The sequence below is a fragment of the Elgaria multicarinata genome, chromosome 3 (assembly GCF_023053635.1).
Source record: "Elgaria multicarinata webbii isolate HBS135686 ecotype San Diego chromosome 3, rElgMul1.1.pri, whole genome shotgun sequence".
Classification (NCBI taxonomy): domain Eukaryota; kingdom Metazoa; phylum Chordata; class Lepidosauria; order Squamata; family Anguidae; genus Elgaria; species Elgaria multicarinata.
The window spans coordinates 158458946-158519893 of NC_086173.1; the positions used below are offsets into that span (position 1 = coordinate 158458946).

Sequence of the window (60948 nt, forward strand, 5' to 3'; positions counted from 1 at the left end):
CAGCTCCAGGATCTGCTCCTTGCTGTGTCTCTCCGGCTTCAGCCACTGGTGGCAAAGCTCCTGGACTTGGCTGTGAATCCTTCGGGGGTCTCTGACCTCCTGGCAGCAGAATTGCCTGAACTTCTGGCGCTGCGCCTCCATCCTCAGGGCTTCCCCTCGCAAGATGGCCGCCTTCACTTTCCCATAGTCCTCCTGATCTCTGGCTTCCAGGCTCTGAAAGGCCTCTTCTGCTTCCCCACTCAGGCCTGGCAGGAGCCGGGCCGCCCACTGTCCTCTAGGCCACCGGTATGCCTTGGCCACTTGCTCAAAGGAGGCCAGGAAGGCCTTGGTATCATCCCAAGGGGCAGCCTCTGACGTCATTGGTTTTCCCCCTTCTGTGTGACTGGGCTGCAGTGTCTTCAGGAAGTCCTGCCATTGGATTTCCCAGCACTCTTGCATTCCCCTGGATGGTTCCCCTTTGCCCTCATGTGACGCTCCCCGTGCTGTATATTCTGACTGAATAGTCCTGCTGGCTTCTCCTGCTCTGCCTGGTCCTTCTTCTAGTTCTGGGATTGCAGGTTTTCTCCCCTTCATCACCTTCTCTCCCAGCTCTGCCCTCTCAAATCTAGAGTAATTCCAAATTAAGACATTTTTAGTGGAATATCTTAGACATACCCAACTAAAAAAATACAGGGAAAATTACTATCCATTTTTTATAAAGTACTTAAAATAGAATAATGCATGACACAGAGCCAGAACAAATGAAATAGGTCATAATAAAATGAATATTTGGGAAAGCTTTGGAACTGAAGTCACACATTCGGTCCAATCAAGATGCTGCTTTAAGATCATAACATGATGGTAGTTATACAAGTAATAGTTTCCCATCTTCATGTCAGAATTTACTGATAGAGATATAAAATTACTATATGGTGGGAATGCCTTGTGGGGAAAGGTACTGGACAAAAGTCAAAATTGTAATGGCAAGATATGAGACTCCACTGGACCCAGTTCAAAGCGTTTCAAATATTTCATAATCTTTCAAGAATTCTGCCAGATAGGACGGTATTTTATACACCCAGTTTGCAGATGAAGGACTGCAGGACAGGGAGAGCTAGATGGGCCAGCGTTTGCAATTGATGTGAGGCAGCTTCCGCTTTGTCTGTTAGAGGTGTCCCGTCCCCCCCATTTCCACCCTGCATGGTAGTACAGGCTGCAGGACACATTTTGTCTCTGTTCCCCAAAAGCACTGCCACAACAAAACACCTGTGACTGTTAACCTTCATATACCCACACTAGGTCAAGCTCGTGGTTCTTATAGGGGCAGGATGGGTCTCTTTCCAGAGCTTCAACAACCTAGTAAACACGTTTGCCAAGCAGCCCAGCGCACAGAGAAGCCGTAATCCAGGCAAAGCCAAAGAACCAAATCAACCCCAACCTATTTCTTAAACAACCAAGCAGAGAGAAGTTGCTAAAAATATACAAATGAAACATCAAACTAACTAACTGAAGAGTTACTCACCAGCACGGCCCACACTGGGGTGTCCCCTTGGGCTTCCAGGGCTTGGCAGAGTTCGGGCCTGGGCTCTTTGCCCACCAGCAGAAACACAAAAGTCCTTCCAGGGTTCCCAGGGAGGGCAATTCAAACTGACCAATCCATGTCCTTGGAGCACGTGATCCTCCAGGTCAACTCCACTTCACTTCTTTCGCATAATCCGATTTATGGGGGAGGGAAAGCGAAACTGGTGAGTCAGCCTGGAAGGCATAGAGATGTAAATTTGGGCGCTTAGGCTGACCCTGTTCTTTGTTCAAACGTATTTCTAGAAAGATGGGGAAGGACTGAAGTTTGCTTGGTCAGAGTAAGCCGTCTTGAGTTGGTTTGATCAAAAGAGGCTGAATATAAATGTCAAAATGAGTATCATCTTCTAATTAAAGATCAAACTTCTTGCGTCTGGTGAGAGGCAGGCTGTGATCCACAGAGGCTTCTGCCACGGTATTTCTCCCGTTGAGATCCTTTCTGCACTTCCTTGGAGTAAGTCCCATGGAACTGAATGCAGAGGACTGAACTGTTAGGCTGCGACCCCAGGCACTACAGCCTTTTCTCTCTCTTTTTTAAGTGAGAAAAGATGTATTTACTGCGGCTACAGATTTGAACTGTGTTGTATATTATTATATTGTATTTCAACTGGCTTATTTTGACAAGGCGCAACTCAAGACGGCGTACTCGGATCAACCAAACTTCACTCCTTCCCCATCCAGCTTCAAAAAGCAGCTTTAGTTCCTTGTACTAATACAGTAAATTCCTATATTTGTAGAAGGAACTAAAGCTGCTTTTTGAAACTGCCCTGAGGAAGGATCCAGTTTCTTGGAGTCCGAAACGCGTTGGCTTGTCTGAATAAACATTATTTCAAGAACTAGCTTTTGCTTAGTACTGGAAGATTCCGCTCCAACCCCCAACGTTTTGGTGCCTGAACCTCTTCCTTCCTACACACTACGTATTTCTTGTTTTGTTGTTTATTCGTTCAGTCGTTTCCGACTCCTCCTGACTTCATGGACCAGTCCACGCCAGAGCTTTCTGTCGGCTGTCGCCACCCCTAGCTCCCCCAAGGTCAAGTCTGTCACCTCCAGAATATCATCCATCCATCTTGCCCTTGGTCGGCCCCTCTTCCTTTTGCCTTCCACTTTCCCTAGCATCAGCCTCTTCTCCATGGTGTCCTGTCTTCTCATTACGTGGCCAAAGTACTTCAGTTTTGCCTTTGATACCATTCCCTCAAGTGAGCAGTCTGGCTTTATTTCCTGGAGTACGGACTGGTTTGATCTTCTTGCAGTCCAAGGCACTCTCAGAATTTTCCTCCAACACCACAGTTCAAAAGCATCTATCTTCCTTCGCTCAGCTTTCCTTATGGTCCAGCTCTCGCAGCCATAGGTTACTACAGGGAATACCATTGCTTTAACTATGCGGACCTTTGTTGTCAGTGTGGTGTCTCTGCTCTTAACTATTTTATCAAGATTTGTCATTGCTCTCCTCCCAAGAAGTAAACGTCTTCTGATTTCCTGGCTGTAGTCAGTGTCTGCAGTAATCTTTGCGCCCAGAAATACAAAGTCTATCACTGCCTCCACATTTTCTCCCTCAATTTGCCAGTTATCAATCAAGCTGGTTGCCATAATCTTGGTTTTTTTGAGGTTTAACTTCAACGAGCTTTTGCACTTTCTTCTTTCACCTTTGTCATAAGGCTCCTCAGCTCCTCCTCGCTTTCAGCCATCAAAGTGGTGTCATCTGCATATCTGAGATTGTTAATGTTTCTTCCTCTGATTTTAACTCCAGCCTTGGATTCGTCAAGCCCAGCACGTCGCATGATGTGTTCTGCATACAAGTTGAATAGGTAAGGTGAGAGTATACAGCCCTGCCGTACTCCTTTCCCAACCTTAAACCAGTCCGTTGTTCCGTGGTCTGTTCTTACTGTTGCTACTTGTTCGTTATACAGATTCCTCAGGAGGCAGACAGATTCCTCAGGAGGCAGACACTACGTACTTCTTGTATCTAAAGTTAAAGAGTTAGCTCAAGGACTTAGTACATTTCCCCCACGCCTCTGTTCTTTTTTATTTTTTATTTTTTGCAATCTATACTTTTATTTATTTGCCACAAAACAACCAAAACACGGACAAAAACAGATATATAAGGAAAAGGAAAAAAGAAACAATATACAATTTACAACACAACATAGACAACTACTAAAATAAACACAGTTACATGAGGCTATAAATCATTTGAAGCGATCATCAAGCTGGACGGCAAACATCAATTATCTCCAGTTTACCAGAAACAAATTTCATCACAGCAAGCTAGTGTATATATCATAGGCAAAATTACAAATTATATATAAAACCCACAAACAAATAAGTCATCCTTTTGCAGCTCTTGTATATAGTCAATAAAAGGTTTCCAGTCCATTACATATGAATCTATTTTTGTTCATTTACTAATGCTGTTAATTTCACCATCTCTGCCAATCCCAACATCTTAAGTAGCCATTCTTCCCTAGTTGGTACTTGCATTTTCTTCCAATATTGGGCATATAGTAGTCTTGCCGCTGTCACCATATGTGGAACTAACAGGGTTATAGCTGACTGACTTCTACGTAGCTCAAGGACTTAGTACATTTTCCCCACGCCTCTGTTCTGAGTAGAATCACCTTGCCTGTTTCAGGAGCCGCTGAAGGAGGAGTTTGAGCCCTTGGATCCTGTGAGGGGACAGATCTACAAAGAACCCGATGCAAAGGAAGGAGCTGTAAAGCAGGCTGAGCAAGGAGCACCGAGAGAGATTTCCTCCTGTATGATGAGGAGGCGAAAAGGGAGGCAGGACTCCTGAGCGTTCAACAGTTGCAAGGAAAACGAAGTTTCAGCAGAAGCATCTTTTTCCTACTGCTGAATTACAGGCTGTCTGTGCCAAAATTCTCTCACATCTGCAATGCTGAAAGGAACATCCGCCTTATGGAGATTAGATTGGCTCTTTCAATGTTTGATTTTAGGTTGTCATTTGAATTTTTTCAAACATAATTCTTCTCTCTATTATAATAATAAACCTGTCCATCCAAAGCATGAAGGAAAGGGCTGCTTCCCTTAGAGAGACACCATATTAATGTTCTGTGTGGGGAATCCTTGAGTTGACGAATTGACTGGTTATTAGTGTAACCGAAGAAGAGGGAATACTTACAAATGAATTAACTATGTGAATGTTAATAAGCAACCTCAGCTTTAAAAAAATAACCATATGAATGTATTTGGGTAAAATAAGCTTCTAACGGGTGGATGAATTTATTGAATACTGAATTTTGGGTTTTTGTAAGAGAATAATTACAAATGAATCGTTTATGTGTTCCATCCTAATGCAGGAAGAATTTACAAATCCAAATAATTTTTTTGAATGAAATCTGTATCATTAAAAGAGTGTGGAAAGGCGTGAATGTATCCCTGTGATTCCAGCTGGAGGGAACTTGAGGGGGTTAAAATGCTGGCAGAGGTCTTCAGCCATGAAATTTCTGGTCTCAACGCTGCCTTCTATGAGTAATGTTGTCATTATCACCATGTGGTTGATTGGAGGATATGTTCAGCATCATGATGACTGTGATGTTTCTCAGAAAGCTCCTGCTTTCGATGGGAGACAAATGACTAGGTCCGCTAGATAATCCACAAAGCTTTTATTAAGCAGCAAACATCTCTTCTGCCAGAAGAGAGTCTAATCTCCTGGAAACGTCCCCCTAGGCAAAACTATGCAAACTAAGCAAGACAATTGTCCGACCAAGGAGAACAGGAAGCCCCTTCCCAAACTCCTGTAACTTCAGAGAGCCTGGTACAGACGCAGGTTCTGGGGCAATCCTAGCCTGACTGACTTTCTCACACCTTCCTTCCGCTCTGCATTTTAGCTTCCAGCGGACTTTAGCATCAGTTAGCTTGTCGGGGCGCTCTCCTCCAGAAGAAAGCTCACTTCCCACTGAGTGTGTAGGATTTGGCCTTGAGGAGATAAGCTCTGGAGAGGGCTGACTCCCAGCTAATGAATCACCCGTAAGAGCTTCCTCCTCCACTGGTACAGGCTGGCTGGTGTCTGGCGCCGCCTCCTCTAGGTCCAAATCTGATTCTGATTGATTACCTGAAACACCTCCCAAAACAGCGGCAGTAGGGTTAGACATGACAATGATGCCGTTTTTTCCGCCTATGGCGACCCCTTGGTTCCATCCCACCAGCTGCCATTGTCCAACATAATGTAAACAAACCAATTCACAACTTCTAGATAACGATACACAAGGATGTCTCCAGTGCATGAGGGATTTTGGTTTTGTGATAGAACACTTTGAACCAAGAGTATTGATCCCCCTGCTAGCTCTTTTAGAGTAGAGCATCTGAAAGAATAGAAGAAAATATCCCATAGTGGATCAGTAACAATTTTCTGATTTTCTGCAAGAGTTCAAATGGGAAACTTCCACTGTAAATGGATCTACAGTAGAGGACTCTCTTGGAAATTGTCCACAGTGGAATGGAATGGCAGTTGGCACCCACTGAGGCTGATGGGCGGAGGGCATCGTGCAGTGCCAACGCCATCTACTTTGCTCTCCATCCTCCTCTCTTGCAAAGACTTTAAGGATGCTAGGGGACCAGTGCTATGCCCCTCCTCAGACAACATCAGGGTGGGGGCATAGGATAGTCTAATTTCAGGCTCTGAGGTCTCATAAATCTGCCTCATAAAAAGAGTGTGAAAGGACATGAATGTGTCCATGTCATTCCAGCTGGAGGGAACTTGAGGGGGTTAAAATGCTAATTAGCAGTTAGCAAAGTTCTAAAGCAAAACAAAGACAGATGAAAGAAAACTTCTTCATTATACCTTAACAACAGATGGTCCATGACTTTACCAGCAATGTCAGACTGGACTGCATGGTCAGTCCTCCTTATATATCAAGAAGTCTTGACAGTCAGAAATTCTAGTCAAGCATTTCCTGGTTGATATCAAAGCAGTAAAGCACATTCAGGCAAATACATTATTCCAATCCCATCATGCAGTTCACATTCAAGAACCAAACTCCATACAGAGGCCTACATACAGAGCAGGAATATCAAGGCTTCTGGCCTTGTTTTCTTAGCTCCCCTTCGGGCCTTCTAGGCCCACCAACCACATTGAACTTGTATTGCCTTCAATAGTTCAATCCCTCTTCCTCTTCCTCAGGCTTCTCTCTCTGCATAACACTGACCATTTGCTTCAACTCTGTCTTTGTGAAAGCATTAGAAGTGGATTTAATACACCATTTACATCATACATAGGAAATAATATGCCACCAAGCACTTGACCGTAAGTCAGTGAGCAGACTTGGTGATTTTATTTCTTCTCTGGCATTCTAGCATTCCTGATTTTACCTTCAGGAAGATGGTCAAGCACACACCGTATATTTATGTATACATGGTAGCATCTGAACTAATTTGCAGTTGAATGTAAATACAACTCCAATGTAAATACAACTCTGTGTGATGGCAGCCCCAGCCTTTTTAGGGTTCCTGGGCGCACAGAGAGTACATGGCCCCATTCCAAGACACATTTTAAACCATCAAACATTCTCTTGGATGAGTGGACAGGGCTTTACTCCATTTACTGGTGGCTGTGATGTCAGTGGGGTGTGTGGATCCGCTCCAGGTTTCCGTCAGAACTCTAAAGGAGCTATCCAAAGTGCTCTTGGACAGCTTCTTTCGAGCTCTGGTTGGTTCTGAGTGAAACCCAGAGTGGATGCACCGCCCCACTGGCATTGGAATCACCAGCATCCACTGACTTCCTTAGGACTTTGGCCTGAGTGAGGCTGTTGATTCTAGAGGCCTACTGGTACCTTAAAGACCAAACGTACTTATTTTTATAATACTATGTTTATATTATCTTTATAATACTGGAACCCAGGGCCAGGGCCATCCCCAAAAGCTGATCAATGAGGAATTCAGGACAAATAAAAGGAAGGCCTTCTTCTCGCAGCGCAGAGTTAAACTCTGGAATTCACTTCCACAAGATGGCCACCATTTTGGATGGCTTTAAAACGGGCTTAAACAAATTCATGGAGCAGTTGGCTCTCAATGGCTACTAGTCCTGATGGCTATCTGCTTCCTCCGGTATCAAAGGCAGTTTGCCTATGTTCAGACAAAACACTAAGCCATGGCTAAGCCGCTAACCCTTTTGCAGTGAATGGTTAATGAGCGTGTTTCAACCGTGGTGGCCACCATGGTTAGGAACAGTTCACGACACACTAAGCGATGCTTAGCTCAAAATGCATAACAACTGTGGCTTAAGGTGTCGTTTATGTATACCGGTTGCTGTGGAACATGGGTGGGAGGGTGCTGTTGCACTCATGTCCTGCTTGTGGGTTTCCCATGGGCAGTTCGTTGGCCACTGTGTGAACAGAGCGCTGGGCTAGATGAAGGTCTGATCCAGCAGGCATCTCATTTATTAGTTCCAGACCCTCCATCCTCCCCATCTAGAGTCAGGCCTGAAAGACCAAGGAGACTTGTAAGTTGTAAGCATATTTGTGATTTTGCACAACATTTCTGATCATGTTAAACCTTAGCTTCCCATTTCCTGGCTTTGTGCAGCTTGAGCCAAAAAGGAGACTTTCAGTGGGACTTACTCCAAGGATCTCAACAGGAGATATACCGTGGCAGAAGCTTCTTTGGATTACAGCCTGCCTCAACAGATGCAAGAAGTTTGATCTTCAATTAGATGATACTTATATTGGGACATTTATATTCAGCCTCTTTTGATCAAACCAACTCAAGATGGCTTACTCTGACCAACCAAACTCAGATCTTTCCCAGTCTTTCTAGAACTATGGACAAACAACAAGGTCGGCCAAAGTGCCCAAATTTACATCTCTCTGCCTTCTAGGCTGATTCACTAGTTTTGCTTTCCATCCCCCATAAATCAGATTATGCGAAAGAAGTGAAGTAGAGTTGACCTGGAGGATCAAGTTCCCCCATGGATCTTGATTGTTCAGTTTGAACTGCCCTCCCTGGGAAACCTGGAAATGTTTCTGCTGGTGGGCAAAGAGTCCAGGCCCAAGCTTTGGAGGGTGCGCAGGTGAGTAACTCTTCAGGCTCTAGTCAGCAAGTTATCGCCAGCTAGTTTGATGTTTCGTTTTTATATTTTAGAGGAACTTCTTCCCAGAGAGCTTTGTCTATTGGGCGGTATAGAAATGTAATAAATAAATAAATAAATCTTGGAAATTGTCCACAGCGGAATGGATACTAAGAAAGTGGGTTTGGGGACCACAGTGTTGCTTTTCCCGTTGCACCCAACGGGAAAACAGCCATACTGGATTAGTCGAAGGTCCATCTAGTCCAGCATTCTGTTTGCCCAGGGGCCACGTGGTGGAAGGAAAGGGAGGAAAGCACATCCACAGCCTCTCCTGCTGAAGATGAAAAGGAGAAATAGAGCTGTGTGTCATCAGCATACTGATGACAGCACACTCCAAAGCTCCGGATGACCGCCCCCAGCGGCTTCATGTAAATGTTAAACAACATGGGGGACAAGACCGACCCCTGCGGGACCCCATACTTGAGAGTCCACGGGACCGAGTAATGTTCCCCAAGCACTTCTGTATCCGACCCGCCAAATAAGAGCAGAACCACTGCAGAGCAGTACCTCCCACTCCCAGCTCAGCGAGTCGTCCCAGAAGGATACCATGGTCAATGGTATCGAAAGTACAACACAATGTACTCCCGTGAGCCCACATTTCTCTGCTTGGCACCAGAAATCCATTTCATGGATTGGAGAAACTGAGGCACATGAAATAGTAAGTTCATGCCCGCAAAGCAGATTGGGGGCAAGTATTTGGGACATCCTTAGAATAACTACATAGAATCATAGAATAGCAGAGTTGGAAGGGGCCTACAAGGCCATCGAGCCCAACCCCCTGCTTAATGCAGGAATCCACCCTAAAGCATCCCTGACAGATGGTTGTCCAGCTGCCTCTTGAAGGCCTCTAGTGTGGGAGAGCCCACAACCTCCCTAGGTAACTGGTTCCACTGTCGTACTGCTCTAACAGTCAGGAAGTTTTTCCTGATGTCCAGCTGGAATCTGGCTTCCTGTAACTTGAGCCCATTGTTCCATGTCCTGCACTCTGGGAGGACCGAGAAGAGATCCTGGCCCTCCTCTGTGTGACAACCTTTTAAGTATTTGAAGAGTGCTATCATGTCTCCCCTCAAAGACTTGACATCGAAGACTTGAATCCACGGTAGCACTGCATGGAAAACGCATATTCCGGCAGCAATCCCCATTGCTAAGCCACGATGACCCTGTTCAGACGACACACTAAGCCACAGTGCTTAAGCATTTTGAGCTAAACATTATGGCTTAACCTGTCATGTGAACCATGACTTACTGTGTTGTCTGAACCATTCCTAACTATGGTGGCCACATAGCCACAGTTTAAACACATTCACTAACCATTGGCTGCAAAAGGGTTAACGGCCTGGCTGTAGCTTAGCGTGTTGTCAAAACAGACCCAATGTTTAGCTCAAAATGATTAATATGGAAAAAAAATTCTGTACATTCATTCCAATAATAATTAGAGTGAAAACACATCTTTGGCATTGTAGATGAGGGGAACTGAAGCTGAAAGAGTTGCTTATGAGGACACTCTCACACAAACAATGCGTTTATAATTATTCTCTCTTTAGAAAACCCAATATTTAATCAATTCATCCCCTTGTTGGAAGCTTCTTTTACCCAATTTCATTCCTACATGCGTTTTGTTGAAACTGCTTATGAAGATGCTTTCACATAGTCAATTCATTTTCCCCTCTTTTCCCACACTCAAGGCATACGATCTATCTCCAGATGGGTCGTGGGGGGGGGGGGCAGGGATGTGTGTGTGTCCCTGGGAATACTTTGGGTGCCCCAGGAATGGCATGTGCCTGTACCAGGAAGCGCGTGGGGAACCAAGGATCACGCTGCCCGACAATGACACCTCCCCACAGGATTATTTCCCTGCGGATGGAGCCCCACTGGACTAGAGCAGGTGGGGTTTCTGCCGCTCTTGCCTTGTGACTGTCGGCAGGGGAAATAATCAACGGAGCACCCCCTTCCCACAATACGATAACCAACGGTTGCACAAATAGTCAACTCTGCAAACCACTGCTTCTTTCATGGAAATAACAAACCGTGGCATTGTTTTTGCCCGACAGATGACACGTTAGTCAACTGGGGGTTAATTTAATCAATTGATTTGTAAGTATTCCCTCATCTTCAGTTACTCTAGTATCCAGTCAATTCCTCAACTCAAGCATTTCCCACAGTGAATTCTCTGATGTGCTTTCAAATTTTTAATCCACCTGAAGCTTTTCCCACAGTCAAGGCATTTGTATGGTTTCTCTCCAGAATGAACTCTCTGATGTCTCTGCAACTTGGCTCTCTCAATGAAGCACTTCCCACACTGAGAACATTTGTATGGTTTCTCTCCAGAATGAATTCTCTGATGTCTCTGCAGGTTGGCTCTGTCCCTGAAGCACCTCCCACACTGAGAACATTTGTATGGTTTCTCTCCAGAATGAACTCTCTGATGTGCTTTCAAACTTCTAATACACCTAAAGCTTTTCCCACAGTCAAGGCATTTGTATGGTTTCTCTCCAGAATGAATTCTGTGATGTTCAATCAACATGTCTCTCTTCCTGAAGCACCTCCCACACTGAGAACATTTGTATGGTTTCTCTCCAGAATGAATTCTCTGATGTAGTTTCAAACTTGTAATCCACCTAAAGCTTTTCCCACAGTCAAGGCATTTGTATGGTTTCTCTCCAGAATGAATTCTCTGATGTTCAATCAACTTGGCTTTCTCCCTGAAGCACCTCCCACACGGGGAACATTTGTATGGTTTCTCTCCAGAATGAATTCCGTGGTGTCTCCTCAAATTGCTTCTACAACTGAAGCACCTCCCACACTGAGAACATTTGTATGGTTTCTCTCCAGAATGAATTCTCTGATGTTCAATCAACTTGGCTCTCTCCCTGAAGCACCTCCCACACTGAGAACATTTGTATGGTTGCAAGCTAGTATAAATTTCCTGGTGTCCAGTGAAGATTTCCTCAGACTCAGGACCTTCATGTCTCTTCTCTCCAGTATGAAGTTGCTCATGATGTCTATTCAAATTACGCTTTTTGCCATCCTCAGGAAATTCCGATTTACCCCCTCCTTTTATTGTTGGTTGAAATTGATTAAAGCTTGGATTTCGCTGGAGATTTTCATCTGTCATGGGGCATTCATCCTGATCCTCCCTGGCATCTATCATATCAGGTTGTAACTTGTAGCGGTATCTTCTACCGTACTTGGAGAACATGGGCCTGTTGTCCCTTGTGCATCCTTTGGAAGGGGGGCTAATCACAGCTGTAACATCTTTCGTGACTTTATGACATTCATTCTCTCTTCCCTCTGGCTCCGTCTCCTGACCCTTTTGGGACTTGCATCCTTCTTCATGCATCTCAGCTGTCTCCATCACATTCGCTTGGCCCATCTGTGATGCTTTCTCAGACATATCCTGTGGTTCATTTCCTCCATACTGACAATTCTCCACCTCGACCTTACTTCCCTTCCTATCGCCTGTGGAAAAAGAAAAAGAAATTGTGCTCATTCTCTGCCGAACTCTTTTCAACACAACTACAGCCTCCATTTGTTATTAGCTTCTGGAATTTGACATAATCTTGTTCGATTCAAAAATGGCAGAATAAAAGCCATTTAAAAATGGAAACGATAAATGCAATTTTCAAACTCTGCAGTCAAGAATGAAGTCATATTAAACATAGATGGACTGAAAGGATGCTATTTTGAACATGGAATTATTATGATTTCAATTCCTGAATTCCTGAAATGTTTTATTTCCTCTGCTTTTGTAAAGGTATCCTCTTATAACATCGTAATATCATATAAACAGAGATGGCATTTGATATGGCAGTTACTAATCAGGAAAGAATTTCGGAGGATAGGTACCAGAGGCAAATCATACAAGAATACCTCATTAAGAGTAGGACTGAAAACATACCTCCCTTACATGGGGGGCCGTTCCCACGACACAGACTCTGAACACCAGGCCTGGCCGCGGCTGCTCCCTGCTCAAGCCAAGCACCACCGCTTGATACGCCTGAGGCAAGGGACAAACACTGCCTTCCTCCAAACTATGTGGAGAAAGGGGTTAAATGGAGAAGGATTTCAATAATAAAATAATACACTGTGAGTTATCTGTGCTGAGGTGAATTATTGTCAGAGTGGGTGCTAAATGTATAATCTTCAGATAATATATGCCAAACAGACACGTGAGATTTTTGTGGTAGTTAAAAACAAAATGATTAAAATTTATTTTAAAAGTTCACAAGCTTTGTTTCAAAATAAAACATTTAAAAACCTTTTTGAAACCTTTCATCCAATCCTTTCACCCATTCACATAGGCGCTTTCATTTCTCTCTCACAATCATTCTTGAGCTTTCTTTATTATCAGTATTGTTTAATATACATCAACTATTGCACACCACACTCCAAAGACACCACTCTCTACCCTGAACCTCAAATTCTCCAGGACTTAAGTACTCTAAACACCAAGAGCTTACACACAGAGAGCCCTAAAGACTCTAAGAGTACCTACAAAGTCTCCCTCGATCCCCTCAGTCCTTCCCTTATATATGACTCCTCCCCCTCCTCAGACATTCTAACTCCGCCCACTCAGGCCAACATTCTAAAAACCACAGACTTACAAACTCAAGGCATACATTTGGGAACTGACTTGTGGGGTGTAACGCCACAGCCATATCTTTGCCCTTATGTGGGGGCCTGTACCTTTAGATACTCACGTGTAACAACGTCTGCAGACATTACGTACAAGAGATTGTCTTGCCTTTATACACGGACAACTAGGTGAGATGTGCTGAAGGCTACGCTTTGTATACGGTTGGACAAGTTTGTTCTTTGAGTTTCTCACAGTTGTTAACACAACAGAGCAATTCACTCCAGGCCTTCTCATCTCTGGCCTGAGCTACAAACATCAGGGAAGGCCTCAAAACGCCACAACAGTTACAGGAGTGGTAAAAATCCCAAGGGAAAGAACCACGAGGCAAAGCTGCCTTGGAAAGGAGATCAGGGCTGCTGTTCATGGCCCCACTATGCTACAGCCCAGATTGCCTCCTTTCCATCCGTTTTCCTAGCAATTGGTCTATATTTCCCTTGGCGTAATTGGGATGGAATAAAACCCAGGGGCGGATCTAACCATGGGGCTAGTTGTCTGCCACACTGCTCCCGCACCTGGCTGTACTAATCCCTTTTTAAAAATTGCTGCACTGCTCCACTGCAATGTGTCCTGTTAGCCCAGCTTTCAGTTCACACGGTGGCCAACCAGCCGTCAACCAGGAAGAAAACAAGGCCACAAGCCTAAATAATACCGGCTCTTATTTAGGCCTCTCTCTGTACTTTGGTTCTTGCAAGTGAACTGCATGATGGGATTGGACACGGTTTGTGTGTGAACGTATTGCTGAAACTTTTATATCAGCAAGGAAATGCTTATTTATTTTATTTATTACATTTCAAAGCTCTCTGGGCAGTTCACAAAAATTAAAACCAGGAAGAACATAATAAAACAACCAACAATCTAAAAACACAAAATACAAAATACAGTATAAAAAGCACAACCAGGATAAAACCACACAACAAAAATTGATATAGGATTTAAATACAGATTTAAAACAGAGAAAATTTAAGTGTAAGTTAAGTTTGGTGTTTAAATACTGAGAGAATAAAAAGGTCTAGTTGGTGGATATAGGCTTACCGCCTCTGATACTGGAGGTAGCACATAGCCATCAGGACTAGTAACCATTGATAGCCTTCTCCTCCAGGAATTTATCCACCACGACCTTCTAAAGCCATCCACATTGGTGGCCATCACTACCTCTTGTGGTCGGGAGTTCCATAATTTAACTCTGTGCTGTGCGAAGAAGTACTTCCTTTGATCTTCCCATCAATAGGGAGATCTCATTAAAAAAAAAAGTATTATGATTATCTGTAAATCCGTCCTGCATAAGGAGGGAAGAATTAGATGTTCTGTACAATTGTCCCCATCAAAAAGACAGGGAAGAGGGTGATTCAACACTCCTTTGCTGCGGTGACCTGCTTTCCGCCCCACCAGTGAGATTGGCCATGAGCCACCTCTGATAAAAAACCCCTTTTATGTCTTGCATTTCCAACGCCCCCTCAGTTATATATGTAATTGGAATTCGAAAGAGGACCACGCTTTCTGACTATCAACGCTTTGGAACTGCTCTTTCTATGCACTCTTCTCAGTTCTGAAAATGACAAATGCCCTCAGTTATTCTTTCCTGTATTGATGGGACTTGAGCAAAATAGCTCCTTACCTAAAGGCTCTACGTTCCCCCCGTCCTCCTCCAGGACTTGCCAGACTGTGGTCTGTTGGGCTGGCCGGGGCAAACTCCGGCTGACGACCTGCAAACACAGGCGACTTCCACGGACATCTATCTCTTCCTGCAGGGGCAAAAATAGGCGGAAGGAAGGGCACTATGGCAAAACCTCTCTCTCTCACCCACACCCCAAAACAATTATTTTCACAAATATCAGTCCATGGATATATATTCAGTGAAACAAATTAATGGAGAAAACTGCCCCATCCCACCCGAACATTTATAATTAAGTTTTATTTTAATTAATTAGAGATAAGCCTGAGAAAGGAAGTGGCTGCTTGCAGCATTTCGTTTCTGCCTCTGGCCGCAACCCCATTGATCCTTGGGAGATCAGGGCTCTGCAGGCCTCCTCCCAGCTACCTGGAAATGAGAACATCCCATCGACGAACTTCTTCAAACCACGTGGACATCCATTCCAGCTTCTGTGTTACCCGGAATCACCAGAATGTCACCTACCTCTTTCACACCAGTTTGGTCCATTTCTTGTTCTTCAGGAAGAAGTGAAGAATTTGAAAAGCTTGGGAATTGGCTTCCACTGCCTGGGAAGGACAGAAGGAGGCCTTTACTAAGGGAAGCAGCCCTTTAATCCATGCTTTGGATGGCCAGGTTTATTATTTTACTCATAGCATTATTATAATAGGGAGAAGAATTATATTCAAAAAAAATTCAAATGACAACCTAAAATCAAACACTGAAAGAGCCAATCTAATCTCCATAAGGCGGATGTTCCTTTCAGCGTTGCAGATGTGAGGGTATTTTGGCACAGACAGCCCGTAATTCAGCGGTAGGAAAAAGATGCCTCTGCTGAAATTCCCTTTTCCTTGCAACTGTTGAAGGCTCAGGAGTCCTGCCTCCCTTTTCGCCTCCTCATCACACAGGAGGAAATCTCTCTTGGTGCTCCTTGCTCAGCCTTCTTTACAGCTCCTTCCTTTGCACAATGTACGTGCAGCTAAGATGGTCTAGTGAACTCTTCTTTGGTCTAACAGCTCAGCCCTGTTGGTTGTTTTATGATGGTTTTAATTTTTGTGAACCGCCCAGAGAGCTTCGGCTATTGGGCGGTATAAAAATGTAATAAATAAATAAATAATAAATAAATAAGCCCTTGCACAACTTGTTGCAGTAATGCTTTAGGAGCTGCGCCCACCTTAATCTGAACTAGTCTAAGCATCGCGCAATCACAAAAGTAGCATCACCGTTTTGCTCGGGTTCTTTGTAGATCTGTCCCCTCACAGGATCCAAGGGCTCAAACTCCTCCTTCAGCGGCCCCTGAAACAGGCAGGATGATTTTACTTAGAACAGAGGCGTGGGGGAAATGTACTAAGTACTACGTAGAAGTCAGTCTGCTATAACCCAGTCAACGATAACTGATGGAAAAATAAATCTTTAACTTTAGATACAAGAAGTACGTAGTGTGTAGGAGGGAAGAGCTTCAGCCACCAAAACGTTGGGGGTTGGAGCGGAATCTTCCAGTACTGAGCAAAAGCTAGAAGTATCATTTTCCACTAAGAAAACTGGGCACATTACCATGCCTTGAAAGAATAGCGCAGTGGAAAAAAGGGGAGGGAGAACCCCGTAAGAGTGTGCAAATAAAGCCAAACGGCAAAGAGTGGAACCAAAAAAAGATTTTAAAGAATGTTATTTCAATAAGCCCTTCTTGAAATAATGTTTATTCAAACAAGCCAACGCGTTTCGGACTCCAAAAAACTGGATCCTTCCTCAGGGCAGTTTCAAAAAGCAGCTTTAGTTCCTTCTACAAATACAGTAAATTCCTAACCTTAGGAATTTACTGTGTATAAAATAACTGCTGTAAACATAGAATGGGGCTCATTCTCCCTTGCTTGTATGGTCTGGAGGCAATTGGATCAAATAAACGTGGTTTTTTGAATCTGATCCGCTTGTCCATCTCACATTGACTCTCGGCTGGACAATGAACTCCCTCCATTGGGAGGAGCGGCATTCCTGCACTTACCACAGGGGTACAGAGCAAGAAGATTAACTGCTCTGGGCAAGAAATACTTTGTGCTCTTCTTGGAATAGATGGTTTATATGATTTTTTTTTTAAAAAAATAATACATTATTTGCTGCTTCAATACATCCTGCGCTAAGGCAAAATATATCTATAGTCGTCAACAACAACAACAACAACAATAATAATAAAATCAACAACAGGAATAATGCTAAGATAAGAATTGCATGTAGCCATACACTACAAGGGTGGGACCGTCTACAATTGTAGCATCTTTTGAAAACAATGAAAAGGATCTTATTTAAATTGGCATTCAGTCTCCAAAGTCCAGCTTGTCCTTAGCTAGGTTTGATCAGTTCTGCCCATATTTAACTGAATAACTCCAGATGATTCCAGCAACCTTATCTACACTGTGTCATGTCTAAGACTATAGGAATAAAATAGTGAAACCTCACCTGCCAGGCCGCTGTCACAGCTTTCTGCTGGCTCATGAGGAAGTCCTCGGCCAGGGCCACGGCCTGGGAGCAGGTGTCCGGCCCTCCTGCCCGGATCCAGCCCTGGAGGTCCACTGGCAGGCTGGCCAGGAACTGCTCCAGGATCAGCAGCTCCAGGATCTGCTCCTTGCTGTGTCTCTCCGGCTTCAGCCACTGCCGGCAAAGCTCCTGGACTTGGCTGAGAATCCTTCGGGGATCTCTGACCTCCTGGCAGCAGAATTGCCTGAAGTGCTGGCGCTGCGCCTCCATCCTCAGGGCTTCCCCTCGCAAGATGGCTGCCTTCACTTTCCCATAGTTCTCCTGATTTCTGGCTTCCAGGCTGCGAAAGGCCTCTTCCGCTTCCCCACTCAGGGCTGGCAGGAGCCGGGCTGCCCACTCTCCTCTCGGCCACTGGAAGGCCTCGGCCACTTGCTCAAAGGAAGCCAGAAAGGCCTTGGCATCTTCCCAGGGGGCAGCCTCTGACATCCCTGGGCTTCCCCATGTTGTGTGAAGGGGCTGCAGCGTCCTCAGGAACTCCTGCCATTGGTCTTCCCAGCACTCTTGCATTCCCCTGGATGGTTCCCCTTTGTATTCTGACTGAATAGTCCTGCTGGCTTCTCCTGCTCTGCCTGGTCCTTCTTCTAGTTCTGGGATTGCAGGTTTCCACCCCTTCATCGCCTTCTCTCCCAGCTCTGCCCTCTCAAATCTAGAGTAATTCCAAAATAAGACATTTTTAGTGGAATATCTTAGACATACCCAACATTTAGGAGTTAAAAAAAATACAGGGAAAATTGCTATCCATTTTTTATAAAGTACTTAAAATAGAATAATGCATGACACAGAGCCAGGACAAATGAAATAGGTCATAATAAAATGAATATTTGGAAAAGCTTTGGAACTGAAGTCACACATTCGGTCCAATCAAGATGCTGCTTTAAGATCATAACATGATGGTAGTTATACAAGTAATAGTTTCCCATCTTCATGTCAGAATTTATTGATAGACAGAGATATAAAATTACTATATGGCGGGAATTGCCTTGTGGGAAAAGTTACTGGACAAAAGTCAAAATTGTAATAGAAGAGATGGCAAGATATGAGACTCCACTGGACCCAGTTCAAAGCGTTTCAAATATTTCATAATCTTTCAAGAATTCTGCCAGATAGGACGGTATTTTATACACCCAGTTTGCAGATGAAGGACTGCAGGACAGGGAGAGCTAGAGGGGCCAGCGTTTGCAATTGATGTGAGGCAGCTCCCGCTTTGTCTGTTAGAGGTGCCCCCCCCATTTCCACCCTGCAGGGTAGGACAGGCTGCAGGACACATTTTGTCTCTGTTCCCCAAAAGTACTGCCACAACAAAACACCTGTGACTGTTAACCTTCATATACCCACACTAGGTCAAGCTCGTGGTTCTTATAGGGGCAGGATGGGTCTCTTTCCAGAGCTTCAACAACCTAGTAAACAGGTTTGCCAAGCAGCCCAGCGCACAGAGAAGCCGAAATCCAGGCAAAGCCAAAGAACCAAATCAACTCCAACCTATTTCTTAAACAACCAAGCAGAGAGAAGTTGCTAAAAATATAAAAATGAAACATCAAACTAACTAACTGAAGAGTTACTCACCAGCACGGCCCACACCGGGGTGTCCCCTTGGGCTTCCAGGGCTTGGCAGAGTTTGGGCCTGGGCTCTTTACCCACCAGCAGAAACACAAAAGTCCTTCCGGGGTTCCCAGGGAGGGCAATTCAAACTGACCAATCCATGTCCTTGGAGCACGTGATCCTCCAGGTCAACTCCACTTCGCTTCTTTCGCATAATCTGATTTATGGGGGAGGGAAAGCGAAACTGGTGAGTCAGCCTGGAAGGCATAGAGATGTAAATTTTGGCGCTTAGGCTGACCCTGTTCTTTGTTCAAACGTATTTCTAGAAAGATGGGGAAGGACTGAAGTTTGGTTGGTCAGAGTAAGCCGTCTTGAGTTGGTTTGATCAAAAGAGGCTGAATATAAATGTCAAAATGAGTATCATCTTCTAATTAAAGATCAAACTTCTTGCGTCTGGTGAGAGGCAGGCTGTGATCCACAGAAGCTTCTGCCACGGTATTTCTCCCGTTGAGATCCTTTCTGCACTTCCTTGGAGTAAGTCCCATGGAACTGAATGCAGAGGACTGAACTGTTAGGCTGCGACCCCAGGCACTACAGCCTTCTCTCTCTCTTTTTTAAGTGAGAAAAGATGTATTTACTGCGGCTACAGATTTGAACTGTGTTGTATATTATTATATTGTATTTCAACTGGCTTATTTTGACAAGGCGCAACTCAAGACGGCGTACTCGGATCAACCAAACTTCACTCCTTCCCCATCCAGCTTCGTTTTCCCGCCACGCCATAAGTCAGTTCCTGCAAAAGAAGTGAAATCGAGTTTACCTGGAGGATCAAAGTCCTCCAAGGACATGGATTGGGCAGTTTGAATTGCCCTCCCTAAGAGCTGCTGGGAGCTGCTAGAAGGACTTTTGTGTTTCTGCTGGTGAGCAAAGAATCGAGGCCCAAACTCTGCAAAGCCCTGGAGGCCCAAGGGGACACCCCGGTGTAAGACGCACAGGTGAGTAACTCTTCGGGCTCTAGTCAGCTAGTTTGATGTTTCATTTTCATATTTTTCGCAACTTCTCTCTTCTTGGTTGTTTAAGAAATAGGTTGGAGTTGATTTGGTTCTTTGGCTTCGCTTGGATGCCGGCCTCTCCGTGCTCTGGGCTGCTTGGCAAACCTGTTCACTAGATTGTTAAAGAGATTAAAGCACTGGAAAGAGACGCATCCTTCCCCTATAACAGCCTTTCTCAACCTGGGGCACTCCAGATGTGTTGGACTGCATCTCCCAGAATGCCCCAGCCAGCTGGCTGGGGCATTCTGGGAGTTGTAGTCCAACACATCTGGAGCGCCCCAGGTTGAGAAAGGCTGCCCTATAAGAACCACGGGCATGACCCCGTGTGGGTGTATGAGGGGATATTTAAAAGCCACAGAGGTTGTTGTGGCAGTACTTCTGGGGAGCAGAGACAAAATGTGTCTTGAAGCCTGTCCTAAAACCAGCTGTCAGGATTTCCCCGGATTTGTCCTGGTTTTTGTTCTTTCCATGGTGTCAGGGGGGATTTTCTATAATTTTCAATAATGTCCTGGAATGACACACCTTCCCCTTTAAGGCTGCCATTAGCATGGCAGGAGGGAATGACATGCTTTCTTGAGGCACATCATTCCCCCACCCCAAGCTCCAGTTGAGGTCTTAAAGGGGAAAGTTATGGAAAAGGCCCCAATTGGAGTGGATGGTGGTGGTGCAGAATGAAATCCTTTCCCCTCCTCCATTCCAATCGGGTTCTTTAAGGTGGCGGGGGAATAACGTACTTTCTGCAGGACTCAGAAAGCTGCTTCCCCACACACACACTAGGGGTCCTCTTTTTTGGTTTCCCAAATATGGTCACCCTATTATAACCCCGAGCCTGACCTTCCGTGGGCATCTGAAGGGATATTGGAAAGTTGAAGCACTACTTTTGGGGAGCAGAGACAAAATGTGTCTTGCAGCCTGTCCTACCTTGCAGGGTGGAAGTGAAGACATAGTAGTTTATCAAATTTAAGATAAAAACGGGGAGACCCCTAACAGACAAAGAGGAAGCTGCCTCACATCAACTGCAAACATTAGTCGATCTAGTTCACCCTTTGTCACTATATTTTTTAAATTAGTTTTTTAAACTGCGTTGGAGTACAACTCCCATCACCCACAGCAGCATAGAAATTTGGGAGGAGGCAGACGACCTTCAGTAATCTTTGAGTGTCAGTCCTTCATCTGCAAACTGGGTGTATAAAATATCATCCTATCTGGCAGAATTCTTGAAAGTTTATAAAATATTTGAAACAGCCTGAACTGGGTCCAATGGAGTCTCATATCTTGCCATCTCTTCTATTACAATTTTGATTTTTACCCAGTACTTTCCCCCTACAAGGTATTCCCACCATATAATAATTTTATATCTCTGTCTATCAATCACTTCTGACATGAAGATGGGAAACTCTGAAAAAAACTTGTGTTACTACTTGTGTATTCACAAGTGTGAATACACAAGTATTGTAAGAATATGAGCCTCGCGTGGCAAAAAGTGGTAAGCGGCAGTTACTGCAGCGGAAACTCTCCCCACTCAGCCTTCCATCCTTCCGAGGTCGGTAAAATGAGTACCCAGCTAGCTGGGGGAAAGGGAGCCAGGACTGGGGAAGGCAATGGCAAACCACCCCGGTATAAGGCCTGCCAAGGAAAAATCAGCGAAAGCAGGCGTCCCTCTAGGAGTCAGTAATGACTCAGTGCTTGCACGAGAGGTTCCCTTCCTTTTTCCTATTACTTGTATAACTACTTTCACGTTATGATCTTAAAGCAGCATCTTGTTTGGACTGAATGTGTGGCCTTAGCTAGACCTAAGGTTTATCCCGGATTGTCCCGAGGTCATCCCTGCCTGCTCCTGGGATCCCCTGTGTGTCATTTAGATGCACAGGGTTGATCCCGGGACGATCCCGGGATAAACCTACGGTCTTGCTAAGGCCTGTGACTTCAGTTCCAAAGATTTCTCCAAATATAATTTTATTATGACCTATTTTATTTGTTCTGGCTCTGTGTCATGCCTTATTCTATTTTTAAGTACTTTATAAACGATAGTAATTTTCCCTGTAATTTTTTTAACTCCTAAATGTTGGATAGAATCATAGAATCATAGAATAGCAGAGTTGGGCCTACAAGGCCATCGAGTCCAACCCCCTGCTCAATGCAGGAATCCACCCTAAAGCATCCCTGACAGATGCTTGTCCAGCTGCCTCTTGAAGGCCTCTAGTGTGGGAGAGCCCACAACCTCCCTAGGGAACTATTCCATTGTCGCACTGCTCTAACAGTCAGGAAGTTTTTCCTGATGTCCAGCTGGAATCTGGCTTCCTTTAAGTTGAGCCCGTTATTCCGTGTCCTGCAGTCTGGGAGGATCGAGAAGAGATCCTGGCCCTCCTCTGTGTGACAACCTTTTAAGTATTTGAAGAGTGCTATCATGTCTCCCCTCCATCTTCTCTTCTCCAGGCTAAACATGCCCAGTTCTTTCAGTCTCTCTTCATAGGGCTTTGTTTCCAGACCCCTGATCATCCTGGTTGCCCTCCTCTGAACACGCTCCAGCTTGTCTGCGTCCTTCTTGAATTGTGGAGCCCAGAACTGGACGCAATACTCTAGATGAGGCCTAACCAGGGCCGAATAGAGAGGAACCAGTACCTCACGTGATTTGGAAGCTATACTTCTATTAATGCAGCCCAAAATAGCATTGGCCTTTCTTGCAGCCATATCGCACTGTTGGCTCATATTCAGCTTGCGATCTACAACAATTCCAAGATCCTTCTCGTTTGTAGTATCGCTGAGCCAAGTATCCCCCATCTTGTAACTGTGCCTTTGGTTTCTATTTCCTAAATGTAGAACTTGGCATTTATCCCTATTAAATTTCATCCTGTTGTTTTCAGCCCAGCACTCCAGCCTATCAAGATCACTTTGAAGTTTGTTTCTGTCTTCCAGGGTATTAGCTATCCCACCCAATTTTGTGTCATCTGCAAATTTGATCAGCGTTCCCTGCACCTCCTCGTCCAAATCATTAATAAAAATGTTGAAGAGCACTGGGCCCAGGACTGAGCCCTGCTGTACCCCACTCGTTGCCTCTCCCCAGTTTGAAAAGGTTCCATTGATAAGTACTCTTTGAGTCCAATTCTATAGCCAACCGTGAATCCACCTAATAGTTGTTCCATCTAGCCCACTTTTAGCTAGTTTGTTAATCAGAATGTCATGTGGTACTTTGTCAAAAGCTTTGCTGAAGTCAAGATATATGATGTCCACAGTATTCCCACAGTCCACAAGGGAGGTTACCTTATCAAAAAATGAGATCAAATTAGTCTGACAGGATTTGTTCCTGACAAATCCATGTTGGCTTCTAGTAATCACTGCATTGATTTCAAGGTGTTTACAGATTGACTTCTTTATAATCTGCTCCAGAATTTTCCCAGGGAAATTTCCCAGGGTATGTCTAAGATATTCCACTAAAAATGTCTAACTTGGAAATACTCTTAACTCTAGATTTGAGAGGGCAAAGCTAGGAGAGAAGGCGACGAAGGGGAGAAAACCTGCAGGCCCAGAACTAGAAGGACTGGGCAAAGCAGGAAAAGCCTCCAGTGCAGTTCAGCAGGAATATGCAACAGAGCGACCAGGATGGGACCCATCACAAGAGGGCAAAGGGGAACCATCCAGACGGATGCAAGAGCTCTGGGAAGCCCAATGGCAGGAGTTCCTGATAACATTGCAGCCCCTTCACACAACATGGGGAAGCCCAGGGATGTCAGAGATGGTGGCATGGGATGATGCCAAGTCCTTTCTGGCCTCCTTTGAGCAAGTGGCCAAGGCCTTATGGTAGCCGAGAAGAGAGTGGGCGGCCCGGCTCCTACCAGCCCTGAGTGGTGAAGCAGAAGAGGCCTTTGGCAGCCTGGAAGCCAGAGATCAGGAGGACTATGGGAAGGCGAAGGCGGCCATCTTGCGAGGGGAAGCCCTGAGGATGGAGGCGCAGCGCCAGCACTTCAGGCAATTCTGCTGCCAGGAGGTCAGAGACCCCCGAAGGATTCACAGCCAAGTCCAGGAGCTTTGCCGGCAGTGGCTGAAGCCGGAGAGACACAGCAAGGAGCAGATCCTGGAGCTGCTGATCCTGGAGCAGTTCCTGGCCAGCCTGCCAGTGGACCTCCAGGGCTGGATCCGGGCAGGAGGGCCGGACAACTGCTCCCAGGCCCTGGCCCTGGCCGAGGACTTCCTCACGAGCCAAAAAGAGGCTAAGACAGCGGCCTGACAGGTGAGGTTTCAATATTTTATTCCTAGAATCTCAGAAAGGAAATACTATGTGGATAAATTGCTGAAATAACCTGCAGTTACTAAGATAAATATGGGTAGAACTGATAAAACCTGGCTAAAAACAACCTTAACTTTGGACACTGAATGCCAATTTAAATCAGAGCCTTTTCATTGTTTTCAAAAGTTGTACAATTGTAGAAAGTTCCCCCCTTGTAGTGTATTGCCACATATAATACCTACTTTTAAATTATTCCTGTTGTTGTTGTTATCGTTATTACTAATATTTTATTGAGTATAGATATATCCTGCCTTAGCGCAGGGTGTTTGGTGCAGCAAATACTATATTCAATCAATTCAAACACAGTTAAACCATTTTTATTCAGATGAGCAGAAAGTGTTTCTTGCCCTCTGTTCTGAGTAGAATCATCCTGCCTGTTTCAGGGGCCGCTGAAGGAGGAGTTTGAAGAACCATCAGATCCTGTGAAGGGGGAGATCTACAAAGAAGCCGAGCAAAACGGTGATGCTACATTGGTCTTTGTGTGATACTTCGACTGATCAGATTAAAAAGGAGGACCAGCTCCTAAGCAAGATTATTGCAAAACATTGTGTGAGAGCTGAGCTGCTACATGAAAAGGGAATTCACTAGAACAGCTTAGCTGCACATACATTGTGCAATGGAAGCAGCTGTTTATTTATTTTATTTATTAATTAAATTTATATACCGCCCCATAGCCAAAGCTCTCTGGCAGTTTAGAAAAGTTAAAAACAGGGAACATTAAAAAGTATACCACGTTTAAAACCATCAAAAATATAAAAACAACAGTATAAAACAATAGTATGTAAAGAAGGCTGAGCAAGGAGCACCAAGAGAGATTTCCTCCTGGGTGATGAGGAGGCGAAATGGGAGGCAGGACTTCTGAGCCTTCAGTAATTGCAAGGAAAAGGGAATTTCAGCAGAGGCATCATTTCCTACTGCAGAATCCCCTCAAGTCTGCAACACTTAAAGGAATTTCCTCCTTAGTGAGATTGGGGCCGGATCTACACTAATGCTTTAAAATGCTTTATAACAGTTATAAAGCGCTTTAACTGCTTTAAAGCGCTATAAAACTGTTATAAAGCGCTTTAAAGCAATAGTGTAGATCCAGCCTAGATTGGCTCTTTCAATGTTTAATTTTAGGTGGGCTTTTAAAACTGTTTTCTACCACTTCGCATTTCAATGCTTTGGATGGCCAGTTTCATTATATCTTCCTGAAGGTAAAATCAGGAATGCTAGAATGCCAGAGAAGAAATAAACTCACCAGGTTCACTCACTGACTGTCAAGTGCTTGGTGGCATATTATTTCCTATGTATGATGTAAATGCTGTGTTTAATCTACTTCTAATGTTTTCACAAAGACAGAATTGAAGCAAATGGTCAGTGTTATGCAGAGAGAGATGCTTGAGGAAGAGAAAGAGGGACTGAACAATACAAGTTCAATGTGGTTGGTGGGCCTAGAAGGCCCAAAGCGGGAGTTAAGAAAACAAGAATTAAATGCAAGGCAATGGTAGAGTTAATATGAACAAAAAGAACCACAACAGGTGACCACCAAAGGAATAAAGTTAAACCAGTAAAGTAACTGTTATTCAAATTTGTATATATTAAACCAGTCAATACATTGAATTAGGACCCCATTAGTAATGAGAGTAATATGCAATCAAAAACAATTCACATACATAACAGTATATCTAGACCAAATCAGTCAAAGTAATTAAACATTGTTTTAAAGACCACATTAACAAAGTTCATGATATTCCTTGTTTCGAAGATTTTTTTTCCCAAAAGGTTGGTCTTAATAAATCCAAAGCGTTAGTCTTAGTAATCTGTAAAAGATTACAGTCCCAAAATAAACAAATTTGGTTAGAGCTTTTCCACACTACCTTATCTCATTCATTTACTTGGCCTCGTTCCCAAGGTAAGGTCACCGAAATTATTTTGTTACAGATAAACTTACCACCAGCCGCCAGTGAAATGCTCTCACAATCTCGTTTTATTTAGTTTTCAGAGATGAAACCACTTTCTGGTATTTTTATCTACACAGTATATAAAAGACTAATTAACCATATATTCACAAACAGACAAAGGTCTGTATCATTACACAACATTACACTTATTTAACCTTCCAGCAAGTCAAAATAAAAATGAAACTAAAACCTACACACATGCCAAGTCCAGTGGAGCGTATTTTGCTCCGTCACATCATTTCCTGTGCTCTCAGCTGGCAAATGGCAAGATCCAATTCACTTGATTAAATAATGAACCACACCACAGACCTTCCAACCGTAGCTACTATTTCTTAAAGTGGTATTCACCATACGCCACATTGACAAGAAAGGCAAATGCTATTTTGGGCTGCATTAATAGAAGTATAGCTTCCAAATCACTTGAGGTACTGGTTCCTCTCTATTCGGCCCTGGTTAGGCCTCATCTAGAGTATTGTGTCCAGTTCTGGGCTCCACAATTCAAGAAGGATGCAGACAAGCTGGAGCGTGTTCAGAAGAGGGCAACCAGGATGATCAGGGGTCTAGAAACAAAGCCCTATGAAGAGAGACTGAAAGAACTGGGCATGTTTAGCCTGGAGAAGAGAAGATTGAGGGGAGACATGAGAGCACTCTTCAAATACTTAAAAGGTTGTCACACAGAGGAGGGCCAGGATCTCTTCTCGATCCTCCCAGAGTGCAGGACACGGAATAACGGGCTCAAGTTAAAGGAAGCCAGATTCCAGCTGGACATCAGGAAAAACTTCCTGACTGTTAGAGCAGTGCGATGGTGGAATCAGTTACCTAGGGAGGTTGTGGGCTCTCCCACACTAGAGGCATTCAAGAGGCAGCTGGACAGCCATCTGTCAGGGATGCTTTAGGGTGGATTCCTGCATTGAGCAGGGGGTTGGACTCGATGGCCTTGTAGGCCCCTTCCAACTCTGCTATTCTATGATTCTATGACTCATGTTCCCAAAAAGACAATTCCAAACTAGAATTTAGACCCTGAGGGGCCACAGTATTTAAGCTAAATGTCCACTGTGCCTCCTTTCTAAGCAAGATATTATTATTTATTTATTATTTATTAATTACATTTCTATACCGCCCAATAGCCGGAGCTCTCTGGGCGGTTCACAAAAATTAAAAACATTCAACGTATAAAAGAACAGTATAAAACCATAATATAAAATTCAATATAAAAGCTCAACCAGATAAAAACAGCAGCAATGCAAAATTACAAATTTAAAACACCAAGTTAAAATTTATTTATAGACTGTTAAAATGCTGGGAGAATAAAAAGGTCTTCACCTGGCGCCTAAAAGCATATAATGTAGGTGCCATATCATAACACTGCCAATCATATTTATGTGCATAAATCCGTTCAATTACCAAAAACTTAAAATCATTACATCCATGTCCCATCTCCATGAAATGTTGTACAAGGGGTGCCTCCATGATCTGATGTTTAATCTTCAACCTATGTTCCAAGATCCTCATCCGGACCGACCGTGCTGTCTTTCCAGTGTAAATAAGACCACACGGACAAATAATCAAATAAATGACGCTTTTAGTCGCACAGTTCGAAAAATGGCCCAAATCAAAACAACGATGATCTGAAGGATGTATAAAAGTTTTCGTTTCCAGAGTCAATGCACACGCCGAACATCTTCCACATCTGAAATGCCCCAAAAGTGGGGTCCCCCCTTGTTATGGGCTGGTCAATATCAGTATGCAACAGCAGGTCCTTTAGGTTTTTGGAGTGTTGTAAACCAAAATAAGGTACGTTACTACATCCTGGAAGTTCCTTGACAATATGCCAATGGATACGCCAATCGGGAGTAAGTAAATGAACATGTTAATCTATCGATAGAAGGAACAATCCTATGTGATATAGGGTTTAATGCTAAAACGGTGATATCAACCAGGAAATGCTTGATTGGGATTTCTGACTGTTAAGACTTCTCGACACATAAAGAGGACTGACCATGCAGTCCAATCTGACATTGCTGGAAAAGTCATGGACTATCTGTTGATAAGGTATAATGAAGAAGTTTTCTTTCATCTGTCTTTGTTTTGCTTTTAAGAGCCTCGTGTGGCACAGAGTGGTAAAGCAGCAGTTTCTGCAGCCGAAACTCTCCCCATGGCCTGAATTCGATCCCAGCGGAAGCTGGTTTCAGGCAGCAGGCTCGGTTCGACTCAGCCTTCCATCCTCCCTAGGTTGGTAAAATGAGTACCATTTTACCAACCTAGGGAGAAAGGTAATAATGACTGGGGAAGGCAATGGCAAACCACCCCGCTATAAGGTCTGCCAAGGAAACATCAGCGAAAGCTAGCGTCCCTCCAAGAGTCAGCAATGACTCAGTGCTTGCACGAGAGGTTCCCTTCCTTTCCTTGTTTTGCTTTAGAACTTTCTAACTGCTAAGAAGATCAAACCAGTCCATACTCCAGGAAATAAAGCCAGACGGCTCACTTGAGGGAATGGTATTAAAGGCAAAACTGAAGTACTTTGGTCACATAATGAGAAGACAGGATACCCTGGAGAAGAGGCTGATGCTAGGGAAAGTGGAAGGCAAAAGGAAGAGGGGCCGACCAAGGGCAAGATGGATGGATGATATTCTGGAGGTGACAGACTTGACCTTGGGGGAGCTAGGGGTGGCAACAGCCGACAGAAAGCTCTGGCATGGGCTGGTCCATGAAGTCACGAAGAGTCGGAAGCGACTGAACGAATAAACAACAACAAACTGCTAATTATCATTTTAACTCCCTCAAGTTCCCTCCAGCTGGAATCACACGGACACATTCATGTCCTTTCACACTCTTTTTATGAGACAGATTTCATTCAAAAAAATTATTTGGACTTGTAAATCCTTCCTGCATTAGGATGGAACATATAAACAATTCATTTGTAATTATTCTCTCTTTCAAAAATCCAATATTCAATCAATCCATCCACCCGTTAGAAGCTTATTTTACCCAATTACATTCCTATGTATATTTTGCTGAAGCTGAGGCTGCTTATTAACATTCACATAGTTAATTCATTTGTAAATATTCAGTCTCTTCGGTAACTCTAATTCCTCAACTCAAGCATTTCCCACACTGAGAACATTAGTATGGAGTCTCTCGAGAATGAATTCTCTAATGGGTTCTCAGAATGCGAGTCCTCCACACTCAAGGCATTATAAATAGTTTCTCTTCAGAATGAATTCTTTGATGTCTCTTGAAACTGCTGTTCTCGCTGAAGCACTTCCCACACTGAGAACATTTGTATGGTTTCTCTCCAGTATGAGTTCTCTGATGGACCTTCAAAACGCCTGCCTCAGTGAAGCTTTTCCCACACTCAGAACATTTGTACGGTTTCTCTCCAGAATGAATTCTCTGATGTCTCTTCAACAGGGTTTTCTCGTTGAAGCACTTCCCACACTGAGAACATTTGTGTGGTTTCTCTCCAGTATGAGTTCTGTGATGGCTCTTCAAAACGCATAGATGTCTGAAGCTTTTCCCACACTCGGGGCATTCGTACGGCTTCTCTCCAGTATGTGTTCTCTGATGGATCTTCAATGTGCCTCGCTCGCTGAAGCACTTACTACACTGAGAACATTTGTATGGTTTCTCTCCAGTATGAGTTCTCTGATGGACCTTCAAAACGCCTGCCTCAGTGAAGCTTTTCCCACACTCAGGACATTTGTACGGTTTCTCTCCAGAATGAATTCTCTGATGTGTTTTCAATGAGTTTCCCTTAGTAAAGCACCTCCCACATTGAGAACATTTGTATGGTTTCAATATAGTATCAATTTTCTCGTGTCTAGTGAAGATTTCCTCAGACTGGGGATCTTCATGCCCCCTCCCTCCAGTATGAAGTTGCTCATGAGTCATCAAGTCTTCTCTCTGGTGGAAGCATTTGCTACAATGAGAACATTCATATGGTCTCCCATACTGATCAAAGCGTGGATTTCGCTGGAGATTTTCATCTGTCATGGGACATTCGTCCTGATCCTCCCTGGCATCTATCATATCAGGTTGTAACTTGTAGCGATATCTTCTACCGTACTTGGAGAACATGGGCATATTGGAAGGAGGGCGAATCACAGCTGTAAGATCTTTATGACATGTATTGTCTCTTCCCTCTGGTTCCATCTCCTTTCCCTTTCTGGATTTGAATCCTTCTTTGTGCATCTCAGCTGTCTCTGGCGCATTCGCTTTGCCCATCTGTGATGCTTTCCCAGACATACCCTGTGGTTCGTTTCCTCCATACTGACAATCCTCCATCTTGACCTTACTTCCCTTCCTGTCGCCTATAGAAATGGAAAAAGAAATGGTGCTCATTCTTCCAAACTCTTTTCAACACAACTGCAGCATCCATTTGCCTGACTGTTCCTTCTATGGCATCAGGCAAATATTAGATAAAATAATTTAAAATACTAATTACAAATAAAGACTTGTGACATTATGTTCTCAGTGAAGGAAGCCAGGACCAATGCAGTATTGTGAGGCCTGTGAGAAATACTAAGAAAACTGTACCCAATGGTACCCCTCTGTCAGTGGAAGAGATACCACTGGCAGACGGAATTTCCCTTCTTCCTACGGCACAACCTACACATCTGCTCTACACGGTTGGGAGACCCCAAAAGCCAATTCCCAGGCTTCCATCGGAGCCACCTCTTATTAAAACCCGGTTTAGGTTTTGTGTTTCCCCTCAGATATAGATGTATGTGGAATTCGAACAAGGACCACACTTTCTGACAATCAACGCTTTGGAACTGCTCTTTCTTATCCACTCTTCTCAGTTCTTAAAATGACAAATGGCCTCAGTTATTCTTTCCTGCCTTGACGGGACTTGAGCAAAAGAGCTCCTTACCTGAAGGCTCTACATCCCCCCTGTCCTCCTGCAGGACTTGCCAGACTGTGGTCTGTTGGGCTGGTCGGGGCAAACTCCGGCTGACGATCTGCAAGCACAGGCGACTTCCACGGCTTTCCATCTCGTCCTGCAGTAAGGAGAACAAGCAGAAGGAAGGACACTATGGCAAAACCCCAAACTATTAATTCTACAAATATCAGTCCATGGATATGCAGTCGTGTGAAAAAGAAAGTACACCCTCATGGAATTGTGTGATTTTCCATATCAGGACATAATAACAACCATCTGTTCCTTAGCAGGTCTAAAAATTAGGTAAATACAACCTCAGATGAACAACAACACGTGACATACTACACCGCGTCATGATTTATTTAACAGAAATAAACCCAAAATGGAGAAGCCATGTGTGAAAAAGTAAGTACACCTTATGATTCAATAGCTTGTAGAACCGCCTTTAGCAGCGATAACTTGAAGTAATTGTTTTCTGTATGACTTTATCAGTCTCCCACATCGTTGTGGAGGAATTTTGGCCCACTCTTCAGTTCATTGAGGTTTGAGGGCATTTGTTTATGCACAGCTCTCTTAAGGTCCCGCCACAGCATTTCAATCGGGTTGAGGTCTGGACTTTGACTGGGCCATTGCAACACCTTGATTCTTTTGTTTTTCAGCCATTCTGTTGTAGATTTGCTGGTGTGCTTGGGATCATTGTCCTGTTGCATGACCCAATTTCGTCCAAGCTTTAGCTGTCGGACAGATGGCCTCACATTTGACTCTAGAATACTTTGGTATGCAGAGGAGTTCATGGTCGACTCAATGACTGCAGGGTTCCCAGGTCCTGTGGCTGCAAAAAAAGCCCAAATCATCACCCCTCCACCACCGTGCTTGACAGTTGCTATGAGGTGTTTGTGCTGATATGCTGTGTTTGGTTTTCGCCCAACGTGGCGCTGTGCATTATGGCCAAACATCTCCACTTTGGTCTCATATCTGTCCAAAGGACATCGTTCCAGAAGTCTTGTGGTTTGTTCAGAGGCAACTCTCCAAACCCAAGCCATGCTGCCATGTTCTTTTTAGAGAGAAGAGGCTTTCTCCTGGCAACCCTTCCAAACAAACCATACTTGTTCAGTCTTTTTCTAATTGTATTGTCATGAACTTTAACATTTAACATGCTCACTGAGGCCTGTAGAGTCTGAGATGTAACTCTTGGGTTTTTTGCAATTTCTCTGAGCATTGCACGGTCTGCCCTTGGGGTGATTTTGCTGGGACGTCCTCCCCTGGGAAGATTGGCAACAGTCAATTTTCCACTTTTGAATCATCTTTCTCACTGTAGAATGATGGACTTTAGATTGTTTGGAAATGGCCTTATAACACTTCCCAGATTGATGGGCAGCAGCAATTGCTTCTCTAAGATCATTACTGATGTCTTTCCTCCTTGGCATTGTGTTAACACACACCTGAATGCTCCAAACCAGCAAACTGAAAAAACTTTGGCTTTTATAGAGGTGGTCATACTTGCTGATGATCAATTAATCACGGGCATTTGATTAGCAGCACCTGTCTGCTACTTAGCATCTTAATTCCTATGGAAGCAGTAAGGGTGTACTTACTTTTTCACACATGGCTTCTCCATTTTGGCTTTATTTCTGTTAAATAAATCATGACACGGTGTAATATGTCACATGTTGTTGTTCATCTGAGGTTGTATTTACCTAATTTTTTAGACCTGCTAAGGAACAGATGATTGTTATTATGTCTTGATATGTAAAATCATACAATTCCAAGAGGGTGTACTTTCTTTTTCACACGACTGTACATTCCGTGAAATGAATTAATGGAGTAAACGTCCCCATGCCACCTGAACATTTACAATTTTTTTTTAGAGACAGTTCTAGATCCAAGAGCACCCCCAAACAACGAACCCAATCCTTTAGGGGGAGTGAAACCTCAATCCATCTTGTCTGGATTGAGTCTCAGTTATTGGCCTTCATCCAGTCCATTACTGGGCTCAGGCACTGATTCAGAACAGCCACTGCCTCACCTGGGTTTGATGAAAAGGAGACGTAGAGCTGGGTGTCATCCGCACATATTCAGTAAAACTAATTAATGGAGAAAACTGCCCCACCCCACCCAAACATTTATAATTATGAATTTATAATTTATAATTTTATAAAATTATAAAATATAAATTTATAATTTTGTGAACCGCTCAGAGAGCTCCAGCGATTGGGCAGTATAGAAATGTAATAAATAAATAAATAAATAAATAAATAAATAAATAAATAAATATTATTTTAGAGATAAACTTGAAAAAAGAAGTGGCTGGCTGTAGCATTTTATTTCTGCGTCTGGCCACAACCCCACTGATACATGGGAGATCAGGGCTCTGCAGGCCTTCTCCCAGCTGCCTGGAAATGAGAACATCCCATCGGCGAAGTTCCTCAAACCACGTAGACATCCATTCCAGCATCCGTGTGACCCTGAATCACCAGAATGTCACCTACCTCTTTCACACCAGTTTGGTCCATTTCTTGTTCTTCAGGATGAAGTGAAGAATTTGAAAAGCTGGGGAATTGGCTTCCGCTGCCTGGGAAGGACAGAAGGAGGATTTTACTAAGGGAAGCAGCCCCTTCTTTCCTTTGTGCTTAGGATAGCCAGGATTATTATTTTACTGATAATAAAACTGGCCATCCAAAGCACTGAAATGCCAAGTGGTAGAAAATAGTTTTAAAAGCCCACCTAAAATTAAACATTGAAAGAGCCAATCTAATCTCCCTAAGGAGGAAGTCCCTTTAAGTGTTGCAGACGTGAGGGGATTTTGGCAAAGACAGCCTGTAATTCAGCAGTAGGAAACGATGCCTCTGCTGAAATTCCCTTTTCCTTGCAACTGCTGAAGGCTCAGAAGTCCTGCCTCCCTTTTTGCCTCCTCATCATACTGGACGAAATCTCTCTCGGTGCTCCTTGCTCAGCCTTCTTTACATACTGTTGTTTTATACTGTTGTTTTTATATTTTTTATGGTTTTAAATGTTGTATACTTTTTAAATGTTCCCTGTTTTTAACTTTTGTAAACTGCCAGAGAGCTTTGGCTATGGGGCGGTATATAATTTTAATTAATAAATAAAATAAATAAACAGCTGCTTCTATTGCACAATGTCTGTGCAGCTAAGTTTTTCTAGTGAACTCCCTTTTCATGTAGCAGCTCAGCTCTCGCACAATGTTTTGCAATAATCTTGCTTAGGAGCTGGTCCTCCTTTTTAATCTGATCTAGTCTAAGTATCCCACAAATACCAATGTAGCATCACCATTTTGCTCGGCTTCTTTGTAGATCTGTCCCTTCACAGGATCTGATGGTTCTTCAAACTCCTCCTTCAGCGGCCCCTGAAACAGGCAGGATGATTCTACTCGGAACAGAGGGCAAGAAACACTTTCTGCTCATCTGGATAAAAATGGTTTAACTGTGTTTGAATTCATTGAATATAGTATTTGCTGCTTCAAAACATCCTGCGCTAAGGCAGGATATATCTATAGTCAGTAAAATATTAGTAATAACAATAATAACAACAACAGGAATATTGTAAAGGTAGGTATTATATGTGGCAATACACTATAAGGGGGCACATTTCTACAATTGTAGAACTTTTGAAAACAATGAAAAGGCTCTAATTTAAATTGGCATTCAGTGTCCAAAGTTCAGCTTGTCATTAGCCAGTTTTATCAGTTCTACCCATATTTATCTTAGCAACTGCAGGTTATTTCAGCAACTTTATCCACATAGTATTTCCTTTCTGAGACTCTAGGAATAAAATATTGATTCCTAACCTGCAGGGTAGCTGTCACAGCCCCTTGCTGGCTCGTGAGGAAGTCCTCCACCAGGGCCACGGCCTGGGAGCAGGTGTCCGGCCCTCCTGCCCGGATCCAGCCCTGGAGGTCCACTGGCAGGCTAGCCAGGAACTGCTCCAGGATCAGCAGCTCCAGGATCTGCTCCTTGCTGTGTCTCTCCGGCTTCAGCCACTGCCGGCAAAGCTCCTGGACTTGGCTGAGAATCCTTCGGGGGTCTCTGACCTCCTGGCAGCAGAATTGCCTGAAGTGCTGGCGCTGCGCCTCCATCCTCAGGGCTTCCCCTCGCAAGATGGCCGCCTTCACTTTCCCATAGTCCTCCTGATCTCTGGCCTCCAGGCTCCGAAAGGCCTCTTCTGCTTCCCCACTCAGGGCTGGCAGGAGCCGGGCCGCCCACTCTCCTCTCGGCCACCGAAAGGCCTTGGCCACTTGCTCAAAGGACGCCAGAAAGGACTTGGCGTCATCCCAGGGCGTCATCTCTGACATCCCTGGGCTTCCCCATGTTGTGTGAAGGGGCTGCAGTGTCCTCAGGAACTCCTGCCATTGGGCTTCCCAGCGCTCTTGAATCCCCTTCAATGGTTCCCCTTTGCCCTCTTGTGATGGGTCCCATCCTGGTTGCTCTGTCGTGTATTCCAGCTGAACTGCCCTGGAGGCTTTTCCGGCTCTGCCTGGTCCTTCTTCTAGTTCTTGGCCTGCAGCTTTTCTCCCCTTCATCGCTTTCTCTCCCAGCTCTGCCCTCTCAAATCTAGAGTTAAGAGTATTTCCAAATTAGACATTTTTAGTGGAATATCTTAGACAGAACCAAGATTTAACAGTTTAAAAAACTAATTTTGAAATACAGGGGAAATTCCTATCCATTGTTTATAAAGTATTTAAAAATAAAATAAAGGATGACACCGAACAAGAACAAGGCAAATGCTTGCAAGAAAGGCAAATGCTATTTGGGGCTGCATTAATAGAAGTATAGCTTCCAAATCGCGTGAGGTACTGGTTCCTCTCTATTTGGCCCTGGTTAGGCCTCATCTAGAGTATTGCGTCCAGTTCCGGGCTCCACAATTTAAGAAGGACGTAGACAAGCTGGAGCGTGTTCAGAGGAGGGCAACCAGGATGATGATCAGGGGTCTGGAAACAAAGCCCTGTGAAGAGAGACTGAAAGAACTGGGCACGTTTATCCTGGAGAAGAGAAGATTGAGGGGAGACATGATAGTACTCTTCAAATACTTAAAAGGCTGTCACACAGAGGAGGGCCAGGATCTCTTCTCGATCCTCCCAGAGTACAGGATACGGAAAAACGGGCTCAAGTGACAGGAAGCCAGATTCCAGCTGGACATCAGGAAAAACTTCCTGACTGTTAGAGCAATGCGACAATGGAATCAGTTCCCTAGGGAGGTTGTGGGCTCTCCCACACTAGAGGCCTTCAAGAGGCAGCTGGACAGGCATCTGTCGGGGATGTTTTAGGGTGGATTCCTGCAATGAGCAGGGGGTTGGACTCGATGGCATTGTAAGCCCCTTCCAACTCTGCTATGCTATGATTCTATGAAATGAAATAGTTCATAATGAAAAGAATATTTGGAACTAAAGTCACACATTCACTCCAAACAAGATGCTGCTTTAAGAACCTAACATGATGGTAATTATTCAAGCAACAACACACATAAGGTTTTTTTTCAGAGATTCTCATGTATCGGTCAAAGTGAGAGAGACAGACAGACAAAATTACTATAAACTATGGTGGGAAGTATTCTGTGGGTGAAAGGTTCTGGACAAAAATCAAATTTGTAATAGAATTGCTGGTGAGATATAAGATTCCCTTTCAACCAGTTCAGAGTGCTTTACATATTTTATTGATAATCTTTGCTCAAAATTTTAAAATGAAACATCAAACTAGCTGACTAGAGCCTGAAGAGTTACTCACCAGCGCGGCTTACACCAGAGTGTCCCCTTGGGCTTGGCAGAGTTTGGGCCTCGATTCTTTGCCCACCAGCAGAAACACAAAAGTCCTTATAGCAGATCAAGTGGCTCCCAGGGAGGGCAATTCAAACTGACCAATCAAGATCCTTGGGGGATGTGATCCTCCCAAGTAAGCTCTACTTCACTTCTTTTGCATCATCTGATTTATTGGGGAGGGAAATTGAAGCTGGAGAGTCAGCCAGCCTGGAAGGCATAGAGATGTAAATTTGGGCACTTTGGCTGATCCTTTGTGCACTTCCTTTGGAGTAAATCTCACTGACAGTCTCCTTTTTGGCTCAAGCTGCACAAAGCCAGGAAATGGGAAGCTAAGGTTTAACAGCCAGCCCCATGATCAGAAATGTTGTGCAAAATCACACATTTGCTTACAACTTACTCAAACATCTCCTTGGTCTTTCAGGCCTAACTCTAGATGGGGAGGATGGAGGGTCTGGAACTAATAAATTAGATGCCTGCTTCTGTTCCCTATAGCTTTTAAATATTGAGTTTGTTCTGACTCTATACTGTTTAGCTTCACCCTACCCAGTGCCTGTTTACACTTCCCTGTGCCTGTTTGCATTCTCTTTCCCTCCTTATTGTTTACTACAACTTTATTAGATTGTAAGCCTATGCGGCAGGGTCTTGCTATTTACTGTGTAATCTGTACAGCACCATGTACATTGATGGTGCTATATAAATAAATTAATAATAATAATAATAATAATAATAATAATAATAATAATAAATAATCTAGCCCAGCACTCTGTTCACACAGTGGCCAAAGAACTGCCCTTGGAAAACCCACAAGCAGAACATGAGTGCAATAGCACCATGTACATTGATGGTGTTATATAAATAAATAATAATAATAATAACAGCACCCTCCCACCCATGTTCCAGAGCAACTGTTATACATAGACGACACCCTAAGCCACAGTGGCTATGCATTTTGATCTAAACATCGCTTTGTGTGTCGTGTGAACTGTTCCTAACCATGGAGGCCACCATGGTTTAAACATGCTCACTAACCATTTACTGCAAAAGGCTTAGCATGTTGTCTGAACAGGCCCATAGGCAAACTGGCTTTGATACTGGAGGTAGCACATAACCATCAGGACTAGTAGCCATTCAGAGCCATCTGTGCATGAATTTGTTTAAGCTAGGGTGACCATGTGAAAAGGAGGACAGGGCTCCTGTATCTTTAACAGTGGTCTTAAAAAGGGAATTTCAGCAGGTGTCAATTGTATATATGGAGAACCTGGTGAAATTTCCTCTTCATCACCAGTTAAAGCTGCAGGAGCTATACTAGAATGACCAGATTTAAAAGAGGGCAGGACACCTGCAGCTTTAACTGTTGCAATGAAGAGGGAATTTCACCAGGTTCTCCATACGTACAATGACACCTGCTGAAATACTTTTGTAATAGAGCTGTAGGCTTAAACAAATTCATGCACAGACGGCTCTCAATGGCTACTAGTCCTGAGGGCTATCTACTACCTCCAGTATCAAAGGCAGTTTGCCTATGGGCCTGTTCAGACAACACGCTAAGTCATGGCTAAGCCGCTAATGCATAGCCACTGTAGCTTAGGGTGTTGTCTATGTATACCAGTTGCTGTGGAACATGGTTGGGAGGGTTCTGTTGCACTCATGTTCTGCTTGTGGGTTTTCCAAGGGCAGTTCTTTGGCCACTGTGTGAACAGAGCGCTGGGCTAGATGAAGGTCTGATCCAGCAGGCATCTCATTTATTAGTTCCAGACCCTCCATCTTCCCCATCTATATTTAGGCCTGAAAGACCAAGGAGACGTGTGAGTAAGTTGTAAGCAAATGCGTGATTTTGCACAAGATTTCTGATCATGGGGGATGGCTGTTAAACCTTAGCTGCCCATTTCCTGGCTTCGTGCAGCTTGAGCCAAAAAGGAGAATTTCAGTGCGATTTACTCCAAGGAAGTGCACGAAGGATCAGCCAAAGTGCCCAAATTTACATCTCTTTGCCTTCCAGGCTGACTCTCCAGCTTCAATTTCCCTCCCCCATAAATCAGATGATGCAAAAGAAGTGAAGTAGAGCTTACTTGGGAGGATCACATCCCCCAAGGATCTTGATTGGTCAGTTTGAATTGCCCTCCCTGGGAGCCGCTCGATCTGCTAGGAGGACTTTTGTGTCTTTCTTTTGTGGGCAAAGAGTCGAGGCCCAAGAGGACACCCCGGTGTAAGACGCGCAGGTGAGTAACTCTTCAGGCTCTAGTCGGCAAGTTATCGTCAGCTAGTTTGATTTTCATTTTTATATTTTGAGCAACTTCTCTCGTCTTGATTGTTCAAGAAATAGGTTGGAGTTGATTTGGCTCTCTAGTTTCGCCTGGATTCCGGCCTCTCCGTGCGCTGGGCTGCCTGGCAAACCTGCTCCTTAGGCTGTTAAAGAGGTTAAAGGAAGTTCTGAAATGGGGCCCATCCTTCTCCCTCTAGATAATAACCCCGAGCCTGACCTTCCCTGGGCATCTGAAGGGATATTGGAAAGGCACAGGGATGGTTGAAGCGCTACTTTTGGGGAGCAGAGACAAAATGCGTCTTGCAGCCTGTCCTACCTTGCAGGGAGGAAGTGTAGATAGATTTGTCAGATTTAAGGTTTTGTCAGATTTAACACAAAAATGAGAAGAAATGCCAGGCAGGAAGTTATGGTGAGCTACTTTGATGAGCCTTTATTGTTTTTTGAGCAGCTTCTCTCTGCTTGGTACTTTAAAAATGTGTTGAAGTTGATTTGATTCTCTGGCCTAGCCTGGACTCTGACCTACCCGTGATGTGGGCTGCTTGGCAAACCTGCTCACTAGGTTGTTAAAGAGTTTAAAGAAAGTTGTGGAACGGGATGCATTCCTCCTCCTTATATTGTACAGTACCCATGAGTCTGACTTCTCCTGAGGGCACGTGAAAGGGATTTTTCGGCTAGCTGAGGCACTGCTTTTGGACAAAATGTGTCTTGCAGCCTGTCCTACCTTGCAGGGTGGAGGTGAAGACATAATGCCTTGTTACATCTAATATAAAAATTAGAAGAAGCAGTCTCTTTACACATGAACAGGAAGCTGCCTGACATCATCTACAAACATTGCTCCATGTAGCAAACCCTTTCTCACTGTTTTTAGTTTTCTAAACTGTGTTGGACTACAGCTTCCATTACCCCCACCAGCATAGACATTTGGCAGAAACCAAGTTGTTGATTAGATGCCCTTCAGTAACCTTTGAGTGTCAGTCCTTCATCTGCAAAATGGGTGTTCCATCCTAATTGGCAGAATTCTTGAAAGATTATTGATAAAATATTTAAAGCACTCTGAACTGGTTCAAAGGGAATCTTATATCTCACCAGCTCTTTTATTACAAATTTGATTTTTGTCCAGAACCTTTCACCCACAGAATATTTCCCACCATAGTTTATAGTAATTTTGCCTGTCTATCTATCTCACTTTGACCCGCACATGAGAAACTCTGGAAAAAAACATGTGTGTTATTGTTTGAATAATTACCATCATGTTAGGTTCTTAAAGCACCATATTGTTTGGAGTGAATGTGTGACTTTTGTTCCAAATATTCTTTTCTCTATGAACTCTTTCATTTGCTCTGGTTCGGTGACATCCTTTATTTTATTATTAAATACTTTATAAACAATGGATAGGAATTTCCCCTGTATTTCAAAATTAGTTCTTTAAACTGTTAAATCTTGGTTCTGTCTAAGATATTCCACTAAAAATGTCTAATTTGGAAATACTCTTAACTCTAGATTTGAGAGGGCAGAGCTGGGAGAGAAAGCGATGAAGGGGAGAAAACCTGCAGGCCCAGAACTAGAAGAAGGACCACTCAGAGCAGGAGAAGCCTCCAGTCCAGTTCAGCCGGAATATGCGACAGAGCGATCAGGATGGGACCCATCACAAGAGGGCAAAGGGGAACCATCCAGGGGGATTCAAGAGCGCTGGGATGCCCAATGGCAGGAGTTCCTGAGGACACTGCAGCCCCTTCACACAACATGGGGAAGCCCAGGGATGTCAGAGATGGTGCCATGGGATGATGCCAAGTCCTTCCTGGCCTCCTTTGAGCAAGTGGCCAAGGCCTTCCGGTGGCCTAGAGGAGAGTGGGCGGTCCGGCTCCTGCCAGCACTGAGCGAGGAAGCAGAAGAGGCCTTCCAAAGCCTGGAAGCCAGAGATCAGGAGGACTATGGGAAAGTGAAAGCGGCCATCTTGCGAGGGGAAGCCCTGAGGATGGAGGTGCAGCGCCAGCACTTCAGGCAATTCTGCTGCCAGGAAGTCAGAGACCCCCGAAGGATTCACAGCCAAGTCCAGGAGCTTTGCCGGCAGTGGCTGAAGCCGGAGAGACACAGCAAGGAGCAGATCCTGGAGCTGCTGATCCTGGAGCAGTTCCTGGCCAGCCTGCCAGTGGACCTCCAGGGCTGGATCCGGGCAGGAGGGCCGGACACCTGCTCCCAGGCTGTGGCCCTGGCCGAGGACTTCCTCACGAACCAGAAAGAGGCTGTGACAGCTACCCTGCAGGTTAGGAATCAATATTTTATTCCTAGAGTCTCAGAAAGGAAATACTATGTGGATAAAGTTGCTGAAATAACCTGCAGTTACTAAGATAAATATGGGTAGAACTGATAAAACCTGGCTAAGGACAACCTTAACTTTGGACACTGAGTGCCAATCTAAATCAGAGCCTTTTCATTGTTTTCAAAAGTTCTACAATTGCAGAAAGTTTTCCCCTTATAGTGTATTGCCAAATAAAATACCTACTTTTACATGATGCCTGTTGTTGTTGAAATTACTAATATTTTATTGAGTTTAGATATATCCTGCCTTAGCGCAGGATGTTTTGAAGCAGCAAATACTATATTCAATGAATTAAAACACAGATAAACCATTTTTATCCAGATGAGCAGAAAATGTTTCTTGCCCTCTGTTCTGAGTAGAATCATCCTGCCTGTTTCAGGGGCCGCTGAAGGAGGAGTTTGAAGAACCCTCAGATCCTGTGAAGGGACAGATCTACAAAGAACCTGAGCAAAACGGTGATGCTACATTGGTATTTGTGCGAAGCTTAGACTGATCAGATTAAAAAGGAGGACCAGCTCCTAAGCAAGATTATTGCAAAACATTGTGCGAGAGCTGAGCTGCTACATGAAAAGGGAGTTCACTAGAACAACTTAGCTGCACAGACATTGTACAATGGAAGCAGCTGTTTATTTATTTTATTTATTAATTAAATTTATATACCGCCCCATAGCCAAAGCTCTCTGGCAGTTTACAAAAGTTAAAAACAGGGAACATTAAAAAAGTATACAACATTTAAAACCATCAAAAATATAAAAACAACAGTATGTAAAGAAGGCTGAGCAAGGAGCACCGAGAGAGATTTCATCCAGTATGATGAGGAGGCGAAAAGGGAGGCAGGACTCCTGAGCCTTCAGCAGTTGCAAGGAAAAGGGAATTTCAGCAGAGGCATCTTTTTCCTACTGCTGAATTACAGGCTGTCTGTGCCAAAATCCCCTCATGTCTGCAACACTTAAAGGAACTTCCTCCTTAGGGAGATTAGATTGGCTCTTCCAATGTTTAATTTTAGGTGGGCTTTTAAAACTATTTTCTACCACTTGGCATTTCAATGCTTTGGATGGTCAGTTTTATTATCAGTAAAATAATAATCCCGGCTATCCTAAGCACAAAGGAAAGAAGGGGCTGCTTCTCTTAGTAAAATCCTCCTTCTGTCCTTCCCAGGCAGCAGAAGCCAATTCCCCAGCTTTTCAAATTCTTCACTTCTTCCTGAAGAACAAGAAATGGACCAAACTGGTGTGAAAGAGGTAGGTGACATTCTGGTGATTCAGGGTCCCACGGATGCTAAAATGGATGTCCATGTGGTTTGAGGAACTTCGCCAATGGGATGTTCTCATTTCTAGGCAGCTTGGAGAAGGCCTGCAAAGCCCTGATCTCCCAAGTATCAGTGGGGTTGTGGCCAGACGCAGAAATGAAATGCTACAGCCAGCCACTTCTTTTTTCAAGTTTATATCTAAAATAATAATTATAAATGTTTGGGTGGGATGGGGCAGTTTTCTCCATTAATTAGTTTTACTGAATATATGCGGATGACACCCAGCTCTACGTCTCCTTTTCATCAAACCCAGGTGAGGCAGTGGCTGTTCTGAATCAGTGCCTGAGCCCAGTAATGGACTGGATGAAGGCCAATAAATGAGACTCGATCCAGACAAGACGGATTGAGGTTTCACTCCCCCTAAAGGATTGGGTTCGTTGTTTGGGGGTGCTCTTGGATCCAGAACTGTCTCTAAAACAATAATTGTAAATGTTCGGGTGGCATGGGGCAGTTTTCTCCATTAATTCATTTCACGGAATGTATATCCATGGACTGATGTTTGTGGAATTAATAGTTTGGGGTTTTGCCATAGTGTCCTTCCTTCTGCCTATTTTTGCCCCTGCAGGAAGAGACGGATGGCCGTGGAAGTCACCTGTGTTTGCAGATCGTCAGCCCAGATTTGCCCCAGCCAGCCCAACAGACCACAGTCTGTCAAGTCCTGCAGGAGGACGGGGGGAACGTGGAGCCTTTAGGTAAGGAGCTCTTTTGCTCAAGTCCTGTCAAGGCAGGAAAGAATAACTGAGGCCATTTGTCATTTTAAGAACTAAGAAGAGTGGATAGAAAGAGAAGTTCCAAAGTGTCGATTGTCTTAAAGCGTGGTCCTCGTTCGAATTCCAAATACATATATATCCGGGGGGAAACACAAAACCTAAATCGGATTTTAATCAGAGGTGGCTCCAATGCAAGCCTGGGAATTGGCATTAGGGGTCTCCCAAGCGTGTAGAGCAGAAGTGGGTGATGTGCCGTAGGATGAAGGGAAATTCCGTCTGCCAGTGGTATCTCTTCCACTGACAGAGGGGTACCATTGGGTACAGTTTTCTTAGTATTTCTCACAGGCCTCACAATACTGCATTGGTCCTGGCTTCCTTCACTGAGAACATAATGTCACCAGTCTTTATTTGTAATTAGTATTTTAAATGATTTTATCTAATATTTGCCTGATGCCATAGAAGGAACAGTCAGGCAAATGGACGCTGCAGTTGTGTTGAAAAGAGCTTGGAAGAATGAGCACCATTTCTTTTTCCATTTCTATAGGCGACAGGAAGGGAAGTAAGGTCAAGATGGAGGATTGTCAGTATGGAGGAAATGAGCCACACGGTATGTCTGGGAAAGCATCACAGATGGACCAAGCGAATGTGCTGGAGACAGCTGAGATGCACAAAGAAGGATGCAAGTCCAGTAAGGGACAGGAGACGGAGGCAGAGGGAAGAGACAATACATGTCATAAAGTCACGGAAGATCTTACAGCTGTGATTCGCCCACCTTCCAACATGCCCATGTTCTCCAAGTACGGTAGAAGATATCGCTACAAGTTACAACATGATATGATAGATGCCGGGGAGGATCAGGACGAACGCCCCATGACAGATGAAAATCTCCACCAAAATCCACGCTTTGATCAGTGTCAACGAACAATTAAAGGAAGGTGTAAATCTGAATTTTCTGAGAATGGCAACAAGGGTAATTTGAATCGACTTCAGATTAACCACCCAGAAGAGAAATCTCAAATCTCTACTGACTGTGTACAGAACTTGATTTATACAAAGTTACTAAAGCTTAATCAAGAAATTGAAAGTCTGGGGAGACCATATGAATGTTCTCATTGTAGCAAATGCTTCGACCTGAGAGAAGAATTGATGACTCATGAGCAGCTTCATACTGGAGGGAGGAGGCGTGAAGACCCCCAGCCTGAGCAAATCTTCACTAGACACGAGAAAATTGATACTATATTGAAACCATACGAATGCTCTGAGTGTGGGAAGTGCTTCAATGATAGAGGCAGTTTGAGAAGACACCAGAGAATTCATTCTGGAGAGAAACCGTACAAATGTCCTGAGTGTGGGAAAAGCTTCACTCAGGCAGGCAATTTGAAGGTCCATCAGAGAACTCATACTGGAGAGAAACCATACAAATGTTCTCAGTGTGGGAGGTGCTTCAGAGGGGGAGACATATTGAAAAGACATCAGAGAATTCATTCTGGAGAGAAACCGTACAAATGTCCTGAGTGTGGGAAAAGCTTCACTCAGGCAGGCATTTTGAAGATCCATCAGAGAATTCATACTGGAGAGAAACCATACAAATGTTCTCAGTGTGGGAGGTGCTTCAGCGAGAACACCAAGTTGAAGATTCATTACAGAACTCATACTGGAGAGAAACCGTACAAATGCCCTGAGTGTGGGAAAAGCTTCAGTGCGCGAGGCATTTTGAAGAGACATCAGAGAACTCATACTGGAGACAAACCATACCAATGTTTTCAGTGTGGGAAATGCTTGAGTTGAGGAATTAGAGTAACCGAAGAAGAGGAAATACTTACAAATGAATTAACTTTGTGAAAGTTAATGAGCAACCTAAGCTTTAACAAAATATACATAGGAATGTAATTGGTTAAAAGAAGCTTCTAATGGTTGGATGAATTGATTGAATATTGGATTTTTGAAAGAGATAATTATTACAAATGAATTGTTTATGTGTTCCATCCTAATGCAGAAAGGATTTACAAACCCAAATCATAGAATAGCAGAGTTGGAAGGGGCCTACAAGACCATTGAGTCCAACCCTCTGCTCAATGCAGGAATCCACCCTAAAGCATCCTTGACAGATGCTTGTCCAGCTGCCTCTTGAATGCCTCTAGTGTGGGAGAGCCCACAACCTCCCTAGGTAACTGATTCCATTGTTGTACTGCTCTAACAGTCAGGAGGTTTTTCCTGATGTCCAGCTGGAATCTGGCTTCCTTTAACTTGAGCCCGTTGTTCCGTGTCCTGCACTCTGGGAGGATCGAGAAGAGATCCTGGCCCTCCACTGTGTGACAACCTTTTAAGTATTTGAAGAGTGCTATCATGCCTCCCCTCAATCTTCTCTTCTCCAGGCTAAACATGCCCAGTTCTTTCAGTCTCTCTTCATAGGGCTTTGTTTCCAGACCCCTGATCATCCTGGTTGCCCTCCTCTGAACACGCTCCAGCTTGTCTGCATCCTTTTAATGATTCTTTTGAATGAAATCTGTCTCATAAAAAGAGTGTGAAAGGACATGAATGTGTCCATGTGATTCCAGCTGGAGGGAACTTGAGGGAGTTAAAATGATAATTAGCAGTTAGCAAAGTTCTAAAGCAAAAAAAGGTAGGTGAAAGAAAACTTCTTCATTATACCTTATCAACAGATGGTCCATGACTTTTCCAGCAATATCAGATTGGACTGCATGGTCAGTCCTCCTTATATATCAAGAAGTCTTAACAGTCAGAAATCCCAGTCAAGCTTTTCCTGGTTGATATCTCTGTTTTAGCATTAAAGCACATTCAGGCACTTACATTATTCCAATCCCATCATGCAGTTCACTTGAAAGAACTAAACTCCATACAGAGGCCTACATACAGAGCAGGAATATCAAGGCTTCAGGCCTTATTTTCTTAGCTCCTTCTTTGGATGAACTTCGATTGAGATCAATAGTTCAATCCCTCCTTCTCTTCCTCAGGCATCTCTCTCTGCATAACACTGACCATTTGCTTCAATTCTGGCTTTGTGAAAACATTAGAAGTAGATTTAATACAGCATTTACATCATACATACGAAATAACATGCCATCAAGCACTTGACTGTCAGTGAGTGGACCTGGTGAGTTTATTTCTTCTCTGACATTCTAGCATTCCTGATTTTACCCTCAGAAGATGGTCAAGCACACACCGTATATTTATGTCTATTTATACATGGTAGCATCTGAACTAATTAGCAGTTGAATGTAAATACAACTCGAATGTAAATACAACTCTCTGTGTGATTGCAGCCCCTGCCTTTTTGGGGTTCCCGGGCGCACAAAGAGTGTGCGGCCCCATTCCAAGACACATTTTAAACTATCACACATTCTCTTGGATGCATGGACAGGGCTTTACTCCATTCAGTGGAGGCTGGTGGCTGTGATGGCAGTGGAGTGTATGGATCCGCTCCAGCTTTCCATCAGAACTCTAAAGGAGCTATCCAAAGGGCTCCTGGATAGCTTCTTTAGAGCTCTGGTTGGTTCAGAGTGAAACCCGGAGCAGATTCACCGCCCCACTGGCATTGGAATCACCAGCCTCCGCTGACTGCCTTAGGACTTTGGCCTGAGTGAGGGTCTTGATTCTAGAGGCCTACTGGTACCTTAAAGACCAATCCTACTTATTTTTATAATACTATGTATATTATCTTTATAATACTAGAACTGGGGGGCATCCCAAAAAGCTGATTGGTGAGCAATTCAGGACAAATGAAAGGAAGGACTTCTTCACACAGCACAGAGTTAAACTCTGGAATTCACTTCCACAAGATGGCCCTCATTTTGGATGGCTTTAAAAGGGACTTAAACAAATTCATGGAGCAGTTGGCTTTCAATGGCTACTTGTCCTGATGGCTATCTGCTAGGGAGACCATATCAACAGGAGGACAGGGCTCCTGTAACTTTAACAGTTGTATTAAAAAGGTAATTTCAGCAGGTGTCATTTGTATATATGGAGAACCTGGTGAAATTCCCTCTTCATCACAACAGTTAAAACTGCAGGTGCCCTGCCCTCTTGGTCACTCTAGTATAGCTCCTGCAGCTTTAACTGCTGTGATGAAGAGGGAATTTCACCAGGTTCTCCATATATACAAATGACACCAGCTGAAATTCCCTTATCAGTACAACTGTTAAAGATACAGGAGCCCTGTCTTTTCGTATGGTCACCCTACTTAATCCCAATAAGATGATGTCTGTATTTTGGGGTGGGAAAATCTGCTGATCTCGATAGAGAGATTTCAGCTGGTATTGGATGGGTGTGCACTCCCCCTGAAAGACCACATCAGACACTGTCCAGTATTATTAGCTCCATGCTGTAGGTGCAGGAAGGAAGGCTAAAAGAGGCTGACGATGACCCTATCAAGTAGTCTACTCTTATCCTCATATTGTAGATTGAAAAGGAGATGAGATTAGATTATGGGATTGTTAGGGAAATTAGGATTATAGGATTAGATTTATAGGATTGTTAAGGAAATTTCCCCAAACTCAGTAGGGAAGGAATGACTCCAGACCAGTCCAGATGCAGAAGCTTTATTTTACTACCCACCTAGGAGAAAAGCTCACCTCCAACAAGCCGAAGGCTGAACTCTCCCCATCATCCACATCAGCATACTTTTATACTTTCGAAGTTGCACTGATGAAATCATACTTTTCCCTCCTCCTTCCCGTGACTGATCACAAGTCCCATACATGTTCCATAAACAGAAAACCATTCTTTATAAACAATGCCATATTTTGGCAGTGTATGACCAGTACAAAATGTTGCATCCTGTTCTTTGATAAGCACCCGAAGGAGAAACTGAGAGTCCAGAGTATAACCTGACCTTTCCAAAATGCCCAGCCAGGGGACTTAGGTGATAAACAATGAAGCGATGCGCCTTCATGTCCTGGTTCCTAAACGCAAAGCAAAGGTGTTGGAGGAAAAAACAACACATGACCATGTCAGATAAGGAGCAAAGAGATCAGGACAGCCATGAGCAGGTGGCCAAGAGGCTTTCTGTGTCCCCAAATTCAAAAACGAGGAGGGGAGGGGGGAAAGGAATCAGAGTATTTTTGGGTGCTTGGGCACTTTTCCACAACAGACAAGGGGTTTTAATGAGGTATTTTCAGATTTCCCTGTCAGGATATTTCCACTATTACTTGTCAGCCATTATCAATAAGCTTTGCACAGGATGGAGTGGGGGAGAGTCAGCGGACACTGCTCAAGAACATAAGATGAGCCTTGCTGGATCAGGCCAAGGGTCCATCTAGTCCAGCATTCTGTTTACATAGTGACCAACCATTTGTCGACCAGGATACCACAACCAGAACATGGATGCAATAGAACCCTCCTGCCCATGTTCCCCAGCAACTAAGTATACACAGGCTTACTGCCTCGGATACTGGAGGTAGCACATAGCCATCCAGGCTAGTAGCCATTGATCACTGCCACCTCCAGGAATTTATCCAACCCCCTCATAAAGCCATCCACATTGGTGGCCATCAACCCTGCCATCCAACACCAATGTGAGGGCCACCATATAACTAGGTGGGCCATATGAAAAGGAGGGCAGGGCTCCTGTATCTTTAACAGTTGTATTGAAAATGGAATTTCAGCAGGTGTCATTTGTATATATGGAGAACCTGGTGAAATTCCTTCATCACAGCAGCCAAAGCTGCAGGTGCCCTGCCCTCTTAAATCTGGTCACTCTAGCATAGCTCCTGCAGCTTTAACTGTGGTGATGAAGAGGGAATTTCACCAGGTTCTCCATATATACAAACGACACCTGCTGAAATTCCCTTCTCTATGCAATTGTTAAAGATACAGGAGCCCTGTCCTCCTTTTCATATGGTCACCCTACCCAGGTCACCAGTTTTCACAGTATATCAAATAAGTTATCTCAATAATCACAAGAACCCTGCCATGTAGGATGGTATTAATATAACCATTTTGGCTGAGGTGAAATTTGACTGAGGCTGAGAGATTGCTGAAGGCCACATAGTATAAAGGGACCATCTGGAAAGGATGACAGGGCTCTTGTATCTTTAACAGTTGTATAGAAAAGGGAATTTCAGCAGGTGTCATTTATATATATGGAGAACCTGGTGAAATTCCCTCTTCATCACCACAGTTAAAGCTGCAGCAGCTATACTAGAATGACCAGATTTAAAAGAGGGCAGGATCACCTGCAGCTTTTACTGTGGTGATGAAGAGGGAATTTCACCAGGTTCTCCATATATACAAACGACACCTGCTGAAATTCCCTTCTCTATGCAACTGTTAAAGATACAGGAGCCCTGTCCTCCTTTTCATATGGTCACCCTAATATAACATGTGGGGTCTGAGGCAGGTCAATTTCAAGTGCAATGTTAGGTCTGTCTACTCCAGAGCAAGTCTTACTCCCAAACAAGTGTCCATGTAGGATTGCAGCCTTAAGGCCACCCCAGGGTCCAGCTGCTGGTGTGCGGCTACGTAGTGTCCTTGCCACAGCAACGCTAATGCTTGATGAAGGTCCCCCATCATACCAGAAACAATTAAGAGGCCGGTGTGACACTCAGCTTGTGGTGCTTTCTCTCCCTCTCAGCTCCGCTGAAGAGGCTCTGTCCAGGAAGCAGGGAAGAAGGATATAAATAAAGCCCTGCCGAACACCTTCCCAGCTCGACTACTGGTAGCTGAAAGGGGGACAGCGGAATGAGGGGTGTGTGTGAGGTGCAGCTATCCTCTAAACAGGCAAATGTACACCTTGATTTCAGCTTCGTGCTTCTCCTTTCGTTGACGTGGTTTCACAGATGAAGCACCGTGTCCCTGCTCCCTAATGGATGGCTCAATCCTTACACGCACACAGCCAACCCTAAGGAAAAACGATGCCAGAGAATCCTTTGTGCCCACTTACAGATCTGTTGTGGCAGAAGAGCTTTCATCCCATGCACGGATCAGGTGCGTCTGAGGCAGTTAACGCTGCAAGAAATGGGTTGAGGGTTTTTGGTGCGTTTTTTAAAAGGGACCATTTCCACACATAAACCGGGTCCAGGAAAACACAAGGGGAATTGATCAGGTAACCTCCCTTGTGGACTGTGGGAATGCTGTGGACGTCATATATCTTGATTTCAGCACAGAAAGTACCACGAGACATTCTGATTAACAAACTAGCTAAAAGTGGGCTAGATGGAACAACTATTAGGTGGATTCACAGTTGGCTACAGAATCGGACTCAAAGAGTGCTTATCAATGGAACTTTCTCAAACTGGGGAGAGGCAACAAGTGGGGTACCACTCCTGGGCCCAGTGCTCTTCAACATTTTTATTAATGATTTGGACGAGGAGGTGCAGGGAACGCTGATCAAATTTGCAGATGACACAAAATGGGTGGGATAGCTAATACCCTGGAAGACAGAAACAAACTTCAAAGTGATCTTGATAGGCTGGAGTGCTGGGCTGAAAACAACAGAATGAAATTCAATAGGGATAAATGCCAAGTTCTACATCTAGGAAATAGAAACCAAATGCAGTTACAAGATGGGGGATACTTGGCTCAGCAATACTACAAACGAGAAGGGTCTTGGAATTGTTGTAGATCGCAGGCTGAATATGAGCCAACAGTGTGATATGGCTGCAAGAAAGGCCAATGCTATTTTGGGCTGCATTAATAGAAGTATAGCTTCCAAATCACGTGAGGTACTGGTTCCTCTCTATTCGGCCCTGGTTAGGCCTCATCTTCCAGTTCTGGGCTCCACAATTCAAGAAGGACGCAGACAAGCTGGAGTGTGTTCAGAGGAGGGCAACCAGGATGATCAGAGGTCTAGAAACAAAGCCCTAGGAGGAGAGACTGAAAGAACTGGGCATGTTTAGCCAGAAGAAGTGAAGATTGCGGGGGGACATGATAGCACTCTTCAAATACTTAAAAGGTTATCACACAGAGGAGGGCCAGGATCTCTTTTCGATCCTCCCAGAGTGCAGGACATGGAATAATGGGCTCAAGCGACAGGAAGCCAGATTCCGGCTGGACATCAGGAAAAACTTCCTGTTAGAGCAGTACGACAATGGAATCAGCTACCTAGGGAGGTGGTGGGCTCTCCCACACTAGAGGCCTTCAAGAGGCAGCTGGACAACCATCTCTCAGGGATGCTTTAGGGTGAGCAGGGGGTTGGACTCAATGGCCTTGTAGGTCCCTTCCAACTCTGCTATTCTATGATTCTATGAAATTTCACAGCCCCGTTTTTACCAAGATGGGAAAGTAATGTTCTTTTGAAAGGCTTGGACCACGACCGGGGTTACAATTAGAGCAGGGAGGGGGGACTTGCTGGGAGCCAATGACAGCCCCTCCAAAATACCACTTGGGCACCATCAGAGGGGCTGTCACTGGCAAGAGGAAAAGGGCACCGGAAGCGGCGTGACCACAACCGCAAAGAGCGATAGTGGCTGTGCTCAATGCCATATATCCCTGAAGAGTTGGCATGTCTGGCTTCAGACAACACGCCACCCCTACATGGGTAAAAGAACCCCCAGAACAGGCTACAGCTTATCCCAGGGCCTACTAATAGCTTTGGCTGTTGCGCCAGTTGCGCCCCTTCCTTGAGTCGGAAGACCTAAAGATGGTAGTGCACGCACTGGTAACTTCGAGGCTTGACTTCTGCAATGTGCTCTACATTGGGCTACCTGTGTGCCTAGCCCCGAAACTTTAGCTAGTTCAAAAAATGACAGCCAGGTTGGTCACTGGTACACCTAGGGGCGATCATATCACATCAGTTTTAAAATCTCTTCACTGGCTGCCAATTAGTTTCCAGGCAAAATACAAAGTGTTGATTATTACCTTTAAAGCCCTACACAGTTTGGGTCCAGGTTACCTGTGGCATCGCCTTCTCCCATAGAATCCACCCTGCACTCTCAGGCCCTATGGGGAGAACTTTCTTCAGTCAGCCAAAATTAGGCTGACAACTGTTACCCAGAGGACCTTCTCTTCTGCCGCCCCCAGACTGTGGAATAGCCTGCCAGAGGAGATTCGTCAACTTAACTCTGAGTTTAAGACAGTCATAAAGACTAGTCCCTTCCACCAGGCCTACCCAGATGAATTTTAAACCAAGAATTTTAAGTTGTCTTATTTTGATATTGTATTGGTTTTATATGCTCTTTTAATAGAATCAAAGAATCGCAGAGTTGGAAGGGGCCTACAAGGCCATCGAGTCCAACCCCCTGCTCAATGCAGGAATCCACCCTAAAGCATGCCTGACAGATGCTTGTCCAGCTGCCTCTTGAATGCCTCTAATGTGGGAGAGCCCACAACCTCCCTAGGTAACTGGTCCCATTGTCGTACTGCTCTAACAGTCAGGAAGTTTTTCCTGATGTCCAGCCGGAATCTGGCTTCCTTTAACTTGAGCCCGTTATTCCGTGTCCTGCACTCTGGGAGGATCGAGAAGAGATAAAATATTATGTATTTGATTTATATTGCATTGTTGTTCTAATGTTGTTCCCCACCTCAATCCAAAGGGAGAGGCAGGTAAGAAATAAATATATTACTATTACTATTATTAATAATAATGACAATAATGGTGGCTTGCTTGGAAAAAATGGTCTGGGTTCACACAACATGCTAACCCATGATAGGTAGTCACCCATGATGGGTTAGCGTGTCTTGTGAATGAAGGTGGGCAACCCAGAGCCTGCAGGTGGTCCTTGGCTGCTCTCTCTGTGGGCTCCTGAGCTCACCCACTTTTCCCATCTGATCAGCCATCTTCTGGGCAGCAGGGAAAAGGTGGCTGTTTTTAGAATGCCACCCATAAACACTGCAGTTTTTTGCTCTCCACACAATGGGAAGGAGAAAGAAATACCTCAGTGTTTTTCTTCCTTGAACAATGCCTTCGCTAGGGAGACAAAAATGACAGCCAGGGATATTGCAAGCCAACAGAGTTAAACAAACTGAAATTCTTTTCAGAGGACAGAAAAGGAAAGAACTATTAAAGGGTTTCTTTAGAGGCAGCAAATCTCTGCCCGCCTCTGAAGGAAGGAAACCTGATATCCCCCCTATCTTCAAAATGCTTTTCCCCTCTCTTTTCTTCTTCTTGCTGTTCTCATTCCATAACATTTTACATGCATGGTGACATTTTATGATGGCTCCAGAATGAGAACCAAAGAAATAAACCAAGAGCTGTGGACTCTTGGTCTGCAGAGCAGATTTCTTTGCTGCTTTTGACACCTTGTTCATCTCTCTCCTTAGAGTGAAACCAAGAATTTCATAGTTGCAGAGATCCGGCAGCATTTTAACTCCCTTCCCCTCCCCACAAAGTAGAATCACAGACACACTGATTTTCTTTCAAATTCTCTCTATGATAGAGAGATCTCATTCAACATGTTTATTATTATTATCTGTAAAACAGAAAGGAAGCATTAAATTTTCTGCAGAATTGTCTCCAAAATAAAGACAGGGAGAAGTGTGAGGCTAACACCTATTTCCCGTTGCTGTAGGTAGGAAAAACTCCAGCTGAAAGTTGCTTATGATGACATTCTCACATAATCAATATAGTTGCAATTATTCTCTCATCTTTGGCTACACTAATATCCAGTCATTGCTATCTGCATTTTCATAAGCGCATTTAGGTATGGTTGATGGTGGAAATTATCCGCTCCCGCCTGGAATATTACTGGAGATTCTGTGTGAAGAGAAATCACTGCATCTTTCAGAACAAAAGCTCCCACAAAGAACCCTGATAACGTCTTTCCCCCCTGCAAATTCACTGATGTCTTATAAACAAATCTGTCAAAAAAGGCAACTGAGTGGTTCCTCTTCTACTTGCATTCTCTCATGATCCCTCACATGCACTCTCTGACTGAAGTTTTTTTCTCACTGAGAACATTACTATGAATGTTCTGATGTTTCTTCAATGTTCTTCTCTCACTAAAGCATTTTCCACATTTGAATGATTACTCTCCAGTATGAATTCTAAGGTGTCTCTTCAAATTAGGCTCCTGACTGAAGCCTCTCCCACAATGGGAACATTTGAACGGTTTCTCTTCAGTATGAATTCTCAGATGTCTCTTCAACGTGCTCCTATCGCTGAAGCACCTCCCACACTGATCCCTTGTGTGAACCCTTGATCCCAATTACCCTCTTTGTCATTCTCAGAAATGCATCCTCTGACAGAAGCTTTTCTCACAATATGAATATTCTGATGTTTCTTCAATGTTCTTCTCTCTCTGTAGCATTTTCCGCACTCAGAACATTTGAATGGTTTCTCTCCGGTGTGAATTCTTCGATGTCTATACAAATTACTCACATGACTGAAGCATCTCCCACAGTGGGAACATTTGAAGGGTTTCTCACCAATATGAGTTCTCTGATGTTTCTTCAATGTGTCTCTCTCACTGAAGCCCGCCCCACACTGAGAACATTCATATGGTTTCGATTCAGTTTGAGTTTCCTGGTGTCTCGCTAATCCTTGTCTGGAAGTGAAGAATGTCCCACACTGAAGTTGCTGATGATCGATCAACTGTTCTCTTTGACTGAAGCATTTGCTACAATGGGAACATTCATATGGTCTCCCTTCACTTTGAAACCCTCGATTCCAATTAACTTCTTTGTCATTCTCAGAAATGCATCCTCTGACAGAAGCTTTTCTCACAATATGAATATCCTGATGTTTCTTCAATACTCCTCCATCTCTGTAGCATTTTCCGCACTCAGAACATTTGAATGGTTTCTCTCCGGTGTGAATTCTTCGATGTCTATGCAAATTACTCACCTGACTGAAGCATCTCCCACAGTGGGAACATTTGAAGGGTTTCTCACCAGTATGAGTTCTCTGATGTCTCTTCAATGTGTCTCTCTCCCTGAAGCACCTCCCACACTGAGAACATTTGTATTGTTTCGATCCAGTATGAATTTCCTGGTGTCTCACTAATCCTTGTCTGGAAGTGAAGAGTGTCCCACACTGAAGTTGCTGATGATTGATCAACTGTTCACTTTGACTGAAGCATTTGCTACAATGGGAACATTCATATGGTCTCCCTTCACTTTGAAACCCTAGATTCCAATTAACCTCTTTGTCATTCTCAGAAATGAATCCTCTGACAGAAGCTTTTCTCACAATATGAATATTCTGATGTTTCTTCAATGCTCTTCCATCGCTGTAGCATTTTCCGCACTCAGAACATTTGAATGGTTTCTCTCCGGTGTGAATTCTTCGATGTCTATACAAATTACTCACCTGACCGAAGCATCTCCCACAGTGGGAACATTTGAAGGGTTTCTCGCCAGTATGGGTTCTCTGATGTCTCTTCAATGAGTCTTTCACCCCGAAGCACCTCCCACACTGAGAACATTCGTATCGTTTCAATTCAGTTTGAGTTTCCTGGTGTCTCACTAATCCTTGTCTGGAAGTGAAGAGTGTCCCACACTGAAGTTGTTGATGATCGATCAACTGTTCTCTTTGACTGAAGCATTTGCTACAATGGGAACATTCAAACTGTCTCTCTTCACTTTGAAACCCTGGATTCCAATTACCCTCTTCGTCATTCTCCGGAAATTCAGGTTTACTCCCTCCTCTTATTGTTCTCTGAGATTGATCAGAGCATGAGTTTTGCTGTAAATTTTCCTCGGACATACAAGTTTCATCGCAGTCCTCCCCGGCATTTATCAAATCAAGTTCAAACTTGTAGCGATGTCTTCTACCGTACTTGGAGAACACGGGCATGTGACCCCTTGCGTGTGCTCTGGAAGGCGGGCTGATCGCAGCTGTAATAACTTCCGTGAGCTCATCACATTCATCCTCTCTCTTCACTGTCTGCTTCTCCGGTCCTTCCTTGTATCCTTCCTCTTGCATCTCAGCTATCTCCAGTACGTTCACCTGGCTTATCCCTGGGATGGTGCTGGACGTGTCCTGCGGCTCATTTCCTCCAAACTGAGAATTCTCCATCTTGACCCGACTTCCCTCCTTGTCACCTGTAGGTATAAAGTAAAGAATTTCCCTCCATTCTTTGGTGATCTCTTTTCAACAAGCCTACAACCTCCGTTTGCCTGACTGTTCCTTTGAAGGCATTTCTCTCTCTACTGTATTTATTTATTTATTTACATTTATATACCACCCCACAGCCGAAGCTCCCTGGGCGGTTTACAACAATTAAAAATAGTAAACATTAAAAGTATACAAAAATTAAAAAAACATAAAAACAGTATAAAAACAACAGTATCCATTTAAAAACAACAATTCTGGGGTCCATTAAAAACAAACTTAACGTTGTTAAATGCTGTTAAAATGCCTGGGAGAAGAGAAAAGTCTTGACCTGGTGCCGAAAAGATAACAACATTGGTGCCAGGCAAGCCTCATCGGGGAGATCATTCCACAGTCTGGGGGCCACCACTGAGAAGGCCCTCTCCCTTGGTGCCATCCTCCGAGCTTCCCTCGGAGTAGGCACTTGGAGGAGGACCTTAGATGTTGAGCGCAGTGTACGGGTAGGTTCATGTCGGGAGAGGCGTTCCATCAGGTATTGCAGTCCCAAAACATGTAGGGCTTTATAGGTTAAGACCAGCACCTTGAATTGGGCTCGGAAACATATAGGCAGCCAATGCAAGCGGGCCAGAATCGGTGTTATATGCTCAAACCTCCCTGTTCCAGCTATCAATCTGACCGCCGCATTTTGCACAAGCTGCAGCTTCCAGACCCTCTTCAAAGGCTGCCCCATGTAGAGGGCATTGCAGTAATCTAATTTGGAAGTTACCAAAGTATGGACAACTGAAGCTAGGTTATCCCTGTCCAGATACTGTAGCCAGGTTCTGTTTCTATAATCCTTTCAACTTCCTCCTTACATCTAGGGCTGTTACTTTTCAATTTTATAACATCAAGCACAGCGTTTTGGGTAAACTAACTTAAAATATTAATTGCAAATACGGGCTAGTGGCAGCAGCCAGGATCAATATCAGCAAAATCCTTCACAGACTTGTCAGGCATATGAAAAATATAGAAGACTCGAACATCTCCAAAGGTGTCTTTTGGTCAGAAGAACAGATGCCGGTGGCACACTGAATGCCACATCCCCCTACAGCCCACCCCCCAAATCTGCTCTACTGGGTTGGGAAACCCCCAAAGCAGATAAACAGGCATGTGTGGGACTCTTGGGTGGGAACAGCAGAAGAGCCCTGCTGGATCAGACCAAGGGTCCATCTAGTCCAGAGCTCCGTTAACACAGTGGCTATCTAGCTCTCATTGCTTTCAATGAATGAGGTGGAGGAAATTAAAACGATAAGATCCAGCAAGCTGGGGAGCCCTGAGAATTTATCACCCACCACTTTCTATCTTCCCTGGCTGGCAAAGGTTTTAAATGACAAGGAATTATAAGAAAAGGAATTGAGAATAAAACGGCCAGTATCGTATTGCCCTTATAAAAATCTATGGTACGACCACACTTAGAATACTGTCTACAGTTCTGGTCACCGCACCTAAAAAAGGATATTATAGAGCTGGAAAAAGTGCAGAAAAGGGCAACTAAAATGATGAAGGGGCTGGAGCATCTCCCCTACGAGGGAAGGTTACATCAGGTGGGATTGTTTAGCTTGGAGAAAAGGAGGCTGAGGGGAGACATGATAGAGGTGTACAAAATTATGCCTGGTGTGGAGAATGTGGACAGGGAGACATTTTTCTCCCTCTCTCAAAATACTAGAACCCAAAGGGGTCATTATCCCATGAAACTGATTGGTGGGAAATCCAGGACAGATAAAAGGAAGTACCTCTTCACACAGCGCAGAGTTAAGTTATGGAACTCACTGCCACAGGATGTGGGGATGGCCACCAGTCTGGATGGGGGTTGGATAAGTTCCTGGAGGCAAAGGCTATCCATGGCTCCTAGCCCTGATGGTTGTGTGCTATCTCCAGTATTCGAAGCAATAAGCCTGTGTGCACCAGTTGCTGGGGAACATGGGCGGGAGGGTGCTGTTGCACCATGTCCTGCTTGTTCATCCCTAGCTGATGGCTGGTCGGCCACTGTGTGAGCAGAGTGCAGGCCTAGACGGACCCTTGGTCTGATCCAGCAGGCCCTTCTGATGTCCTTATGAAGCTGAAGATCTACCACTGTGCTCCTCCCCAACACCACTTAGGACTGCTCTGCCTTTCTCTAATAATAGGTAACTCTGTAGTCGGTTTTATCCTGGCTGTGCTTTCATATTGCACTTTTACACTGTGTTTTTATACTGTTTTATACTTTACGGTTTTAATTTTTGTGAACCGCCTAGAGAGCTTCGGCTATTGGGCGGTATAGAAATAAAATAAATAAATAAAAATAAATAAATATGTGTTTGTGAGTTTCCTGGTTACTTGTGGACTGGCAGGAACCATCACATCCTGAAGCGTCTGACTCGTCTGGACTACTAAGAACAGCAGCTCTGAACATCGCTTTGAATCCCTGCAGGTAGAGCCAGCTGTGAATGGATAGCATCTCAGAGGTCAGACCTAAACTATGATCAAGGTTTTCTATGATTTTTTAGTTCATAGATCTATGTACCTACCGATTGCCTTCACAAGCACATAATTTGTAAACCGCCCAGAAAGCTTCGGCTATGGGCGGTATATAAATGTAATAAATAATAATAATAATAATAATAATAATAATAATAATAATAATAATAATTTCAACATTCCCTTTGAGATGGACGAGCCCAGTACAATCAGGGTATGTAAATTATTTAAATGGGGGTGGGGAGGGAGATTGGTATGCAATTAATTTGTTGGTGTAGCTTATAATTGTCTCTGCAGAGGCCACCAGTGATGGAGGAAGCAGCAGCCAGGCACCTCTCCACCGTGCCTGGGTCCAGCTCCAGCTGAGAGCCCCCTCCCTCCTGCTACCAACTGTCTCTGCAGAGGCCACCAGTGATGGAGGAAGCAGCAGCCAGGCACCTCTCCACCGTGCCTGGGTCCAGGTCCAGCTGAGAGCCCCCTCCCTCCTGCTACCAATTGTCACTGTAGAGGCCACCAGTGAGGGAGGAAGCAGCAGCCAGGCACCTCTCCACCGTGCCTGGGTCCAGGTCCAGCTGAGAGCCCCCTCCCTCCTGCTACCAATTGTCACTGTAGAGGCCACCAGTGAGGGAGGAAGCAGCAGCCAGGCACCTCTCCACCGTGCCTGGGTCCAGGTCCAGCTGAGAGCCCCCTCCCTCCTGCTACCAATTGTCACTGTAGAGGCCACCAGTGAGGGAGGAAGCAGCAGCCAGGCACCTCTCCACCGTGCCTGGGTCCAGCTCCAGCTGAGAGCCCCCTCCCTCCTGCTACCAATTGTCACTGTAGAGGCCACCAGTGAGGGAGGAACTGTGGTGATGAAGAGGGAATTTCACCAGGTTCTCCATATATACAAACAACACCTGCTGAAATTCCCTTCTCTATGCAATTGTTAAAGATACAGGAGTCCTGTCCTCCTTTTCATATGGTCACCCTACCCAGGTCACCAGTTTTCACAGTATATCAAATAAGTTATCTCAATAATCACAAGAACCCTGCCATGTAGGATGGTATTAATATAACCATTTTGGCTGAGGTGAAATTTGACTGAGGCTGAGAGATTGCTGAAGGCCACATAGTATAAAGTGACCATCTGGAAAGGATGACAGGGCTCTTGTATCTTTAACAGTTGTATAGAAAAGGGAATTTCAGCAGGTGTCATTTATATATATGGAGAACCTGGTGAAATTCCCTCTTCATCACCACAGTTAAAGCTGCAGCAGCTATACTAGAATGACCAGATTTAAAAGAGGGCAGGATCACCTGCAGCTTTTACTGTGGTGATGAAGAGGGAATTTCACCAGGTTCTCCATATATACAAACGACACCTGCTGAAATTCCCTTCTCTATGCAACTGTTAAAGATACAAGAGCCCTGTCCTCCTTTTCATATGGTCACCCTAATATAAGATGTGGGGTCTGAGGCAGGTCAATTTCAAGTTCAATGTTAGGTTTGTCTACTCCAGAGCAAGTCTTACTCCCAAACAAGTGTCCATGTAGGATTGCAGCCTTAAGGCCACCCCACTCCTGCTGTCAACTGTAACTGCTGAACTTTGCAACTAAGATTGTAGTGCCTGAATTTCCTTTCCTTTCCCCCCCCTCCTCCTCCTCCTCCTCCCTCCCAATCCCCTTTCCTTTTGTGTCATGTCTTTTAGATTGTAAGCCTGTGGGCAGGGACTGTCAAGAAATACTTTTGTAAGCCGCCGGGAGAGCCTTTTTTGGCTGAATGGCGGCATAAAAATCCTTAAATAAATAAATAAATAAATAATTGTTTTGTGAGACTTGGGGGGGGGAAATAATAAACTGGCATTTAGTTCATTTGTGAGACTGGTGAGATTGCTGGCTGGCTGAGCCAGTGTGGTGTAGTGGCTACAGTGTCAGACTGAGAGTCAGGAGATCCGGGTTCTAGTCCCCACTCGGCCATGGAAACCCACTGGATGACTTTGGGTC

General features: G+C 44.3%; 3 protein-coding genes across 3 annotated transcripts; 1 reads left to right on the top strand and 2 right to left on the bottom strand.

The window, feature by feature from the left end:
* Positions 1-33575: 33575 nt before the first annotated feature.
* On the bottom strand, positions 33576-35686 carry LOC134395635 (zinc finger and SCAN domain-containing protein 16-like). The gene is made up of 3 exons (XM_063121792.1): positions 34955-35686; positions 34438-34513; positions 33576-33721 (listed from the first exon to the last, which is right to left on the bottom strand). The coding sequence occupies exons 1-3, from the start codon at positions 35684-35686 to the stop codon at positions 33576-33578; spliced, it is 954 nt and encodes a 317-aa protein (XP_062977862.1).
* Positions 35687-40713: 5027 nt separating this feature from the next.
* LOC134395636 (zinc finger and SCAN domain-containing protein 20-like) lies at positions 40714-53744 on the top strand. The gene is made up of 5 exons (XM_063121793.1): positions 40714-41445; positions 41882-41971; positions 43377-43503; positions 44066-44812; positions 53740-53744. The coding sequence occupies exons 1-5, from the start codon at positions 40714-40716 to the stop codon at positions 53742-53744; spliced, it is 1701 nt and encodes a 566-aa protein (XP_062977863.1).
* An 815-nt stretch (positions 53745-54559) lies between these two features.
* On the bottom strand, positions 54560-56434 carry LOC134395637 (gastrula zinc finger protein XlCGF26.1-like). The gene has a single exon (XM_063121794.1). The coding sequence runs from the start codon at positions 56432-56434 to the stop codon at positions 54560-54562; it is 1875 nt and encodes a 624-aa protein (XP_062977864.1).
* Between the last annotated feature and the right edge of the window lie 4514 nt (positions 56435-60948).

Bases quoted from the DNA above. Each gene is read 5' to 3' on its own strand.
- LOC134395635 (XM_063121792.1), bottom strand. From the start codon at position 35,686: ATGAAGGGGAGAAAAGCTGCAGGCCAAGAACTAGAAGAAGGACCAGGC. The intron at 34,514-34,954 runs GTTAGGAATCAA...TGCCTGTTTCAG, and splicing joins CTGTGACAGCTACCCTGCAG to GGGCCGCTGAAGGAGGAGTT. The intron at 33,722-34,437 runs GTGATGCTACAT...TGTCCTTCCCAG, and splicing joins CAAAGAAGCCGAGCAAAATG to GCAGCGGAAGCCAATTCCCC.
- LOC134395636 (XM_063121793.1), top strand. From the start codon at position 40,714: ATGAAGGGGAGAAAACCTGCAGGCCCAGAACTAGAAGAAGGACCACTC. The intron at 41,446-41,881 runs GTTAGGAATCAA...TGCCTGTTTCAG, and splicing joins CTGTGACAGCTACCCTGCAG to GGGCCGCTGAAGGAGGAGTT. The intron at 41,972-43,376 runs GTATTTGTGCGA...TTGCCCCTGCAG, and splicing joins AAAACGGTGATGCTACATTG to GAAGAGACGGATGGCCGTGG.
- LOC134395637 (XM_063121794.1), bottom strand. From the start codon at position 56,434: ATGGAGAATTCTCAGTTTGGAGGAAATGAGCCGCAGGACACGTCCAGC.